This window comes from Lolium rigidum, chromosome 5 (assembly GCF_022539505.1).
Source record: "Lolium rigidum isolate FL_2022 chromosome 5, APGP_CSIRO_Lrig_0.1, whole genome shotgun sequence".
Taxonomy (NCBI): Eukaryota; Viridiplantae; Streptophyta; class Magnoliopsida; order Poales; family Poaceae; genus Lolium; species Lolium rigidum.
In genome coordinates this window covers 131,907,633-131,979,368 of record NC_061512.1, presented here as the reverse complement: position 1 = coordinate 131,979,368, position 71,736 = coordinate 131,907,633, and the positions used below count along the sequence as shown (strand labels likewise).

The window sequence follows — 71,736 nt, the reverse complement described above, 5'->3', positions numbered from 1 at the left end:
TTGTAACTCAAGCTCCTCATGTGATATTGGTTCATCTGGGGGTCTTCAAACATTTCCGAAGTTGTGACACATGGAATACATTATGAACTTGAGCTAACCTTCCCGGTAGATCCAACTCAAAGGCTAAACCTCGATTCTGACTTAGTATCTTGAATGGTCCTATGTATCTAGGGCTCAACTTTCCTTTTACTCCGAATCTCTGAAGTCCTTTCATCGGGCTTACCTTAAGATAAACCATGTCTCCAACTTGTGGCTCCCATGTCCTTCTCTTCCGATCGGCATAACTCTTCCGCCGACTTTGGGCTATCTTGAGCCTGTCTCTGATGATGTCAATGATTTGTTGTTTTTCCTTGACATAATCAGGGTTGAACTCTTTGCTTGCTCCGGCTTCATACCAACATATGGGTGATCTACACTTCCTTCCATAGAGAGCTTCAAATGGTGCCATCTTGATGTCTGCTTTGATAACTATTGTTGTATGAAAACTCTGCTAAAGGTAGATGCTCCTCCCATGATCCTCCGAAGTCTAGGGCACAAGCCCTAAGCATATCTTCTAAGATCTGATTGGTTCTCTCAGTTTGTCCACCTGTTTGTGGATGATACGCGGTACTATAATCCAACTTGGATCCTAAAGCTTCGTGAAGCTGCTTCCAGAATGCTGATGTGAACACGGATCCTCGATCCGATACGATTTTCTTTGGCACTCCATGCTTACTCACGATCTCCTTGATGTAAAGATCAATGAGTTTCTCTCCTTTGTCCTGTTGATTTACTGCTAATAAGTGTGCACTTTTCGTCAACCGGTCCACGATTACCCATATCATGTCCTTCTTTTTATTAGTCATGGGTAGTCCGGTGATGAAATCCATCCCTATTTCCTCCCATTTCCACTCGGAATAGGTAGAGGTTGTAACTTCCCTGCCGGACTCGATGTTCAGCCTTCACTCGCCGCGGGTATGGCATTCTGCCACATATTGTGCTATCTCCCGCTTCATGTTATTCCACCAGAATAATTCCTTTAGATCCATGTACATCTTTGTACTTCCCGGATGTATTGAATATGGTGTTTGATGAGCTTCCCGGAGTATTACTTCTTTGATTTCAGCAATATCCGGAACGCAAATCCTCTTCTGGAACCACAAAGATCCAGATTCTCCACGGTGAAATTCTGATGGTCTTCCCTCATCTATTCTCCTCATCTCTTCTACAATGAATGGATCGTCTAGCTGACCCATCATTATCTCATTCTTCAAGTTAACATTCAACTCATCGGCTACTTGCAACGCCGATAATCCTTCATGGGCTTCCTTCTCCCAAAGTTGTATTTGGGCTTGGCTTATTTCCTTCCTCAATTCCGGTGATATTTCTTGTTCCACTCCTCCGGTACTCTTTCTACTCAGGGCATCTGCTACTACATTAGCCTTCCCTGGTGTGTAATTGATTGTCAGATCATAATCCTTGATCAATTCTAGCCATCTTTTCTCGCCTCATGTTGAGTTCCTTCGAGTGAAGAAATATTTGAGGCTTTTGTGGTCCAGTATAGAGCTCACACTTTGCTCCATAGAGAAAATGTCTCCATGTTTTAAGTGCAAATACGACCGCTGCTAACTCCAAGTCATGTGTTGGATAGTTTACTTCATGAGGTCTTAGTTGTCTCGATCCATAAGATATCACTTTCCGATCTTGCATGAGTACGCAACCCAATCCATGTTTGGATGCGTCACAGTACACGGTGTAGTCCTTGCCGACTTCAGGAACTGCTAACACCGGTGCCGTGGTGAGTTTCTCCTTCAGAGTTTGAAAACTCTTCTCACACTCCTCTGTCCACACGAATGGTGTGTTCTTCCTTAACAGCTTCGTCATTGGTCCTGCTATCTTGGAGAATCCTTCAATGAATCTCCGATAATATCCTCGCCATTCCTAGGAATCCTCGGATTTCCTTGACGAGTCTTGGGTGCTTCCCATTCTAAAACTGCTTGCTACCTTGCTCGGGTTGACAACGATTCCCTCTTTGCTAATGACATGACCAAGAAATTCCACTTGATCTAGCCAAAATTCACATTTGCTGAGTTTGGCATAGAGTTGATGTTCCCTTAGTGTTTGCAACACTAACCTCAAATGTTCGGCATGTTCTGCCTTGTTCTTGGAATATATCAAGATATCATCGATGAATACGATGACAAACTTGTCTAGATATGGCATGAAGATCTTATTCATGAGATTCATGAATATTGCTTGGGGCATTGGTTAATCCAAAAGGTACTACAAGGTATTCATGATGTCCATACCTTGAGACAAAGGCGGTTTTCGGAACGTCCTCCTTCTTGATCTTTATCCGGTGATAACCCGATCTAAGATCAATTTTGGAAAAGACTCCCGCTCCTCTAACTCTGATCAAATAGATCTTGTATTCTTGGAAGTGGATACTTGTTCTTGATTGTGACGTTGTTCAGATTTCTATAGTCTCCGCACATCCTTCTTCCTCCATCTCTTTTATCCACGAAGATCACAGGTGATCCCCATGGTGAAACACTCTCTTGAATGAATCCCTTTTGTTCCAAATCATCCAATTGCTCTTTAAGCTCTTTCAATTCCTTAGGCCCCATCTTATATGGTGCTTTAGCAATCGGAGCTGTTCCTGGAATTAGGTCGATAGTGAATTCTATCTCCCTATCCGGTGGCATACCGGGTAATTCCGCAGGAAACACATCCTGGAATTCATTTACTACGGGTATGTCTTCTAATTTCACCTCCTTCATGCTATTCAGTACGTAGCTCCACTTCAATCTGTGTATGTTTGTCGCCTTGGTAGATCATTCTACTTCCATCGGGACTTTTCAAAGACACCGTCTTGTGTACACGATCGATCAATGCTCCATTAGCTTCTAACCGAGTTCATACCAAGAATGACATCAATGTCCTTCATCGGTAAAATGAACGAGTCCGCGTCAAACGCGCACTTATTGATCATAATGACTTGTTTTTGTTTGGCATGGGTTACTAATATCGTTCCCCCTGCGAAAGTATGGTTATGGGTGTATCTAACTTAGTGCAACTAATCCCATGTTTGGTGATGAATTGTTGAGAAATGAATGATGTAGTTGCACCGAGTATCAAAAAGTACTTTGCCGGGATGAGTGAGTATCCGGAGCGTACCTATCACCGCCTGGTCGGAGTTGACCACCTCCTCCAGACCGGTACGAGTTCAGCTTGCCGAAGGGCTTCTTATTCTTCCAGCTCCCTCCGGTGTTTCCTCGACTTCCTCCTCCTCCAGATTGACCTCCTCCCGTGTTTCTTTTGGGGCAGTCCTTCAGCATGTGCCCCTCCTGGCGACAACCAAAGCATATTATCTTTGGCTTCTTACAATCTTTCGAGGTATGACCTCGGAATCCACAAATGCGACAGACAATCTGATTTGCAGTCTGAAACGCTTGGTTCCTCCTACTACCGTAGTAGTTACTGTTGTTGTTGTTGTTGTTGTTGTTGTTGTTGTATCTTGGCTTGAAACTCAAGCTGGTATTGGGCTTGTTGCTAACAAACCTTTTAGGCTCAAACTTGGCCTTCTTCCTCTTCTCTTCTTGCAGTTGTTTGAAATCATCTTCAAGAGTGATGGCTGCATCCACCGGCTCTTGGAATTCCGTTGCTCTCATCATCCGTAATTGTACCTTGAACTGGGGACTTAACCCCCTCAGAAATCTTTTCTTCTTCTTGTCCTCGGTATTAACTTCCTCAACCGCATACCTGGACAGCTTGGAAAACTCCCTGACATAGGTCAGGATTGCCTTGTCCTTCTGCTCGAGACTCTCGAACTCCCGACGCTTTAGTTCCACGATACTTTCGGGAACATTGGATTCCCCGAACTTCCTTGCGAACTCCTCCCGGGTAAATACCTTTCCTGCCGGATACACGGCTACAATGTTGTCCCACCATGATGCGGCGGGTCCACACAACGGATGGGTAGCATATCTAACCTTCTCTTGGTCATTACATCCAACGGTGTTGAGCTTGCGCTCGGTATCCATCAGCCAATCTTCCGCGTCCATAGGCTCGGCGCGTATGCGAAAGATATCGGCTTGGTGTTCGGAAGTCCGCTAACGAGACTCCCCGGTTCTCGGGTCTCTCCACCCTATTCCTGCGCATCGGGTCCCGAAGGAATTTGTTCTGCAGCTCCAATGTTACACGCTGCCTCTCTTCCGCCAGTTGCATGTACTGGATAAAGTTTTGCTGCGTCATGGGTGGTGGTGGTGGAAACTGATCTCTGGCTGCACCCTCAGCCTCTTCCTTTTCCTTTGCTTCGCGCTCCATGCGCTGCGCTTCAGTCTCGTTTCCTAACGTTCCCGACATATCCCCCTAGTTCTGCAACACAAGATGATACTCATAATTACTCCATGCGCAAGTTTTCTGAGCTCAACATTGTGCACAGAACTAGTCACGCAATGGAAATCAAGAAGCAAATCCAAATCATACAAAACATATACCATATATTTACATACATAAGTGGTCTTATTACATAACTCAAGTCGATGTGAGTATGCAAACTCACTTATTAAAGTATATGTACAAATTTATACAAATGTTACAAACTATAATACACGTGGTACTTGTGTATTATAGCCACGCCTCCCTTGGTGGTCTTCTAATCAGTCTTCACTCCCGGTACATTCCGAGGCTTCCATCCGGTCGAACGTGTCGTCCTCCCGATAGACCCCGGAACATAAGGTCTCCCCGTTGGCTTGTAATCCGAGTCGGATGATGATCCTAAGGAGAAATCGGTGTTCATGAACCGATCGTTGAGTGCATCATAATCCACCCATCGGGTGTACTCTCCTGTAGCCCCACCATAAGGGTTACCAAAACCCATACCCGACTCAACCTGTGTCGGATATCCTCCATCCACTCCTTCATTACTAGGATAGCTCTGGTTTTGGGTTGTTGCGTCATCATTCATCTCTCCATCATAGTACGCAGTAGTACTATGGGTTCCAGTATCACTACCCCAACGCCAACCCCTAGAATTCTCGATCGGAGTCTCGGAACGCTGGTTGTTTCCGGATTCCGCTCCGCCTTCGTATCCCCCATAGGAACTATTCAGGTAGTTCCCAGGTGTAACAGGTGTAGGTTCACGTGCAAGTGGATCAAAACTGATGTAGTCACCAGCTGAGTAAACTGGTGTGTGCACTACATTCTCCATAGGTTCTTTCCCCCTACTCTCCTCCTTGGGTTCAGTGAACTCCTCAAGCATCGTATCAATAGCTCCTATCAGATGATTATTCAACTGAAAGAGTAATGATATGAAGTTACGGCTGTTATCCATATATTTGGCTGCTTCAGCGGGTTTACTTTTGGCATATTTGAAATGGTTCAGCATGGGATCATTATCTTCCTCCGTATGAGGAATGTGGGTGAATTCGGAACCCATAAGTGCTTTCGTCTTATGCTCCCGAATGTCCGTTATGGCTCTCATAACAGCTATATGGTAGGCTGTGTTGGTTGTCCTCGCTTCTCCAGCGGGCATGACTACGCTCATTCCCAAAGATTCGGGAAGTCGCAATCCTACTCTGCACTTGGCCAACACCGGACCATCATAAAACATGTACTTCTTTACTGGAATCTGGGGATCACACCCAAATTCCAATAGCATGGCTCGTAAGATATCAGCAAGTCCTCCCCGGTACTCGTTCAATGTGGAATCCATAACTTTCACGTTTCTTCCCGGTCGTGCACTTGCCATGTTGGTCTGTAGAAATAGAAAGATTATAAGATTAGTAATAATGCATCATAATAGAGATAATAAAGAATTATCGCACTAAAAGATATGATTGTTGTATTCTCAATTGAATATACACCATATTTTTAGAGAATTCTTTACTAATCCTATTTGACTCCTAACGTTTTAGTCCCATTTACTAGGTTCCAACCTAAGGTCAAAGCTTTTGCTCGATACCAACCGTGGTGACCCCGCATACCACCGCATGTTGTAGTATGCCGGTCGTTGATATAACATTCGCGAAGTACCATTCCGCAAATATTACATCCCTCGGAGTAGTACAACGGAACATAGCAGGGTCCATAACTCATTCACATATTATTACAATCATCATACACAAGTCGTCTCGGAGCTCCTCTTGGGTCCTAAGAGGATAACTCCCGGGTTCGAGGCGAACCCAACTTAACTTACAATACCATTGTCTCATTAAACTAAACATTTATTTAATCGAGCAGCTACATGGTAAGAGTTTGTGCTGCTCGGCTACTACTACTCCTCAGATATCTCTAGGCTTGTTCTCCTCCGGAAGCCTCCCCGGATCCGTAGACGATGATGTAGTCTACGCCTTCAACACCTCCTGAGAGGTCCGGTTCTTCATAGCCGATGATCTCGGCTCCTTCATTGTTGTCGCAGTCCTCCTCCAGACGATTCAGACAATCTAAGCATGGGGTTTAAGAGTGGTATGAGTACGAGCGTACTCAACAAGTTCATTATAGATAAGAGGTGTTTAATGCACTAGATACGATATTAGACCAGAAAGTCTAATACCAATGCAAGTTTTGATAAACATTTCTTCAAGAGATTGCTTTTATTTCAAAGAGCTATGTCCGTCAGCCTTCACCGGTTTACTAGAACTTCATGGAGCTCCTTTCCGGCCGCGTTCGCAGTTCCTCAATCCCGGAACAGGGAGTGACAGTCACGATTCTTTACACTCTGCAGAGGTGTGTTGCTTTACCCATAAGAGATCTTAACCTTGGTGCCAACCGGGCAGCTTTCCCGTCCACACTTCCTTCGGTGTGAGGCCCGGTATAAGGTCTAGCCAATCATGTTCCTCCGCTACCTCGAACACCCACCCTTTGTTGCATACCCCGACCCCGGGTCCTCGTCGGTCCCATTATTCCCGTAATTTCGGGGTGGACCCCGACCACGACAACAGTTTGGGACTCGTTAACCAAACTCCTTCGCCGGTAGCTGCAACCCATCATAGACCACATTACCGTGGGGAATTAGAAGGGGATCCCCACCCTCAAGTTGTTCCGCAAGCAAGTAACCGCTACGGTAAGCAACAGCTATACCGTGGGGAATTAGAAGGGGTTCCCCACCCTCAAGTTACTCCGCAAGACACAACCGCTACGGTAAGCGCATCCGTTGATGAACGAGAGGTGGAAACACTTTTGACTACTCCGTCCCACTCCGGATCTTATGGTTAACACGGTATTACGGCACAAGAATCACCGGCGACATTTGTTGTTTAATCCTAGATGGATAATAACCCTTGCAATGGAACCTCCACCATATCAACACAATCCATGGTTCCATTGCCCACCACATAGTCATATTCATAGTTATGAAAGTAGTGGTTTTGGTTTTTATGCAATAGTGATAACCATAGTACTTTGCAAGTAATTTGATAAAGATACTCAAATGACATGAGCAAGTGATGAACTTGCCCGAACACCGCAAAGTTCTGCAGCTTGGAAGGTATGGACTGACCCTTGTCCTCTTGTTCTGAAAAATAGCATCATTGTCCGATAAGGGCAATGGTTAAAGAAGCAATAATGCATGATTCCAGTTTTAGGGTTTGTTTCCCCCCTTCCGATGTCGTTGTTATTTTATGAGAGGTTAATACTAAGAATGATTTGGGAATCCTTGATTTAGAGTAAAATACAACCTTGAAATGTTGTCAAGGTGTTTTGAAGTCCAAAGTCATTAATAGACTTATTTTTGTTATTGAAAAAATATATAGGTGATTTAAATGATTATTTAAATCCTCAAATTAAGACCCATTCTTAATTGTCTTCAAAAATTCTCTTTGATATTTTATTTAGGTAGAGAATTTTATGCTGATACATTTTCATATTTTTATTTATTTTTTTGGAGTTATAATTAATTTCTATGAAATTTCCAAGTTTCTGGTTTATTTGGTATTTGTGAAATACCAAATTTGCCCCTGGGCCCACCTGTCAGGGTGGCCCAGCGGGTTGGGCTAAACCGACTCGGGTCCAACCGACCCGAGCGGTCGCTCACTCGCCTTCCCCTCGTGCCACTCGACCTAACCCTAATCCTCTCCCGTCGCTCTGGCGACCCGCGTCGCCGTCGTCGTCGCCGATCAATCCGGCCATCCCCGGCCGGCTCCGGCGGCGTGGTTGGTCGCAAAATGACCGCCGCTTGACGGCGCACCAGATCCTCCGCGTCGATCCGGCTCGCGTCGCCCACACCGCTCGCCTCCAACATATCCGCACGCATGGCGCACGGATTTGAGTTGCTCCATCGCACGCCGGGATTCCGCACGCGATGGCGCTACCGTGGGCACACCGTGGTGGTGCTCGGAGCGTTCGTGCCCCGCGACGCCCGGCCTGGCCGCGGCCTGGCGCTGCCTTGGTCGGCCGTGCCGTTGTGCCGCCATGGGCACGCGGTGGTGCTTTTGCTCCAGGTGCGTTCGCCTCTCTCTCTCTCTCTGTCTTACTCATCTTCTTCGCCTTGCTCAGCTGCTGGCTTGCATCTCCATGTTGAGATGCTTGCCGTGACTGTGCGCTCGCTCGCCGTGCTTGCCTCGCTCCTCGCTGTGCTATGTTGCCGCGCCTCGCGTGTGCTACCGCCGAGTTGCCTATGCTCGATGTGCTTACCGTCTGCCGCCATGGTTTGCTAGCCGCCGCCGCTCTTCTTACTTTGCTCTATGCACTACCGTTATATGCCATACTCCTACCGTGGCCTTCCCTGTGATTGCTCATGAGCATCCAGATGATGCTCATGGCCTACCGGCTTGCTCCTATGATAACTCTTGCCACTAGGGTATCCCGTGTGTGCATAATCTTGTAAATTTACAAGAGCCGTATTTCCGTGTGCTCTTCGAGTGTGCTATACTTACATGACTAGGCTCAATTGAGCATTGTTACCGACTTGGCGGCTCCATCCCTTGATGGAGTGCTTCCGGATACAATTAAAATGCTCTATTCATTTATCCGTGATGCAATTGTTCAATTATCCGGTTAGCTTAACTGTCCGGGCCTTGTGATGATACTATGCTTGGCCGTGGTGACCTGTAGCAAGAGCAAGTGATGCTTTGATGGTTAATTGATCATTGTTTGCTTGTGAGCAAGTGTGTGTTTCTCTTCGTGATTCATCGGTGCTCACCAGCTGTCGTTTGTGCTTCATTCGAGGCTTAGCCTCGGTGTGTACTATTGCCGGCTTAAGCATTCTGTTGTTGCTTGCAGTGATCCAATGATTCACCGCAAAGCTCGGTGTTTTGATTTATTTGCTTAGTTCACTTATCCGTATTTGCTCGAATCTTATCGAAGTGGATAAGTGATGTGAACTGCTCTGCAGCTTGTGATCATCCTATTAAATGTGATAGAGCTAGATGGATGCCCACAGTGGTTGGGAACCCTAGCCCCTATTTGAACCCACCTCGGGTGATGATAATCGTGCATGGCTTATTAATTTGGGCTGGTTCAGAGTGGTTGAGGTGACCTTGACAGCAATTCATTGCTCGTTTAGGTAGCTCCCACCTTTGTTGGCTTGCTATGGCTTAGTGAATACATCACCGGGTAATTCTTTGTTGGATTTCCAAGTGATCTTTGATGTTGACAAACAAGAATAGACACATATTGTCTATCTATCCGATGGTGTGCTAGGTTGTAGGTGCTAGGTGGCTTTGGTTGAATAGATAGGATCACTTCCTTGCTGGATTGCCTTGGTTATGCCACCGTTTTGGTATAGCCGTTGTTCCCTTGGTGATTTCCTATTGGCTTCACCCATTTTTGCTTGCACCAACCGACTTGGTAGCCGGATGATGATACAATCTGGGTATTCTACCCTTCCGTGTTCCCGTGATGCATTGTATGCTTATTTATGAGCAAAACTTGGTTTTGCTCAGTGTTGATCCGTTTATACCTCACTCCAGCCTCCTAGAAAATGGTGTGTTGGTGTAGAGGTTTTGCTTCGTGCCGCTTTCTTGGCTTGCCCCGCTCCTCCTTGTGGCTTGTGCTTGATCTACTTCATGGTTTACTTCTCAACAGAAACAGCTTCTTTGCTTGAGCCGTTCCCGGATGAAATTCTCGCTATGTGTTCTTCCCGTTCTAAGTGTTCTTGTTTGCCAATGACTTACCAAGATGCCCGCCGATGAATGAGCTAGGGTTTGGCTCAAAAAGGTTATATATGATGCCCTCTTGCCCTCTCCGGTCGACAGCTTGGCCTCGGTCACTTTGGTGACTCTCCCCGACCGTGTGTGCTCGTTGAGCATGCACACCGCCCGGTGAGCAAGGTGGTCGTGTGTGTGTGCACCTGATGCTCGAACTTGGTTTGGAGATGATCAGCTCGGCAGAGCTGATCCATATCCACAATTTTCCATTTCTTTTTAACTCCGCCAAGTGGCTTTGCCACTTGGCTTAATTTCGTGTTATTTTTGCTTTGATTTGTGCAGGGATAATGTGATGATCAAGATGAAGATCAAGATCTTCTTGAGCAAGAATTACATGATGATCAACAATGTAGTTTAGGACATTTAATTGACTTGTAATTTTCCTTTTTCTTTTTTTTTTATTTCTTCAATTCTTGAGATGTGTTGTAAATTCATATATTTATTCTGAATATTGTAATGACATTGTATCATGTGTGTGATTATCAATAAAGCTCAAAGTTTTCTCTAATGAGCTTTACTTTAATATAATTGTTCATCTTATTTATTATTGATCATTTACTTAATGAATTTCCTCAATTGAATTATTTAAGTAATTATTTAATGTTTGAATTTGAAATTCAAATTCAACCTTGTTTTGAATTCAATCATGTCATAACATTTAGAATTCAATCATGTGAACTCTCCCTCTCTTCTCGAAAACCCTAAACTAGTGAAGTGAGAAGCAAGTTTGTCGCACTCTCGAAACCCTAACCCCGTAAGGTGTCGAGAGAGAAACTTGTCCCCCTTCGATGCAGTTTTTGTTTAAAAGCGCGAAATTTCCCCAGAATTTACTATGCAATGCACATCCCTTTCTAAAATCTACCCCTTGATCGTCTCTAAACCTGGGACATTACACCTGGATCGATCAAACCAGGGCAAGACCGCAAGACAGGGAGGCAGTGGATTGGGGCAGCCGGCAGGTCGTGCAGGGTGGTCTTGTACGAACGCGCCATCGTTCCCACCGTCCTACACACTGGCGCGGCTGGTCATGGTCTTTGACGTTGGAGGCGAGTAGCAGGTCGGCCACCGGCGTCGAGGTCGTCGTGGTCCGAGCCATACGGAGAACGCGTGGCCGGGACACGAGCCGCATCTCGCAGCGGCCAGCGTCGAGGTCCCCGCACGGCCAGGAAGCGAGCAGCGGCCGGCGCCCAGGTCGTCGCGCAGCCGGGACGCGAGCTGCATCTCGCAGCCGCTAGCACCGAGGGCGTCGCGCGGCCAGGACGCGAACAGCTACCGGCTCCGAGGTCATCGCACGGCTGGGACGCTAGCAGCCGACGATCCCGAGGTCGTCGCGCGGCTTGGACGGGAGCTGGATCACGCAGTCGCCGGCGTCGAGTTCTTCGAGATCCAGGCCATCTGGAGAACCGGTGCTGCTCGTTCAGCCCTCCCCACAGGCCACAGCAGCACCAACGCCATGGCCGCCGCCCCTACCTCAGGAGCGCCGGATCCATCGCCTCTTCCGCCGCTCTGGTTCGAGTTGGTGGGGAATTTTTCCTGTACGGGTGGGGATGGAGACTTGTTTGGACGAGAGGAGAGTGGTGTCTAGGTCGGCATGTGCTTGTGGTCCTCGCTGAAAAGTCTTTACACCGCGTGATATTGATCCGACGGACGCAACGAGGAGGCACTGTGTAAGACAAAAACGAGCCCAGGCAACAATTAGATTTTGGGTGCAACAAATCACAATCCGTCACTTACTCAGATAACTAGATTAGGCGATTACTGTTTACTTAGCTGCCTCGTATTTCCTGCTCTCCTGCACGAGTCCATATCCTCCACGCAACGGACGACCGACTACGACAAGGAGACAGCAATCATCGCTCCATAACTACAAGACGAGATTCCTTTCTGTAATCGAGCCAGAACAGTCACTGAATCACACTCGCGGCTTCCGACGACAGCCCTTTTCTCGATTTCGGAAGGTGAATTTTCTGATTCCCCTTACATCTTTCTTGTGAGGATTCTGGTTCCCCTTACTACTTTCCCAATCTTGGTGAAATTCCGCTTGCTGCAGGCGACTTGGATTTATCCCCCCTCCAATCTTTCGATTCGTTTGTTGCTGTACTGCTACTTTCCGTGGCCTGCCTCCTCGTCCCGTCGCTTTTGTTCGGTCGATTTGTTCGATCGCTTTACCCATCGAGCGATTTCTTGGTCGATCTGTCGCCCTCTGCTTTTGCGATTTCTGAGTTTGGGATCTTTTTTAGAGACCTATTGTTTGCCCCTTACTTTCCTGGTGTTTCCTTCGATCAAAATCTGTTGTTTGGATTGCTCTGCAGTATGGTTGATTCGATTCCATGGCAGGTCAACAAGGGGAACCGTCCAACGATGGGTTTGGGATTGGGAGCGCCCATCTTCCTTCTCACCATCCTCTTGCTAGCCGCTGGCTTGGGAGCTGTGCCGCAACCGCAACACAAGAGAATTATCCGAGATTATGGTACTGTGTCTCTCTGAACGGTCTTTCTTTACTTCTAAATCATCTTCTGGTTAATTGATCTAAATATCGAAATCAATTATGCAAATTGCAGAACGAATTCAAGTTTTTCTGCAAGTTCTTTTGATGCAAAACATTGCTCCATGTGCAGTAGTTAAATCCTTAAGTTTATATGTATGAGCACCTGATGAGAGTATGCTATACAATTTAACTTGAGAATGGAATTGAAATCGAAGTTTAGGTGTCATGTTCCTCATCTTTGCGTGCTAGTTACTTGAGCATGACAGGCTTGTCGTATTGCCCATCTGTGGGGGCCAAACCGCTTAGATTGTGCCGTATTTTTGCTTTATGAATCATGCATTACCATGAGTCCATACCTTCTAAGATTCTGGACACAGTAAACTAAGAATAGCCAACTTCACTGTTAACATCATTCACTTCTGCCGTGTGTTCTATTCTGTTTTATATGTTTTATACAATATTAGTTCATGTCCATAATTTATGGCATAGGCGGAATATACAGGAAAAGCAATAGAACCATCATATTCTACATAACGTTGCCATTGCAACATTTTAACCTTAGGAAAATGCTCCTCTTGCAATATCTTTGGTGAAAATATTGATGAGAATATTTGATTGATTTTTCTCAGGTTCTATTGATCTTGAAATGATTGAGGTTCCAGATATTCTCCCAATCGACAAGGAGCAAATTATGTCTAGCAAAATTCCTGTCCCTGCTACTAGGGGCCACCCAGTATGCTCAACTTGTGAGAGCATCTTAAATAAAGCTGTAACTTATCTAAGTGAGAAACAAACACAAGATGATATCATGGAGATCCTTCACGGTGCTTGTGCTCAGACATTCTCCTTAGAACAGAAGGTAAGCACTTCTATCATGCCTTACCACAAGGTTACAAGCCATGCTGAAAGGTGGTCCAAACGGCTAGAGTATATGTGACCTTTTGTTTCCATGATCTTTGTGTCTCTGCAGTGTGTTGAGATGGTGGACTCCTACACAAATCTTCTCTTTGCCAAGGTCAGCGAGATCAAGCCAGATGACTTCTGCAAACAGCATGGCCTCTGCAAGGATGTAACTTTTCTTTCTGTCGAGAAAAGCGAAAGCACTTGCACATTGTGCCACCATCTCATCGATGAAGTTCTCTCCAAAATGAAAGATCCTGATGCACAGGTAGTTAATTTGCTTCATTGACAAAGTCACTGGCCTGAGCTAACCCTTTCTGTCTTCCTTCTGATGTATGCAGTTTGAGATAATTCAACTTCTAATCAAGGAGTGTGACAAGGTTCAAGGCCATGTCCAGCAGGTAAGCTATTTGTCACTTATTGTCTAGCTGTCACGTATACTCTACGAGTCTTACATGTTTCGTACACTATCATGCAATTTGTGGGCCTTATGTCCTCTCAGTAATAAACCACTAGAAAGTTTTAAGTGATCCTTATCGTTCGATGCTTTATACTATAGGAGACGTTGCCCTTGATAAAATGTAAGGTTGTAAGCAAGACTGACATGTTTTGCTATTATCTGTTTGTAGTGCAAGAGAATGGTTCTGGAATATACCCCCCTCATCCTGGTCAACGGCGAGAAATTCCTTGAGAAGAACGATGTATGCACGCTTATGCAAGCCTGCGACGCCAGCAAAAAGACGATGGTCGGATCGTTCTTGGATGGGGGCTTGCGGAGCGATGTCTGAAGTCAGAGACACACGTGTAGCCGTGTGTAGGCATGGTGAAAACAGGGCGATCAAGTGATTGTTGTACATATGTGGGACGAATGTTGGCTGTCTTCTTTATGTCATTGTACCAAGAGATAATGCAACACTCTGTCACGTTACCGTGCATATGCATTCGTGCGACAATATGTAAAAAACCAACAGATTTCATACCTTCTGCTGAGTGAATTTTAATTTACATACGGAGCTGGGGATGCAGTCAGATATATTTATCTTTGCAAACTTCACTGAATCATTTTCATTGGAATCTTTGGCGACAAGATGGTCGTAGCTTTTAGGATTACCAGGTTGCGCTGGCGCCGTCGTGTATGGATGGATGTTGGCAATGTGGATGGTGTGGTGGCGGCGTCGATGAGCTGCTGCGCGCCTGCACTCTTGTTTCTTGATGATGCTCCTCGTGGAGGCAAATACTACCTCAATTCCTCAATCGACCCCTCGAACATGAGCATACCAAACGCCAGCAGATAGTATAGTAAACTATAACCAATCTAACCCCGAATACGCCAGCGCAGATCCGCAATCCTCCCTTCAAACAGAGGTATATCAACTGCAGGCAAACACTACGAAAGTACAAAACCCGGAATAAAAGAACAGAAAAAAGAGGGAAATACTGGAGACCTCGGCCGAAGAACGGACACATCGGAGTAGATAAAGGAGTGTGGGATTCAACATTATAAATGTAAAGCGCAAAAACATGATTATAATTGTACTGAAGCCCAAAGACATGATTAATTCTAGCACTCACAAAGTAAAATGTGAGTCGTGGTACATGTTCAGCTTTGGTTCAAAATAGGACTTGCATAAATATCTTCACTACTCTGGTTTTGCTCCAGATCAGTGAACTGGAACTTTATTTCTTCAGTCGGTTTTCTTTATTTAGTCATTTTTTCTCTGCAGTTGCACTTTTTAATCTAAAATAATCATACATTTTTAATGTACAACTATTTCTTGTTGTTCTACATGTAATTTTAAAGTGCTCTCTTGCATTTAAATATACACTACTAAAATTTTGTTTTTGTAATGTGCAACTCGTGAACTAAAATTTGCAAAATATTTCTGTCATACTACTAAATATGTTTTGATAATTCATATTGGTTTTTTTTTATTTTCCACAAAAAGTAAAAGACGCAACGTATGTTTTTTTATTGTGCAACCAATTTACTTAAATAGGCAAAATATATTTATATACTACTAATAAATTATTGTGGATTTTACGGTTGCACATTAAAAAATTACCTAAACATTTTCAAAATGTGCATGTCTTTTTGTGATGTAAAAGTGATTTTTATGATAATGAACATGTGCTCATTATTTACTTGCATTTCATTTTCCCATCCTATTTTGGTCGACCAAAACTGTATGTTTTTATATGTTAATATTTTCTTTTGTTACTGAAATTATTATTATCCATTTCTTCTCTCTAGTGCGTCAAGAACTTCGCGTCAACTGGTTTATCAAAAAAAAATCCAGTCGACTTGTGAGGAGAGAAGTCTTGCTTTTTTTGCAAACTCTAAAATGATGAGGAGCAAGTGTTATTCATATATATACATTATGCATACATGTCTCCAAGATGATGAACCTGCTTCCATTTTCATAATGCCTTTGTTTCTTGAACGTCCACCTAAAGACACCTCGTTTGGTGCCCCAAGATCGGACCATAAAGTAGAGCAATGCCGCACGCATGATCTTTGTGCTAATCACTTGTATAGTTTGGTATAATAATCACTGAGCTACACAGGTCTAGTACTAGACCTATAAATCGAGATGATCCACGGGCTACTCATGTCATCATACAGAGGCAGTTAGCCAGTGTTGCTCCACCAATCTTGCTCCCTGTGGTCGATCGATACTTGCCAGGAGGGCGATCGATGGCGTCGTGGAAGCGCGCGCTGGTCGTGATGGTGGTGGCCGCGATGGTGATGGCAGCGCGGTCATCGGAGGCGGCGAGGATCACTAGCGACGGGGCCGACGCCGACGAGCTCCGGTTCCCGGGGTTCCCTGGCGTCAGGCAGCGCAACCCCGGCGGCTTCCCAGGAATGCCCGGAGGCGGAGGCGGAGCAGGAGCAGGAGCCGGAGGCAGGCCGACGTCGCCCCCGGCGCCTCGCTTCAAGCCTTTCTCGCCACCGCCATTGCAGTCATCGCCCGCTACGCCGCCGCCGTGCAGCAGCGGCGGGGCGACTACGCAGCCACCGCTGCCCGGGTTCCCTGGCCTGCAGCAGCCAGGCAACGGCGGCGTGTCGTCGTCGCCGTCGGACTGCGTGACGCCGCTGGCCGGGCTGATGACGTGCGCGTCGTTCCTGACTGGGAGCGAGCCGGACACGCCGACGCCGCAGAGCGAGTGCTGCAACGGGCTGGGCATGTTCCTCAACAGCACGGCGGCGGTGGACGACCGGTCGCTGCGGTGCCTGTGCCCGGTCATCCTCGGCGACGTCAACCGCATGCTCCCCAAGCCCATCGACCCCGTCCGCATGATGTACCTCCCCATCTCCTGCGGCGTCGTCCTCCCGCCTCAAGTCCTCTTCATCTGCTTCAGTACGTGACACCCATTGCTCTCTTCTACATGCACACATATCCATGATCCATGCAACTTGTCCATGACACACGATTTCATTCAACTTTTCATTTTATCTGAATTTGACTTTGATTTGATTTTCACATTGATTTTGTAGCTGGGCAGCCAACTCCGCCAGTGGTCTCGCGTATCCCTGACTCCTGGATGACACCATCTTCAACAGGCAATTAAAATTTTCTTTTCTCAACATTTCATTTTGTTTGATTTTGTTACACCCCCCGGCCTAAATTAGCCATTATACTGTCTGTGTCTAGTACATGTGCACTCCTAAGCTGAGTCAATTAATTTGGGTCGGAGTGAGTAGCCGAATTATAACCTGCACATTAGTTGTGATTAAGCTTGCTCTCTGATGTTTTCTTCTTGTGTTTCATGCAGCATCGACACCTTGATTGATGCCAACCGGATCGGAGATTCAGATATAGTTAACTATATCGAGTAAATTTATGCCTATTGGCAGATGATGCGCTGAGGTCATGAATTCAGATGCAGCTACGAAAAAATATAGGCTGTATCTGTGCTTCATAAACTAGTAACCAACTTACCCATACAGCTGACCTAGATTGGTCAGTGCATCACGCGCGATGTAAGAGATGTTCTTTTTCATTGAGAACTATATATTTATAAGAGAGCAGATTGTATTCAAGTCTTCCTAATCGTTCAAGCACAAGGGTGTGATCAAGCTGACTAGAGAGAGAAAACCAAATGGTACACAAAACAGGTTAACTGCAGCACAGGAAGTAATCGGCATAACTTAATAGTAAACTTTCATGCGAACACAGAAGAAACTGAACTGTACTGTGATTCTAACACGAGAAAATTTACGGCATCAACCAATATGAGTATACACATCACATTTGGCAACGATATGATATATACCCGGACGTCGTGTAATAACTTAAACATGTTGCTAACAATAGCTAAATACGAACTGATATTCCCATATCAGAAATGTTATAACGATAGGTATATGACAGGTTTATTAATACATAGATCGTCAAGCCCCTTATATGATCTCTGACAAAAAAGAAGTGGTAACCTGCAATCAAGTTCATCATGCATAGTACCTACTATCTCTTCACGCCTCTTTATTTCCTTATTCTAACAACCAACAAAGACGCACATAGGCTTTATTCTGATGATAGCTTGGGTCAAACCTCTTCGCTACAGCATCTAGTACCAATCCAGTCCAGCCTTACCTCGTCCCCTGTTCAGCTGCACAATAAAGAGAACATCAGAGGAAGGCTACTGGTTGATAATGGACAATCAAGAACACTTCACCTATCGTGATGTTTTTCCTTTTCCTTCTCATGCCTTGTAGAGAGCACGAACATGGTCCTGTATTGACTTCCTCTCCGAAACTGATACTCCCTCGAAAGCATGCTCTGGCAGGGTCTCAAAAGCCTCTTTATTTGGATCACTCTTTGCTAGGTCATAGGTAGCAGCACGGATAGCTTTCTTACTGGGTCCACAAGGTCTTATGGAGGTTAGCTTGTTATAAGCTGTGTTAAGCTGAAACAAATGAATAGTAATAGTAGTAAAGCTTGACCAAGGTTTAAATGTACTGTACCTATACAAAAACATGACTTCGTGATTTCTAGCTACCATATATATATGATTAGATTTAGTGAGCTTACATCCATATTCTCGAACCAGAACATGTAACAAATTGCAACCGCAGGTGCTCTTCCAAGTCCAGCAGTGCAATGGATATAAACTCGGCCTTTGCCTTGTGATATAGCCCATTCTAATGCTGAAACTGCTTTGGGCAATTGTTTCCTCAATGAATCTGGATCGAAGTCTACTGCCTGCAAGCAAGGAATTGTAATAATCATCTGTTTTCCTCTGCAAAAACATCCTTAGCTCGCAGTTTGCTTATAGTTTGCAGCTAGGTTTCTTCAAGATTACTTGTTGTCGACCTTTTCTATTTTTGGTTGACTTCAGAGATTGCACAATACAATTCAGACTCTACATACTACAGATCATTCTTGCTAAATGTTTAGCTTAATTAATCTGGTGTCATAATAAAAAGAAAATATGGATGTGCTATGATTAATCTTTAATTTGATCATTTTAATCGAACCATGAAGTTCCTTGTGAAAGCCAACAATGGACTGACAACAGTTAAAACACAATTTCACTCTTTTATCATCAATTTACTCCTCGCCACAGATTTACTACATGGATCAGAGAATGAGTCTACGGAAATGCCAAATATTAGGACGTAAAAACTGAAATGTGAATAGAATGAAGAGCGACAGTATTTTTTTAAGTTGGAAATTCAGAAGAAGGCAAAACACATGACACTTAGTCAGTGGGTAAGTAAGAAACTCACCGGTCTTCTCATATGCTGAATGCCAAGTTCTTTGCACCTAGTGACAACAGCTTGGAAATCAATTCCCCAATAGTCGATGTCCTTGTCCTGCTGTAGACAAAGAATGTAGGCTACGTTTTCCTCATCTTTTAAGTGATCAATATCTTCGGGCTTCTGAGGTTGCGAGCCAACAATCAAGCTATCGCTTATGACAGCATAATTCATACCTAAGGTGTTTAATAATTAACTCATCAATGTAAAAGAGTGATAGTTCTCTTTGGCTCCAAATAATCATTACACTTTGTCCAGCATTTTTTGAAATGATAATAAGATAAGCGAAAGCAACCAAATAGGCTCAGCAGAATGACGGGCCAATATCTACTTGTAAATAAAGTTGTCCCCTGTAGACTTTTCTACTTGACATATATTTGAGTTATTCTGAATTAGCGCATGAGGTTACAACACACATCCAAACAGAATATCACATTTTTCCTAACATGACCACAATGCCACTGTTTTTTTATTAGATCAAACAGATCCTAAATCCATATCTGAAAATGGAACATAAAAGAGAGCATGTCATAAATCCAAAGTTGAGAATGGAAGATAAAAGATTGCCTTGCCAAATATGTATACTTAAAGCCACAAAAGTAGAAAGGTCATGCTATTCTTAGGGCACCAGATATAAACCATATAAACAGAAAAATGCTAATGAAGGAAAAAAAAATGCTAATTACAAAGCCTTCAAGATGGTAATTTTTCATCCTGTCTTCCTTATCTGTTCTCTTGCCATGAATGGACCAATTGAGATAACTAATACACTCAAATCAGTAAACGAAGAAATCAATGGAAACCCAGTTATTGTCACCACTCACCACCCAACCCAGAAAACGACATGCCTAGGTCCTGTCTCCTTGCTATGTCTTGCATGACATTTATGTAAATGATTAGTCAATGATATGCTCAAAAGGGAAGTTTCTGTTACCCAACATAAACCTGTAATCACTGAAACGTACCGAGAATGCTCAAATTCATTTTTTTAAGACTTCCATGGCATGATGATGATGATGATTTAATACTAAGCCATCATTTCACCAAGAAATGATAAGGCGCATCCCAACAAATATTTTTAACCATATGCTGATCTACAGAACCAGAAAGAGCATTGATCCAGCAACTACTAATAAAGTTATAACTTGTGGGTCATAAAGCCTACCAAATGGGCTGGATCCAAATTTCCATTCTAACATCAGCTCACACAAATGTAAAAACAAAAATTCATTGGCCAAGAGAGTTAGATTATATACCAAAACTTAACATAACCAAGAACAGGTTTGGTTCATTTCATCTAGGAGGGTCCAACAAACACTGACAACGCAAACCAACCATACACAAATTGCTACACTCCAAAATACATTGGGCCACAAATGCTCCAATTAGTGCTCGAGATTCCTATGAGCAACACATTTCAACATTTTCTCACAGATGGGAGTCCTACAAACACGCACATTTCTCTAAATGTAGGTTTACTATAACCACCAATTCATTGGGCAAGAGGACAAAGATTTTGTACCATTATTTAACATAACCAAGAACAGGTTAGCTTCATTTAATCTAGGAGGGTCCAACAAACACTGACGAAGCAAACCAACCATGCACAAATTTCTAGTACACCCCAAAATACATTGGCCCACCAATGCTCCAATTAGTGCTCGAGAGTTCTATAAGCAACACATTTGAACATTTTCTCACAGATGGGAGTCCTACAAATACGCACATTTCTCTAACTGAACTTGTTTCCGTAAATCAAATAAACACGCACAATTCAATAGTTTCATATGGCCAACCAATTATATCAATCAAAATAATCATATGGCCGGCAAATGTTCGTACCAAGGTCGTGGTGGTACTCGTATGGGTTCCGCATCATACGCTTCATGGCGGTGTTGTAGTCCTCCATCCTCCCGCTCCCCCCGGTTCCAGCCGCGGCCGCGGAGGAGCGGCACAGGAGAGGCAACACGCTGTTCCGGCGAACCCCGCCGCGTCCGGGAGCGCACCCGACGGCAGCCATTGCCGGCCTCGCCCTGGTCCGGACGCCGGCGCGGCTGGCCGGGAGGCGCTGAGAGGCCGGGAGGCAGGAGGCGTTGGCCGTGGCCGCCATGGTCGCGCGATCTAGAGAGAGGCGCGGGGCGCGGTGGACGTTGGACGGTGGGCGGTGAGCGGTGGTCGGGAGTTTGCCGCGGCTATTGGAGTGGATCCCCCTTCCTGTCTGGTTGCGGATTTTAGAAGTACGACCGCCACCTTTATCTTTGATCCAACGCTTGTGATTTAATCAATACACATACTACTTTTGAATTTTTCTTCTAGTTTGAAAACATTTCTAGTGAACATTGGAGCCTGCTGTAAAATAAGCTGGTAGCACATTAATAGACTAGGTGATGCAAAAGACTAACTTTTAGACCACATTGACCTAAAAATGCTTCTCCAACATATAATGGTGATGTACATATTTTGGGGAGGTGATGCAAATAGATGATGTATCCCAAAATAGGACACCGCGTGCAGCCCTAACCGTCACGTTGAAGCCTTTTGCGTATCTTCTTCCCGCAGCTGCGCTCCTGCTGATTCGCGTCCTTCTTGTTGTCCGCCCACCTCAAAACAGTCGGATCCTCCGCCACCGAGGCCCACCCCTCCGTTTCCCCGCTAAATCGCTCCTCTCCGCGGAGGTCAACGTCGACGGCGTGCATGGTGGATTGCTACGTTTGTGTCGCCCGAAGCTCGCCGCATGAGTGTACGACTTCGGAGCGTGGATGTTCAGCCACCCAGGGGCAAAGATGAATTTCCCGAATTGGAGAGCCTCAAGGAGGCCAAGTTCCTCTCGCCGCCGGTGGGGTTGGTCACCATCGAGCAGGAGAAGGAGACTCGTCGCGTGTTCATGCATATTAGGTCGCAAGAGACCGATGAGGCGGCAACGGAGAAGCTTCGCCGTGAACAACTGAAGCTCGTGTAGTTCGAGCTATCGTACTTTGCGGTGAGAGAAACCGCGAAGGAAGAAGAATGTTGGGGATGCAGCGTTGGAAGCTGGGCCCTCCGCCATTTTCATCTCGGGCTCCTCCTCTGAGTTGGACTCGAATTTCCGGAACAACCTCAGCGACTCCGACGGCGACTGGAATGATCGCTAGATAGTGTCAGATCTATGTTTAGTTCTACGTATCTTAGTCTAGAAGTTTAGGGCAAGTGTTGAAGTATTTGTCGATGATTAGGGTTAAAGTGTGTGTCGAAATTTAGATGTTTATGTACCGTTGAAGTCAAATTTACATGTATCGAACCTATCTAATGAATTAGAAGCATTAAAATTAAGTTACAAGTGTTTGCATTTAAGTTTGAATTGTTCAATTCGAAGATTGAACTGTCAAAGAAGAAGTATTTGGTGCACGGTGTGCCCCATTTTGCATCGCCAAGTGTGGCACATGTGCCCTATTTTGCATCATCTGAAAAAACAACAATTGATTTGGTGATGTAAAAAAATCTTATGTGGTAATGTATAACTTTTACATCACCTAGTTTAGGTGCCCTATTATATATCATCTGCTAGATATGCTCTAAGTTTCAGTTTCCCACCCCACCAAGATGCATTACACAGTCTAAGTACATGGGAATCAAGTGGTTGGTTTCATGGCCGAAAGAATATTAACTAAACTACTCCCGCTGTTCCATGACAGATGTCTAGATAGTAGATACAACCAAATTTGGACAAAATGAAGACATGTTTCATGCTACAGAGAGAGTTTTTTCTACAAAAAAACAACAAGGGTTGTGTCTCTCCTTATGACCTTTTGTAAACTTGATAAACAATTGAAGTCGATCGAGAGTTCTCCTCACGTTAAGAATGCAGGAATTTCTCTTATGGGTGCTTTGACACATAGTTTATAGCAGAAAATGCATATAATCGCATGCCCTTAGAAATCCTTACGGCAATCCCATGTTAATGTTGAGCAACAGTCATTCAAAAACTGATCCCTCATATGCAATATAGCACTAGCCCGCAATTAAGACCAGAGAATATAAGAACAACGCAAAAATAACCAAAGAAAGGGAAGAAACGTTGGGGAAAATAAAAAATAATAACAATGTAGGTAAAAACAATACTGAAGGTAAAGTTTGGTCCAGCAATCCATGGTTCACCGGACAGATTGGAACTGACTATGATCCACAGTGATACAGCCATCATCTATACGTTTCTCTTGGGCATCCACCCTTGACATCATTTTTTAAAATTTCTTTTAGTTACTAACTTGTTTGCATTGCGTATTTGCATCCGCATGAATTGGATGTACTACAATTTCCAAACAAGATGTTGCGTTATATCATGTGATGCTTACGAACGAGTGCCCATGCTTTTGGAACACCTGAGCCGAGGCTTCCTTGTCTTGGAAAAAAATTAAGACATTGTGTAGGGTGATGTAATTTCAGACGTCTTTTATTTTTTGGAAAACTTAAAAGGCGAACCACGACGCGGGGGGGGGGAGGGATTTCGCAAAAAAAGATAGAAATTTTAAAAAACAAAATCCTTCGAGATACCCATGTGTTATGTCATCTAGTTTTAGAACATGAATTCGACTTTTTTGCAAAATTGTGTCATCTTTCCGTAAAATAATTTTTTTGGTTGCATACGACAAAAAAGTATCTAACGGCCATAGGCCGTTTAGCGATTTTTAGATTCCTCAAAATTAAAAATAAAACAAGAGTTTTTTAACTTTTAGACTTCGATGAAAATTTTAAAAAAAAACATCAGCGCACCTCGAAATTCAAAATGGCAGGCCACCACCTACCCTCTTATCCACCTCTTCTCCTCCTTATCCTCCACTCCATCAATCTCCTTCTTCTCCTCTACTCCATCATCTCCTCCTCCTACTCCTCATTTCTTTCCTCCAACATCTCTCCATCCTCTTCTCACCCTCCTCTCCGGTGAGTTAGTGACTCTCCTCCATCTCCCTCTTCTTCGACCTCCTCCTCCTCCTCCTCCTCCTCCTCCTCCTCCTTCTTCTCTCCGGCCTCCTCTCCTCCTCCTCCTTCCGACCTCCTCTCCTCATCCTCCTCCCCGGCCTCCTCACCTCCACCTCCTCTCCGGCCTCTTCTCATGCTCCTCTGGGCACCGAAGTGTTAGTAGTGGTGCACCATGTGGTGCGTCACTGGTATATGGATTACCAAAGTGCACCACTGGTACCTAAAATAGGTGCCCCACTGGTAAGCTTTTTCCTACCGTTGGTGTAGTTGTCAGAATCATGATTTTACTATGTGATTCTACAACTTTACGATCCAAATTCAGTGATTCAACGATTCTGCTAAGTAGAATCTTAGATTTTACGATTCTAAAAGTTAAGATCCTACGGTTTGCGATCCTGCCATAGAGGTTTCGATCTGATTTAAAATCACGATTCTGACAACATTGGTTAGTGATGCTGAAAGCCTGAAAGGTGGAGGGTGACACGGATGAAGAAGAAATGGTTTGTGGAAGAGGTGCTGTTGGCATTAACTCCATTTGTGCTTCTTATCCAGTAACTCTCCACGTTGGAGGATTACATGCGTTGAATACTAGGCCATTTGTTAATTTGCATGATTGCCAATACCAGGGAAACACGAGCTTATATTAACAAAAGTCAAAACATGGCTTGCAAATGGTTCACTACTTACTAGTCAGTGGCCACACCACACTCCATGCTTACCTAACTTGTGCATGCATGCCATGGATTACCACTAGATGGTGTCCTTCGATACCTTGAACTGGTACTCTGGTAGACATGTTGGCATGTTGCTAATGTATAGCCAACATGATAATGACGTTAGAGGAGAGGAAGCTTTATCCTAAAGTGTAGCCGCCGGCCTTGCGTGCATGCACGCACGCGTGCATCTGGTCTGTGGAAAATATTGGCATTCCTCGTGCTTGGAGAATGTGGGGACAAAAATCTGTACCAATTATTTCTCAATTTGTTTGCTTTTGAAGTGTATCAATTTGGTTGATGGAATTGGAAATCGAGCAAGCTTACATCTTCCTGGAACAAGCTAGCATCAACCTTCTAACAGAGGCATCCGAGTCGAATAGTTTCGTTTGCTTGTGTTTAGCATGCTTGTTTTGTTTGAGACATGATGAGCCTTTGAAAGCTCTTTTTTATGGGAAATTATAGTTTCGATTTTTCAGTGGACGACAAATTCCATCTTCAAAACAAGTTAAAATAATTGTCACCTAACAATTTTTGATGGTTCAAAACCGACTTCTCTGGAAAATGTCCGCACAATATTGGCGTCATTTTTCATTATCTCCGGTAAGCCGATTTTCCAAGGGGCTGAATGTTACCCATGTAGAGGTCATTGGAGCAATGGTTCCCACTCAATTTTTCGAATTTCAGTTATGTGTTCATACTTGGAGAAAAATGTTTCACTTTTTTCAATATAAACTAGGATTGCCCCTCTCAACTGGATTCTCTGATATTTCTGCTTAATTCTGCCTTGACTTGTACTCTCTCCATCCTAAAATATAAGGCACGATTTTTTCGGACGGTCTTTGATGCACAACGCCACTAATTAATATATACTAAAACACAATGATTGAAAATGTATAAACGGTATCATTGCATTCATCTTGCGATTATTTTTTATTATATGTAAATTTTCAAGCATATTATAATTATAAATCATAGTCAAAGTTATAGGTCGTTGACCAGCGAAATTTAAGTACATCTTATATTTTAAGACGGATATAGTATATGTAATTACTAGCGACACTGTAAATTTGCTCACATATTTTTCTGCCACTACGAAAGGGAATCATTTTAACGGTATCATTGCCTCCATAATAAACAAAATAAAGTCAATCCCTGTAAAACCCACAGACTGTTTCTTCATTGACAACGTTTCGATCGGTTTCAGAAATAATTCATACAAATCATTGTCATCGGCTGTTCAGATGGGGACAGTTCAATGTATGTGCAATTCGTACTGGAGGCAAACCAGCAACGAGACGGTCAGCTGTGCCTGCTCGTTCAAAATGGCACGCACGATCCCATTTTCTCAAGCTGTCAAAAACGCAAACGTGTGCGTGTGTTCGAATCCATGTCGCTCTGTGTACCTCGTCAAAACGAGTAGTTCCGACCGGGTCACCGTCGCCGTCGTCAGCGGTTACGAGCGGCTGACACGCGGGCCCCAGGGTTAGCCGGCCGCGGCCCACCCCAGCTGTTGCGGCCCTGGCGCCCACGCCATAAAACCAGGGCGGCTCCCCCGTCTTCTTCCTCCCATCTCACAATTCCTACCCTCCTCCTCCTCCAGCTGCATCCTGCTCGAATTCCATTCCATTCTCACGCGGAGCAGATTGCTTCCGAGCTCCTTCTGAGGTCTTCCTCTCCTCTGGAATCTCTCTTGTTCAATTGATTCGGCCGTTCGGAAGCTACCGGAGAAGAAGCAAAATGTGTCCGCTCAGGGTGATACTCATCTTCCTCTCCGCCACCGTCGCCGGGTTCTTCCTCCTCCGGGGCCTCAACGCCGAGCCCGACTTCTTCCAAGACGCCGATGAGGGCTCGGAATCTCCCAGGGCCGCCGTTCCCCTCCATTCCAAGGTACCCAACCTACCTACCTGCCATCTTGACTATTCTTAGCTTATTGCGTACCTGTCACTTTTCTTGCCTAATCATCATTCTAGATGATTTCTAGTCCATGTTCTCGCAACCAAACTTACCTACGAATTACCGACAAGAAGGTTGGAATCTTGCTAAAAGCTCATGGATAGAATAACAGTTAATTAATTAGCTAATGTGTGATGATGTACAATTCATATGGCTAGCTGTTAAGGCTCATTGGGTTCAGGAAAGAGCCCACCAAAACCAAATCATCGTCAGCTCAGCTGTCAAAACTGAATAAAAAATGAATTCATCTCTACCCTAAGAGGCGAACGAAGACTGAATGAGTATTTGCATCTGAATGCAGGTTGGTTCGGCTGTGAAAGCCGGCTTCTGGACGACCGTGGACATGGCGAGCGGGCGGTACCTCTGGCGGACACTCGTCGCGCCCGCGAAATCTGAGTCCGACCAGGCTCGGTGACGACAAAACTTCCTGTTATGTGTTTGACATTTGAGTCGGGGAACTCAACTGGAATGATGTATGATACGGCGGCGATTGTAAATACGATATGTTCAACTAAATGTGCAGATTCTCATGCTTGAGCCTTGTGTTGGTCTATCATGGCTATTCCGTTTGAGCCTTGCGTTTCTCAATATCGAGGGCAATGCTGGAAGTATGGTTCTTTGACTAAGTTTTGCTTCTTTGTTTGGTTTCGAGTGTTCCAAGCATAAGACAAATGCCAGAAATTGGGATTTTTTTTTTAGTTTTCACCGGGGGCGAGCGCAAAGTCTCACCGCCTGAATGGCTTTGTATTCATTTCATCCAAGGATCAGGTGAATTCCCCGAAGAGTTTTTACAGCAGAGGATTACATGCAGAGGCAGGGAGACAAAACCCTACGCGAAAGAGGGGCGTGTGCTCCGGGGGAAGAAGGCGTCACGCCGCAGCATGCCAGCGCCTGGGGAGGAAAAAATGAAGCCACATATCGACGTCAGCTCGCTTCGCCATGGGGAGACGACTGCGCCAGAGAACATCGTCGTCACGGCAGCGTTTCCGGACAAGCTCAATGGAGGGAGCGAGCCCGTTGAAGACGACATCGTTACGGTGCTTCCAGAGGTGCCACAGGCAGAGGAGGCGAAGAGTGGAGGCCGAGCCAGGAGGAGTGGACGGAGGGAGGCTGCAAGCCGCAGCGGACTTGATCTGGCGATGCTCCTCCGGCTGCGATCCGATAGAGCTCCAGAACTGACGAGCGAAGCGGCAACCGAACATTATATGGCTCCCCGTCTCCAGCGTCGCCGCGCAGATGGGGCAGCCGCTCTCACCGGTGGTGATAATTTGTTTGCGAAGGAGGTTGCTGCGGCTCTGGATACGGTCCTTGATGGCGAGCCACCCGAAAAACTTGACCTTTGACGGGGCGTAGTTGTTCCAGACGAACGCGTTGTAATATCCCAGGTATTGGGGTTACAAATATAGAGGAAACAGATGTATGCATTGCATTCATGCATAGAAAATCTGGGGAATTTTCGCGCTTTAAAGTAAAACAGTCACAAGAATCGAAGTTTCACTTGACCTTGGTGGAATTGAAGTAGCTCATCAAGTCAAGCGCTATAAATCTCAATGTGACTTTGCCAAAACTTTGTTTTGGGAAAGATGATTTGATCTAAGGGGTTAGATCAAATGGAATTAAAACCAACACAAGAACATATTAATCCAGGATCAACTACTTGGTCTTATTAAAGATCATAATATAGTATTCCTTGCCATAACATATGAACATCAAGTAACAATAAAATGGAGAAAACATTCTTGACTTATCTCTTCCATGTATTTAACAAATAAATATTCTTACCATGAACCTCATGGTATTTTTTTTTGAACTAAACTCTTGAACTTAACACCAACAAAAGCTTATCATTAAACCCTAGAGATGGGAGAGGTATATAACCATCAAAGAGATAAGAAGCAAAGTCTAAATTATTAAGACTTAGAAGTTAAGCAACTACCTTGAGGCACAATTGAATTCACTTTAAAATTAAATACCAAATATAGCAAAACACAAGGACCTAAGTGCATAAAAGCCACACATTCTTATTGCAATCATAACTTATTAAATATGTGCAATATCACAAAACTAAATTCGTTTACATTACGAATTATAGTTCAAACTATTTGAATAAAATAAAATATGAGTACTTTGAAACTCATATGATCATGCCTTGGTGAAATCAACAATCACCATTCAAAATTGGGGTATAATCCTTGTCTTTGACATTTTATTCCCAATTACAATATAAATACAATCACATATGATATAATGAATCACCCACAAGCATAAAATCATTCCCAAGATATTTAGTAACAAAAGCCACTTGGCTAGCCAAAAACAAATCACATGAGAGGATAATCATCATGCCACATTGGATGAAAATATCTACATAACTTGAATCCCAAGTTATGCCACCTCATGATTAAAGGATTGCTATGGATGAGAGCATGACAACCAAGCACCTTACTCATCAAATGAAAACAAGAGTCATCCACCTATGTGTCATGATATTAGAGCATGCCCAAGCCTATAAAAGGAACCCTCTACCTCATTCATCTCATCATCTTGCACCATGATGCAAGAAGACCAACACATTGAGCCACTCCATAAAATAGTTAGGATCAAGATGAAGCAGCTAGGAGGTGGAGGCATGCCACAAGATGCGGGTTTATCAGAATTCCTGAAGAACAAGCTACAGAAGATAGCAAGGTAGAAATTCTAAGGAAGACCACATATATAGATAATCACATCATCATTCGTAGAGTAGAACCTTAGATTATAATCCAAGTCCTTGTGGAGTGAGAGGGATAATTGGTAAAACCATATCTAAATATTTCTAGTAATAACTTAGGAAGCCAAACCTTGATCATTATAAATTGTGTAGTGATCATAAACCCTAAGAACTTGAAGTAGAAGATATAAGCTCATAAGTAAAGCTTAGAGTTAAAGCCTATAATATATATGGTGAGAAACCATTCATCATTATCACCAAAGTTAACTATAAAAAGAATTATAGCTACTTTAGTTACTTTAACAATAGATTAAGAATATAAAAGAAATCTATTGGTATAAGATAAAAACCAATTCTCAAGTCCTTAGTAACTAAAGGAGAACCTCAACTATTAAGCAAGTAACCACCTTATCATGGATAGGGGAAGACTAAACCCTAGTTGGTGCATCACTTGGATGATCATCACCATAAACCTAGTTCACATTTGAGTTCCAAACCACATGCCATTAGGTGAATATAATTAGGACCCTAGAATTGCTCATTAGCTAAGTTCTATGCTTTACTAATTAAACCTAATAAACATCTAGTGCTTATACTCACAATTAAAACCCATGTGTGGTGAATAACCACTCATATCAATCACTGATCTATATAATTAAGACCCAATCTTGAGGAGAGTAATACCTACTCTAGATAATTCAAAGTGTTAATAGACCAGAACACAAATGCTAATGAATATGGGTGATCATCAAACCTACAAAACCTTAATAAAATGTTGCTCACATGAAACTAACAGGCAAGTGATTAATTTCTCAAATAGGAACTAAGACATAATAACAACTTCAGAAATACCTTGAGAAGAAGGTATCAACTCTTATATTTCTAAATTAAATAGGAATTCAAAACAAAAAGGAAATTGAAGTGAAAATAACAACTCATGTCTATTTGCTATTTTGAATAAGTTCATAAATATGCAAATAATCAAATATAAAATGTGAATTCAAATTGAATAGTGAAACAATAGTCAGTATACTAAATCTTGAATGGATTAGCATAATTACAAATATCTGCAAATAGAATGGTATTCAAATATGAGTTAAAATAGAAAATATACAAAAAGGAGAAATAAAAACAGAGAAAAAAATGGGAGAAAGCCTCACCTGGACCTCCTCTGTCCGCAGAAGCCCACCAGCAGCCCAACAAGCACTGGCCCAGCACAGCCCAGCTCAGCCCAAGATACCCCTTCGTCGAATTAAAACAGAGAGAGGGTCGTCCTCATCTCTTCGTCGCGCATGGTGGACAGCACGACGCCGTGGCGGGCTTCTCTTCTCGCTGGCGATCTCTGCTTCATCGACGACGTGACGAGGCTCGTTTGGGAGCCTATAAAAACCCCAGCATGAACCCTCGACTCGGTTTCCTTCCTCCTCCGCGCGATTTCACCCTAGGCCGAAACCCTACCCGACCAGACTCCGGCTATCACCGTCGATTGGGGAAGCCCCAGGCCCCGCCGTGACCACCACTGTGATCGCCGTCCTCGACATGGTCAATTTGCAAAAGGAATCAAGCCATGGCGATCTGTAGCATCTCCGTCGAGCTCGTTCCCTCCGACAGCCGGAGATGACGATTCCGGCGAACCCGACCGCCATGGACCTCGCCGTCACGCCCTACGTCCTCCTGGTGAGCTCCTCAACCTCTCGGTGTGCTCGCTTCGCTCGATTAGGCGCCGTAGCTCCACCGCGACGGCTAACCCGTGAGCTCGCCGCTCGATCCCGTCGCCGGCCAAGCTCCGGCGACCATCCGGTGGCGGCGCGACCATCACTAGCATCCCCTCGCCGTCCTCGTTCCAACGCAACCACGCACCACCTCGCGGGACACCGGTAGCTCCGGCGACCGTCGGCAACCGGCCGTCGGCCAGCCCTTTCCCCGCCACCTCGACGCCACGGTGGCACCCGACGTGGAACTAGCCCCACCCGCCGGTGACTGCGTGGGTAAACTAGCCGAGTAGATTTAGTTTTTTCTCATTTTAATTTAAATCCAACAATTACCGCAACTTCATTTAATTATAGAAAATTCATAAAAACTCAGAAAAATAAATATAAGATATCAAAATCCTTATAAAGATAAACCCTATCCAATAAAAATATAAAATGAAATTTTTATTTCTAATAAAAATTTAATTATTTAAAACTTGTTATTTAAGCCTTTAATTTTAATTCTAAAATCAATTAAAATTCAATAATTAGGAAAAGGGTATAAAACAAATAAAAACCAAGTAAAGTAAATAAAGAAAACATTAAAACTAATTTTTCTTTATTTGTTAATTTGTTAAATCCTTATTAGAAGGATTTAAATCCCGATTACCTTAATTTATTAATTCATTAAAAATAATAAAATATCAAATCTCATATTATTTTTATTTCAAACTCATTAATAACTTCAACTTGATAATGAAGTTATTAATCCTAGAATTATAGGGTAATTAGGAAACCCTAGTCCCATTTGAAACATAGTGATAACCTCATAATTTCATGTGGAACCCTAAAACACCAATTCAATTAGAAACACTAGCTCTATTAATCCATATGAACCTTAAGTTGTCCTAAACCTAAACCCTAGGGTATACCTTGTGATTATCCTACTTTATTTTGATCCATAAAACTATAATCAGCACTTAAACACTTACCATGTCAACAGAAAATATAGAAGCCCTATTATCCATAAATTCAATATTCCATGTATGCACACCTAACTTACCCAGATGATCAAATAGGATCAACCTTAGCCTTATTACCCGTAATCTTATCCTTACTCATCCTCGATTTAACATCACACCCTTGTGATGAACCTTAGTAGCAACCATACCAATTATTTACCATTACATACCATACTCCACTAAACTCCACTAGTGTGAGACACTTAGGAACCATCCCATTTAAGAACCAACCATTCTTTAATTAGTGGATCCAATAGCAAAACCTAGTCAACCTCAACTCTAATTGAGATACTTCTTATCACTTAAGAAGTATGTTCTTCAAAAGTTATTCTTTTGAAGTTAATAAGGAAGCATCACCAACCCTCGCTTATAAGAACCTATAAACCCTAGCTAGCAATCGCCGATCGGATAAATCAACTTTGATAGCAACCATGTATAAATATTTGCTTAGGATGTTTATGCTTAACTCAACCTTACAAGCCCTAGGTATTGATGAATCCAATCTTGATTGGATCCATCTAATACTTACTCTAGAAACTAGATGAAACCATAGTCAACCATATAACCCCACCAACTTAAGTATCATACTTGTTCTTTATTAAAGAATATGTTCTTCAAAAGTTATTCTTTTAAAGTATATGATAATTAACCACTAACCATGCCATATAGTACTAAAACCAACCACTATTCATTACATGTTAGTATTATACCAAATGTTATAGTTGTGTGCTTGTAATATTATTGTTATTCTATATTGCAAAGACCTGTTCATGATACCATGTAACCACACCCGAATAAGAACCTTGTATGAGAATCATTCTAAAAGTGCAACACACCCTAAACCAATCATTACAACTCACCGATCCTAAATCATCGAGGTTAGATCACGCGTAGAACGATTGCATCTCATTCTTATGCATTATTGCATCCTTGCCAATCTTTTAAACATCGTCCTTACCGGACGATGATGCTATTTCAGAACTTGGAGTTATTGCGTAACGAAGACCTTGTCCGCATAATCTTGCAGTCAAGAAAGGCAAGTTCATCGCTTGCTCATGTCATTTGAGTATTTTTACCAAATTACTTGCAAAGTACTATGGTTATCACGATTGCATAAAAACCAAAACCACTACTTTCATAACTATGAATATGACTATGTGGTGGGCAATGGAACCATGGATTGTGTTGATATGGTGGAGGTTCCATTGCAAGGGTTATATATCCATCTAGGATTAAACAACAAATGTCGCCAGTGATTCTTGTGCCGTAATACCCGTGTTAACCATAAGATCCGGAGTGGGACGGAGTAGTCAAAAGTGTTTCCACCTCTCGTTCATCAACGGATGCGCTTACCGTAGCGGTTGTGTCTTGCGGAGCAACTTGAGGGTGGGGAGCCCCTTCTAATTCCCCACGGTATAGCTGTTGCTTACCGTAGCGGTTGCCGCTTGCGGAACAACTTGAGGGTGGGGATCCCCTTCTAATTCCCCACGGTAATGTGGTCTATGATGGGTTGCAGCTACCGGCGAAGGAGTTTGGTTAACGAGTCCCAAACCGTTGTCGTGGTCGGGGTCCACCCTGAAATTACGGGAATAATGGGACCGACGAGGACCCAGGGTCGGGGTATGCAACAAAGGGTGGGTGTTCGAGGTAGCGGAGGAACATGATTGGCTAGACCTTATACCGGGCCTCACACCATAGGAAGTGTGGACGGGTCATTCCCGGTTGGCACCAAGGTTAAGATCTCTTATGGGTAAAGCAACACACCTCTGCAGAGTGTAAAGAACCGTGACCTGTCACTCCCTGTTCCGGGATATGGAACTGCGAACGCGGCCGGAAAGGAGCTCCATGAAGTTCTAGTAAACCGGTGAAGGCTGACGGACATAGCTCTTCTAAATAAAAACCACCTTTTGAAGAAATGGTTATAAAAACCTGCATTGGTATTAGACTTTTTGGTCTAATGCTGTAGCTAGTGCATCAAACACCTCTTTCCTATAATGAACTTGTTGAGTACGCTCGTACTCATCCCACTCTTAAATCCCCTGCTTAGATATGGAGGCATCGAAGGAGGATCTACCGTGCAACTCGAAGGCCGAGGAGTCAACAACTACTTCAAGAGACAGGAACCTGACAAAAGAGACAATCACCACATCCAAGAAGGAGAAAACCTAGTTTAGCCATAGAAGGGAACTAGCTTCCTAAACCTAGCTCCTACTTAGCTAGAATCTATTCTTAGCCCTATAGCTAGTTAAATACTCTACAAATAGAGTCCGTGTTAAGACTAGACTACGAGTCGTTCTTCTGGAGTTATCTGAAGTTTTACCTCAATGTAAAGTAGGAGGTCGTGATGATCTTATGTAACAGTAGTCCGTGTGTAATTCTATAGACATGCCTTGGACCCGCATATGTTTCTGTTGTACCACTCGAGCGATATAATACTAGTGGAACGGTGTTTCATTGGTGTTATATCGGACTTGCATACTACACCATGCGAGTGGTATGCCGGGTCACCACAGCTTGGTATCAGAGCAAATGCTTTGACCCTAGGATTAAAACCCTTTAAAGGAGACCTATAGGATTGGTAGTGTCTATAGGAAGTTGTCTTAGCCAAACCAAATAATCTTATGACTTGAGATGGATATTCACTTGAGAATAATCCTGACACACTTGAGTCAATATTTCCTACCTATATTTCCTGAGTAATGTTAGCTAGCTAATCTCAAATTATGTAGGATACTCTTAAGACCCTAAAATAATTATGAGTGGATCACAGTTGGTATACAATACATGGTAGTCCAAAGAGAGGATACAACCATAAGGAAGCTATCCTATTGGAAGATGTGTACCAACATATGTTATGATTAAGTAAGAATTATCCAGACTGGTAATAGGAATTATATCAATTGATGAAGATAATTAAGATATCCTAATAGAAGATGTAGACCAAGATAAGTAATGAGTAAGTAAAATTTTCTAGACATGTGAAACAACTGATAGTAAGTAAAAAAAAAAAAAAAACAAGTAATTTGAGGTAGTATAGACCATGATGAGTCAATCATGGAAGGTAAGTAAGAGAGATAGGAAAATAATATGTCTAGTTATATGGTAGAGTTGTTAATCATATATGATTCACCTGAGAATCATTATGTGATGGAATAGAACGTCATAAACATTTTGAAGGAGAACAATAAGAAGCCAGACAATAGTGCAAGAACTGTGTTCCAAAAATATGGGAAGTGTGCCAAGCACATCATGACCATAGTCTTATGAAAGAAACACTTGGAAGTATAGGAGCTATAACCTAATAGATAGGTATTCAGAGTAGACAGGGTAGAACTAATTATATCTTAGGAAGTAGTCCTCAATAGCACGAATATATGGTATACTATTTGTCAGTACTTCCAAAGAAAATTAGGTTAACCACAAACTATCCTAGGCCACTTTGTTTCAAGTTTATCTCGTTGCAATTGTGCAATTAAGATAAATGTTGATACAAATAATAGAAATCCACCTATTTGTGCTAAGTATCACGATATAAACCTATATTATGTGGTGTTCTATACTACACATCAGAGCCTGATGTTTAGAGATGTCTTACTCAACAATCATATTCAGGCTTATGATGGTGTGTACTATAAACACAAAGCTGAATCTTCTTGGATTTTATTGGATTTTAATTGTTTGACTAGATCCATGCATGAAGTTTGACTTTGATATGCAAATGCATGTTGCAATATCAAGTTCTTACTTGATGCTATAGATCTAGAGGGTAATGGAAAACGTGTGAGGAAGTAACGATTTCGAAGATTATGAAGACAAGAAGAAGGTTCATCGGATAAAGGAAACAAAGTTGTGGGAAGCAACCACAATACTCTGAAGGAAGTACCAACCTAAACTCATGCTTACCTCAACAGAGGAGTACTTTTGTACGATAGAAGCATGAAGGTGAGAAATATAATGACTATGGTGAAGCTGAAGCAGATCCATAGTCAACATAGAAGAGGGAATGCATGGGAAATCACTTAGGATACTATATTCATAGTGTCAGCCTAGTGGTTTTCTTGCAAAATAAACCCCGAATGAAGGAAGATGATATCCGAAACCATAGCAGATATAAGAAGACCATAGTTGATATCGAAGACCACAATTGGTATAATATCAATACTGCGAGATAAAGTAGAAGATGTCTCGTCCAGTTGATCGGAACCTATAATAGAATCCATTTTTAGATATCAAATAGCCACAGTTGGTATAATAACCACAGACTGGTATCGGTTGGTATTACAAATAGTCCACGATTTAATTAGTTGTAACAAAAGTTTGTGGACAAATAAAAACCTTGTCAATCAAATAGCTAGATTTATAAACATTTAGTCAAAGGATTCACATTGGATGTCCACAATTGAGTGGATACACCACAAAGATTCTTCGCAAAACCTTAGAGAAATATAAATCATAAACAAGACCTATACCAATATTTCGATCATAAGTCCAATAGTTGGAAGAAAAGGAGTTGAAGACCATAAGAAAACTCTAAGGGGTAGAGTAAAGATTGAGTTGGATATACAATAACTCAATACTTTAAGCTAGATAGAAACGAAGGTCCGAACTGAGAGGAAGTTCGATCTTATTTTCATAAGATTGTTGAACATTACTTTCGAAGGATGTCGGACCGAAGCCGAGGTTCATACCTCGAGGAAGTAAGATGTGGACTATAACTTGAGAAAGTGAGTAATATTTACTCAGAAGTACGAAAGCTCAAGTAAAATAAGGATAATGAAGTTGGATGAAGGAAATACCATAGACTAAATACAGATCAAAAATGCCAAAGACCGAAGAAGATTGAACATACCAATATCCAAGACTAATAAAATGATTCCTTTCATGGAACCTAAATAACCAAAAATAGTTATAGATATCAACTATAAACCATGATTGGATGGACTCAATGAGTGTAATCCATTATTAGAAAAATAAACCATCATGACCAATTCTATAGTTAGTACCTTACTTAGTACCATTATTGCAGTTTTGGTACTAAGGGAAAACAAAGACCTATTTTATCAAATAGGAGAATGTTATCCAATTAGTGTTCAGTTAAGACTAGCAGCACCAGAAGAAGTCTCAATCATTGAATCTTCAATGAGAAAGGAAACAAGCTTATAGAGTTGAAAGAAATCAAATAATTAAAGTTAGAAGCCATGGCTCAGAGATAGGTATCGGAGAACTGGAGTGAGAATAAATGTTCAGAGACAAACCCTAAGGGATTCCAGGAAGAATCTGGACAAGGGATATATTCAATTATATCCAATGAGATCACCATGGAGTTCGAGAAAAGTCGTAGTCCGCACAAGTCAGATCCACACTTCGGAAACGTGAGAGAGTTCAAACTTCGAGGACGAAGTTTAGTTTAAGGGGTAGAGACTGTAATATCCCAGGTATTGGGGTTACAAATATAGAGGAAACAGATGTATGCATTGCATTCATGCATAGAAAATCTGGGAATTTTCGCGCTTTAAAGTAAAACAGTCACGATGAATCGAAGTTTCACTTGACCTTGGTGGAATTGAAGTAGCTCATCAAGTCAAGCGCTATAAATCTCAATGTGACTTTGCCAAAACTTTGTTTTGGGAAAAGATGATTTGATCTAAGGGGTTAGATCAAATGGAATTAAAACCAACACAAGAACATATTAATCCAGGATCAACTACTTGGTCTTATTAAAGATCATAATATAGTATTCCTTGCCATAACATATGAACATCAAGTAACAATAAAATGGAGAAAACATTCTTGACTTATCTCTTCCATGTATTTAACAAATAAATATTCTTACCATGAACCTCATGGTATTTTTTTTGAACTAAACTCTTGAACTTAACACCAACAAAAGCTTATCATTAAACCCTAGAGATGGGAGAGGTATATAACCATCAAAGAGATAAGAAGCAAAGTCTAAATTATTAAGACTTAGAAGTTAAGCAACTACCTTGAGGCACAATTGAATTCACTTTAAAATTAAATACCAAATATAGCAAAACACAAGGACCTAAGTGCATAAAAGCCACACATTCTTATTGCAATCATAACTTATTAAATATGTGCAATATCACAAAACTAAATTCGTTTACATTACGAATTATAGTTCAAACTATTTGAATAAAATAAAATATGAGTACTTTGAAACTCATATGATCATGCCTTGGTGAAATCAACAATCACCATTCAAAATTGGGGTATAATCCTTGTCTTTGACATTTTATTCCCAATTACAATATAAATACAATCACATATGATATAATGAATCACCCACAAGCATAAAATCATTCCCAAGATATTTAGTAACAAAAGCCACTTGGCTAGCCAAAAACAAATCACATGAGAGGATAATCATCATGCCACATTGGATGAAAATATCTACATAACTTGAATCCCAAGTTATGCCACCTCATGATTAAAGGATTGCTATGGATGAGAGCATGACAACCAAGCACCTTACTCATCAAATGAAAACAAGAGTCATCCACCTATGTGTCATGATATTAGAGCATGCCCAAGCCTATAAAAGGAACCCTCTACCTCATTCATCTCATCATCTTGCACCATGATGCAAGAAGACCAACACATTGAGCCACTCCATAAAATAGTTAGGATCAAGATGAAGCAGCTAGGAGGTGGAGGCATGCCACAAGATGCAGGTTTATCAGAATTCCTGAAGAACAAGCTACAGAAGATAGCAAGGTAGAAATTCTAAGGAAGACCACATATATAGATAATCACATCATCATTCGTAGAGTAGAACCTTAGATTATAATCCAAGTCCTTGTGGAGTGAGAGGGATAATTGGTAAAACCATATCTAAATATTTCTAGTAATAACTTAGGAAGCCAAACCTTGATCATTATAAATTGTGTAGTGATCATAAACCCTAAGAACTTGAAGTAGAAGATATAAGCTCATAAGTAAAGCTTAGAGTTAAAGCCTATAATATATATGGTGAGAAACCATTCATCATTATCACCAAAGTTAACTATAAAAAGAATTATAGCTACTTTAGTTACTTTAACAATAGATTAAGAATATAAAAGAAATCTATTGGTATAAGATAAAAACCAATTCTCAAGTCCTTAGTAACTAAAGGAGAACCTCAACTATTAAGCAAGTAACCACCTTATCATGGATAGGGGAAGACTAAACCCTAGTTGGTGCATCACTTGGATGATCATCACCATAAACCTAGTTCACATTTGAGTTCCAAACCACATGCCATTAGGTGAATATAATTAGGACCCTAGAATTGCTCATTAGCTAAGTTCTATGCTTTACTAATTAAACCTAATAAACATCTAGTGCTTATACTCACAATTAAAACCCATGTGTGGTGAATAACCACTCATATCAATCACTGATCTATATAATTAAGACCCAATCTTGAGGAGAGTAATACCTACTCTAGATAATTCAAAGTGTTAATAGACCAGAACACAAATGCTAATGAATATGGGTGATCATCAAACCTACAAAACCTTAATAAAATGTTGCTCACATGAAACTAACAGGCAAGTGATTAATTTCTCAAATAGGAACTAAGACATAATAACAACTTCAGAAATACCTTGAGAAGAAGGTATCAACTCTTATATTTCTAAATTAAATAGGAATTCAAAACAAAAAGGAAATTGAAGTGAAAATAACAACTCATGTCTATTTGCTATTTTGAATAAGTTCATAAATATGCAAATAATCAAATATAAAATGTGAATTCAAATTGAATAGTGAAACAATAGTCGAGTATACTAAATCTTGAATGGATTAGCATAATTACAAATATCTGCAAATAGAATGGTATTCAAATATGAGTTAAAATAGAAAATATACAAAAGGAGAAATAAAAACAGAGAAAAAAATGGGAGAAAGCCTCACCTGGACCTCCTCTGTCCGCAGAAGCCCACCAGCAGCCCAACAAGCACTGGCCCAGCACAGCCCAGCTCAGCCCAAGATACCCCTTCGTCGAATTAAAACAGAGAGAGGGTCGTCCTCATCTCTTCGTCGCGCATGGTGGACAGCACGACGCCGTGGCGGGCTTCTCTTCTCGCCGGCGATCTCTCGCTTCATCGACGACGTGACGAGGCTCGTTTGGGAGCCTATAAAAACCCCGAGCATGAACCCTCGACTCGGTTTCCTTCCTCCTCCGCGCGATTTCACCCTAGGCCGAAACCCTACCCGACCGGACTCCGGCTATCACCGTCGATTGGGGAAGCCCCGAGCCCCGCCGTGACCACCACCGTGATCGCCGTCCTCGACATGGTCAATTTGCAAAAGGAATCAAGCCATGGCGATCTGTAGCATCTCCGTCGAGCTCGTTCCCTCCGACGGCCGGAGATGACGATTCCGGCGAACCCGACCGCCATGGACCTCGCCGTCACGCCCTACGTCCTCCTGGTGAGCTCCTCAACCTCCTGGTGTGCTCGCTTCGCTCGATTAGGCGCCGTAGCTCCACCGCGACGGCTAACCCGTGAGCTCTGCCGCTCGATCCCGTCGCCGGCCAAGCTCCGGCGACCATCTGGTGGCGGCGCGACCATCACTAGCATCCCCTCGCTGTCCTCGTTCCAACGCAACCACGCACCACCTCGCGGGACACCGGTAGCTCCGGCGACCGGTCGGCAAGCGGCCGTCGGCCAGCCCTTTCCCTGCCACCTCGACGCCACGGTGGCACCCGACGTGGAACTAGCCCCACCGGTCGGTGACTGCGTGGGTAAACTAGCTGAGTAGATTTAGTTTTTTCTCATTTTAATTTAAATCCAACAATTACTGCAACTTCATTTAATTATAGAAAATTCATAAAAACTCAGAAAAATAAATATAAGATATCAAAATCCTTATAAAGATAAACCCTATCCAATAAAAATATAAAATGAAATTTTTATTTCTAATAAAAATTTAATTATTTAAAACTTGTTATTTAAGCCTTTAATTTTAATTCTAAAATCAATTAAAATTCAATAATTAGGAAAAGGGTATAAAACAAATAAAAACCAGTAAAGTAAATAAAGAAAACATTAAAACTAATTTTTCTTTATTTGTTAATTTGTTAAATCCTTATTAGAAGGATTTAAATCCTGATTACCTTAATTTATTAATTCATTAAAAATAATAAAATATCAAATCTCATATTATTTTTATTTCAAACTCATTAATAACTTCAACTTGATAATGAAGTTATTAATCCTAGAATTATAGGGTAATTAGGAAACCCTAGTCCCATTTGAAACATAGTGATAACCTCATAATTTCATGTGGAACCCTAAAACACCAATTCAATTAGAAACACTAGCTCTATTAATCCATATGAACCTTAAGTTGTCCTAAACCTAAACCCTAGGGTATACCTTGTGATTATCCTACTTTATTTTGATCCATAAAACTATAATCAGCACTTAAACACTTACCATGTCAACGGAAAATATAGAAGCCCTATTATCCATAAATTCAATATTCCATGTATGCACACCTAACTTACCCGAGATGATCAAATAGGATCAACCTTAGCCTTATTACCCAGAATCTTATCCTTACTCATCCTGATTTAACATCACACCCTTGTGATGAACCTTAGTAGCAACCATACCAATTATTTACCATTACATACCATACTCCACTAAACTCCACTAGTGTGAGACACTTAGGAACCATCCCATTTAAGAACCAACCATTCTTTAATTAGTGGATCCAATAGCAAAACCTAGTCAACCTCAACTCTAATTGAGATACTTCTTATCACTTAAGAAGTATGTTCTTCAAAAGTTATTCTTTTGAAGTTAATAAGGAAGCATCACCAACCCTGCTTATAAGAACCTATAAACCCTAGCTAGCAATCGCCAGTCAGATAAATCAACTTTGATAGCAACCATGTATAAATATTTGCTTAGGATGTTTATGCTTAACTCAACCTTACAAGCCCTAGGTATTGATGAATCCAATCTTGATTGGATCCATCTAATACTTACTCTAGAAACTAGATGAAACCATAGTCAACCATATAACCCCACCAACTTAAGTATCATACTTGTTCTTTATTAAAGAATATGTTCTTCAAAAGTTATTCTTTTAAAGTATATGATAATTAACCACTAACCATGCCATATAGTACTAAAACCAACCACTATTCATTACATGTTAGTATTATACCAAATGTTATAGTTGTGTGCTTGTAATATTATTGTTATTCTATATTGCCAGCACCTGTTCATGATACCATGTAACCACACCTGAATAAGAACCTTGTATGAGAATCATTCTAAAAGTGCAACACACCCTAAACCAATCATTACAACTCACTGATCCTAAATCATCGAGGTTAGATCACGCGTAGAACGATTGCATCTCATTCTTATGCATTATTGCATCCTTGCCAATCTTTTAAACATCGTCCTTACCGGACGATGATGCTATTTCAGAACTTGGAGTTATTGCGTAACGAAGACCTTGTCTGCATAATCTTGCAGTCAAGAAAGGCAAGTTCATCGCTTGCTCATGTCATTTGAGTATTTTTACCAAATTACTTGCAAAGTACTATGGTTATCACGATTGCATAAAAACCAAAACCACTACTTTCATAACTATGAATATGACTATGTGGTGGGCAATGGAACCATGGATTGTGTTGATATGGTGGAGGTTCCATTGCAAGGGTATATATCCATCTAGGATTAAACAACAAATGTCGCCAGTGATTCTTGTGCCGTAATACCCGTGTTAACCATAAGATCCGGAGTGGGACGGAGTAGTCAAAAGTGTTTCCACCTCTCGTTCATCAACGGATGCGCTTACCGTAGACGGTTGTGTCTTGCGGAGCAACTTGAGGGTGGGGAGCCCCTTCTAATTCCCCACGGTATAGCTGTTGCTTACCGTAGCGGTTGCTGCTTGCGGAACAACTTGAGGGTGGGGATCCCCTTCTAATTCCCCACGGTAATGTGGTCTATGATGGGTTGCAGCTACCGGCGAAGGAGTTTGGTTAACGAGTCCCAAACTGTTGTCGTGGTCGGGGTCCACCCTGAAATTACGGGAATAATGGGACCGACGAGGACCCAGGGTCGGGGTATGCAACAAAGGGTGGGTGTTCGAGGTAGCGGAGGAACATGATTGGCTAGACCTTATACCGGGCCTCACACCATAGGAAGTGTGGACGGGTCATTCCCGGTTGGCACCAAGGTTAAGATCTCTTATGGGTAAAGCAACACACCTCTGCGAGTGTAAAGAACCGTGACCTGTCACTCCTGTTCCGGGATATGGAGCTGCGAACGCGGCCGGAAAGGAGCTCCATGAAGTTCTAGTAAACCGGTGAAGGCTGACGGACATAGCTCTTCTAAATAAAAACCACCTTTTGAAGAAATGGTTATAAAAACCTGCATTGGTATTAGACTTTTTGGTCTAATGCTGTAGCTAGTGCATCAAACACCTCTTTCCTATAATGAACTTGTTGAGTACGCTCGTACTCATCCCACTCTTAAATCCCCTGCTTAGATATGGAGGCATCGAAGGAGGATCTACCGTGCAACTCGAAGGCCGAGGAGTCAACAACTACTTCAAGAGACGAGAACCCGACAAAAGAGACAATCACCACATCCAAGAAGGAGAAAACCTAGTTTAGCCATAGAAGGGAACTAGCTTCCTAAACCTAGCTCCTACTTAGCTAGAATCTATTCTTAGCCCTATAGCTAGTTAAATACTCTACAAATAGAGTCCGTGTTAAGACTAGACTACGAGTCGTTCTTCTGGAGTTATCTGAAGTTTTACCTCAATGTAAAGTAGGAGGCTGTGATGATCTTATGTAACAGAGTCTGTGTGTAATTCTATAGACATGCCTTGGACCCGCATATGTTTCTGTTGTACCACTCTGAGCGATATAATACTAGTGGAACGGTGTTTCATTGGTGTTATATCAGACTTGCATACTACACCATGCAGTGGTATGCCGGGTCACCACACGCGTGCTGCTCGTCAAGAACCCCACCATAGGAACACAACTTGTAGAGGGCGGAGGTGCTCAGCTTCCCGCCCGCTATGATGGGGATTTCCAGTTATTTCCTGAAGTAAATTTTAGCTCCTTTTTCCGCCCTGGGAGAAAGTTGCTGGTTTGCTCTTGAATTGTCTAGGGAGATGTTATTTCCAGTGCTGAGAATTGAGAGCATAACTTCCTGTAAAATGCTGTTATATGGCTTCAGTAGCAAAATATCAAGCATCGTCCCCACAATTTGTGAGGCAGAGCTGCGATTAGTTTCTGAACTAATTTGATCATATCAACATTTGAAGCACCAAAACTTTGATTTTAACTCTTGAAAAGTTGCATTCCTTGTTAATTATCATTGTGAAAAATGCGCTCTTGTATAGAAAATGAGTTCTTGGATATATTGGATCTATCCTCGGTGACAGGGACAATGTAGCTTATATGCAAGTGGTCTCAAAATTATTTTCTAGGTTGGACTTAATCAACACGTGAAGTACCTTCCACCCTTCTTCATATGTTCTCTAAGTTACCAGTTTCTGAGCTTTATTGGTCAATTTACTTGCAAAGAAATTGCAAGCTGCATGTTTTGCGTTTCATTGCATATCTAATACTCCACTACTCATTTTTTAAGTGTTTATTGCTTGAAGGAAGTCAGCTTAGTGAGATAGACTGGTCAACGAAAAGATGCATAACACCCAGTGTTTGTTTGACCATTCCTTCTAAAATGCTCATATAAAAAAAATTAGACAAAATATCGAGGTACAAACTACCAATAAAAATATCGAAGTTGCATAAATATAAATAAATATTATAGCAGATTTTAAATATAATATGTTGAATTAAATGTGCAAATTGTCATGTTTGAGCCTTGTGTTGTATATCATGACTATTTTGTTTGAGCCTTGTGTTTCTGAATTTTGACTATTGAGGGAACTGCTAGAGCTATGGATCTTTGACTAAGTTTGCTTCTTTGTTTGGTTTCGACTGTTCAAAGCATATTACAAACGCCAGAAATGGGGATTCAGTTATTTCCTGAAGTAAATTTTAGCTCTTTTTCTTCACTGGGAGAAAGTTCCTGGTTTGCTCTTGAATTGTATGGGGAGATGTTATTTTCAGTGCTGAAACTTCAGAGCATAACTTCCTGTAAACTGATGTCCTATGGCTTCAGTAGCAAAATATGAAGCATCCCCACATTTTGTGAGGCGGAGCTGTGATTAGTTTGTAAACTAATTTGATTATATCAATATCTAAAATTTGCTTTTAACTCTTGGAAAGTAGTATTCCTTGCTAATTATCATCGTGAAAAAGGAGCTCTTGGATAGAAAAACAAGGGATATATTGGATCTATCCTCGGTTGATAGGGACGATATTGCTTACTTGCAAGTGGCGTTCAAAATATTTTCTAGATTGGACTTAATCAACACGTGAAGTGAGTTCCACCCTTCTTCGTATGTTCTTTGATTTATCATTTTTCTTAGCTTTCTGAGTCAATTCAAAGAGGTTGCAACTTGCATGTTATGCGCTTCATTGCATATCGACTGCTCCAGTACTCATTTTCTAAGTGTACACTGCCTGATGGAAGTCAGCTTGCTGAGATAGTCTGGTCATCGAAAAGATGCATACAACAGCATTGCACCTAGTGTTAGATTGACTATTTCTTCTAAAATGTTTGTGTAAAAAAAACTAGATGAATATTGAGGTTCCAACTACCAATAGGAATATAGAAGAATACTATTTGGGAGGAAAACATGTCATGCTTTTTTACAATGTGCTCATCTGCAAGTTACATAAAGAGAAGAGAAAACATGTCTAGGTTCTTGAAGAAATAAGATATCACACTGGGTTTCAATTTATCATCACCTGCACATTTTTTGCATACCAAATTCAATATCTAATACTGTCGTACTATAATGATGCACCAAAAGAAGCCATCAGTAGTTCAGAACATGGAACACGTATTTCATTGTCTGAGTAATACATCAAATAAATAACTTTCAGAATGGCATCCATGGCCTCAATTTCTCAACAGGTATTACTCATCCAATACGGGCAAAAGAACAATTTATTTGCTACAAAGAACAGACTCATGTAACGTAGAAACATAAATTCCTCGAAATGAAAATGTACAAATTGGAACTGCACATAAATAATAAGTGATACACCCGAAGCTACGCTTGATGTACCTGCTGATCACCATCTCCATGCCAGGCCCAGACTATTTCCTTCAGTGCTGGCCGGATGCCCTCATCCAATAGCTTCTGATACTCCAGTGAATCACCGCTTGTTTGTTTCATCTTAATGACATGGTAGGAAGGGGTGATCTCAAAGATCTCTGAGTCAAACTGAAGAACGCCATTCCTTCCTTCCTTCCTCCCTTGCATCTTGACAACACCATTATCCTTCTTCCTCACCCTGAGATTCAGCGCCTTTGCGACATCTTCTAGCTTTGAGACAATGGCTGAGGCAGGCTTTTCTGAAGTGAACCTTGCTTCCTTTCTGTTCTCCTTTTCAACGAATAGGCCAGAAAGATCAAACCCTGTGGACAAAGAGATGATTTCAAAGGCATTTAAATTTGTCACCACCAGCTGCTTCGGGTCTTCCTGATTGTTCTTTTTGCGCCGCACACCAAGTGCTGGAGCAGCATTTGTGGTGATGTTCTCACTTGGCTCCTTCACTCTAAGGGTATCCCCAGGACCTTTCCGGAACCAGGTGGACTCTTTTATCTTCTGAATCGATATCCTCTTGCTTGGATCAGGGTCCATGATCTTGTACAGCAGCTTCTGAAGTTTTTGCGAAACCCAGCCAGGGCACCTGAATTCGCCTTTCTCAATCTTGCGGTACATCTCCATCAAGTTCAGACCTTGGAAAGGGAGGTAACCAGCGACGAGAACAAACAGAATAACACCACAAGACCAGATATCTGATTTTGCACCATCATAGCCGCCCTTGCATATCACTTCTGGAGCTACATATGCAGGCGATCCACACGCAGTGTGGAGCAAGCCGTCTTGCCTCTTGGACTCCGAAAGTGCGCTCAGTCCAAAATCTGAAACCTTCAGGTTCTCATTCTCATCCAGCAGCAGGTTCTCAGGCTTCAAGTCCCGGTGATACACGCCTCGGCTGTGGCAGTAATCCACTGCACTGATGAGCTGCTGGAAGTACTTATGTGCAGCACCTTCTGTGAGCTTGCCACCCTTAGCGACCTTTTCAAAGAGCTCACCGCCTTTCATGTACTCCATGACGAAGTAGATCTTGCTTCGTGTTGCCATGACCTCATGGAGCTGAACAATGCTCTTATGCTCCACCAACCGCATGGTTGTGATCTCACGCCTGACCTGCTCTGAGAGCCCTACCTTTAGCACCTTCTCCTTGTCCATCATCTTTATGGCGACACCTTGGTTCGACTGAAGGTTCTTGGCGTAGTGCACCTTGCCAAATGCTCCTTTCCCTAACAGTCTCCCCAATTCATACCTCCCCATCACAATCTTCCCGCTGCTCTCCATGTTTTCAACAGTATAAATCACAGCCTATACTGTTCTTCTTGTGGCTACCCGTCAGATGTATTGCAGCACTTCAGCCAGCCTCCCCGAAGTCATGATCCAGTACTCTGTTGGATTCGTCATAGCGGAGTCTAAATGGTGTGGAGTTGATGCAGGTGATGTGGTTGCTCACATCAAGGGTTGACAAAGTGGGCCCTCGCAGAGGGGTGATCTTTTTGGTCTCGCAAGAGAAATTTCCTCTATGCAAGCACATCTTTCAGCATTCCCACTTCGATTTCTTGTTTTGGATGAGTTATCTGAAAAGAAAAAGAAACCTTCAGATTCCGCAATCGGAGATTCAGTAATACATAATACTACAAAGTAGCGGTACTTGCAAAATTGTTGAAGAGAACTACAGAAACATGTCGATTCTATAGCTATATATGGCATATAGATGAATGATGAACAATCGAAATTCCACAAGTGCTCTTCTAAATAAAGATTGTGAGCAAAATACAGATGAACAAAACATAGATGCATCAAAACAAAATTGAAACGACAATAATAATAAGCCATAAAGGAAGAAGATATAGATCGATGGTAACAAAACTGAATCAAGGTATCTTTTTCTGGTGAGCAAAAATAATAATTAAAACTAGGCTTTGAATCGAGAGCTCAAAGAGTATTTTTTAAGGAACTACTTCATCAGCCTTGAGCTGTTACCACACCATTGCTGGATCAGCAAGACTCCCAGAATCGTGTTTACCGCCAACAAACTACTCCAGAAAGAAACTAACAATTCGGCAGTAACCAACAATTCGGCAGGAGAGAGATTCGGATCTCCAGAAAGAAACTAGAGGAGCCCTCGCAAAAAGATAAGAGGGGCAGAGAAAGCTGCGCCACCTTTCTGCATCTAACGATTCCACATCTAGCAGGATTCCCTGAACAAGTTTTGGCGAATTTCCAAATCCAACAGGACGGAAGAATGCACCATATGATTGAGATGAGGGGAGGGAGGCCTAAACGATCCAGAATTTCGCGGTTCCCCTTCTCCAATCAATCTGCCCAAACCAGAAAACCAGATTTTTCTTCTTTTTTTCTCAAAAAGATCCATCGACAGCACAATATACCGTCCCTCCATGGACGGGCCAATGACGCAACGCAATGCAGGTAGTACTTATCGGGGAATAAAACAGGGCCGACGGAGAAGCGAGCCGCCATACCTGCGGCGGCGGCGGGCGGCGCAACGATGAAGACGGAAGCGGAGAGACTTGCTCCGGCGTGAAACTTTTGGAGCTCCGGTGTTGTTGCGAGTCTGCAGTGTGGAGAGCGGGGGACGAGTTGAAGGAAAGATCGGAGGAGGCCGCGCCGTCTTTATACCAGAGCAGAGCGGCGGAGACGATAGAGAGATGAGAAGAACAGCTCGACACCGACGACGCGGTATGACGGAAATACCCCTCCCCTCTGGCTGCGTGCGTTTCCAGGGCACCGCATCGCACAGAGGCGTAGGGCATATTCCGATCTCTCTCGCCGGTTGTTGGCAGGCAGGCAAACTTGTAATCCACGGCTGTCAATGCCAAAACACACGTAAACAGAAAGGAAACGTGTATGTGCTGTTAATTTTTTCTTCTGTAATTGCAATAATTACAGACATGTGGGGTCCTACCACTTCGCGACCGTGCCTCCTCATGATTCCAGATCTGATGCCGTCACATTTGGTCGAGTGACAGCGTGCCTAGTAAGTAAACCAGCTACTGTAGGACGATATGCATGTGGTCTGTGTGATATTTTACTGAAATTATCAGTGTAGATAGAGGCTGTGCTCGCCTTATCTTATCCTACGCACTGCTGAGTCAGTCAAGGGCAGCCTGTTCCATGGACCAGGGATGATGCTTCTTTACATGTGGATGGAGATTAAATACCAGCCGTATAGTCCCATCCTGAAAACAACGGATGCACCAGCCCATAGCATAGCTCCAATTCTGCCTACCCACCGTCTCCTAAAATGGTTATGCATAGCTATCGCTCAGGTGCACGTGGACACGGGAGGAGCTTAGAGCATCTCTCAGATGCTCATAAATACGATGAACTGAAAAGTTCAGTTCACCGAATGTTTACGGGCCGAAAAATCCTTGTCATAGATTAGAATCTGTAAAAGAGGAACTAAAAAAATGGAATTTGAAATGTCGCGGGTAAATTAGGCGATGATCATGTATATAGATGAATTTGATGCTCGGATTGAGCATCAAAACTTACATAATTTGAGAAATTAAACCTAAATTACTTATACACCAGCGAGCGCTACTTAGTTCAAGAAAAATGCGGCCTAAAATAGTGGCCTATGCGCGCGGCGGTGCCGGTGGAGGCGGAGCGTCTCGGCGGCAGACGACGCCGACGCTGTCGTGGAGGAGCTTCACTCTTCGTCGGCATCAAGCTCGACTATTTTGAGCTTGATGCGGCGGACGCGCTCCTCCCGGCGGAAGCGAGCGCGGGCCTCCGCCTCGCTGATGGACTTAGTCTGCGCGAGCACGACCTCCTCCTCGTCGCTGCCGTGGACGTAGTCGCCCGCCGAGATGGTGGACGATTGCGCGGGGACGAGGTCGTCGTCGTTGTCGCTGTCCACGATGGGGAGCCGCGGTGCGCGGCTTGAGCCGCCGGATGAGGACCCCTCGCCGGCGTTGGCGTACCTGGCCAGCTTTCCTGGGGGGCGTGAGCCCCCGGTTCGTCCACCGGCGGGCGCTGCGCTTGCGCGAGCCCTCCAACCTGTTCCATTTCCGCCGTTCCGCGTCGTTGCAGAACACGGGGGGATGCGGCGTGATGAGGGACAGAAGAGAAAATAAAATAAAATAGAACCGACTATAATTTAGTACTAGCTTCTACACACTTCTATTATATTCTAGGTAGTTTGGTCCTATAGTCATATGTGTTGTAGTGGTTTCGAGAGTGTTCTAGCTATGAGTTGTAACTAGGTTGTGTGTGTTTCTTTTCCTAGCTTATGTAGTGTTCTCTAGAACACTCTAGTTGTGAGTAGAGCTAAGTAGTGAAGGCTCATGCAGCCTATAAATAGAGGTCCAACCTCTACCTATGAAATCGGACTATGTACCCACTACCTATCAATAAAAAGAACTTTGTGTTCTTGTTTTAGATCTTGGATTAGATGTTTGTGTTGAGAGTTAACCCCGCCCCTAGAGCGATATCTAGGTTACGCCCCTAGAGCGATATCTAGCGCAGCACGTTGAAGCGGTTTCTTCAACATTTGTGTTGGCCACACTGTAGCAACACGGTGGAGCTGTTCCTCGACAACCTTGTGCTGCTTCACGGCGGCGAGTCCCCACCACCCAATCCGGCGCCGCGGCCTGCTGAGCCGCCACGAGAGGCTATCGCGCCGACGAGGAGGGTGGATCGGTGGCTGGGGGCTGCTTGATTGCTCGCCGGAAAACGGGGTAGGCGGCGGCGGTGGGAGTGTAAGCGGTGGAGGGGAGTAGGGTTTGGAAACCGAACTCCCCTCCGCAGCCCCTTTTAATACGGGTCGACCGCTCGATTTCTCGGGGGCCCGAACTCGTTATACGGGCTAGGCCGCGAGTTCGGGCTCCGTTCTGGCCCATTTTTGGCCCGAACCCGTATAACCTTCGGAGTTTTCCAGTTTCCGCCCAGTTTACGGGCTCTGCTAGAGATGTTCTTACGCCACCTAATGTTCGTATGAGCAGAGAGTTTGTTAGAGCGGAAAGTGAGATTGAAAAATCATATTTATAAGTTCCAAAAATTGAAGACAAATCAGCACATAGACAATCACTACAGGACCGACGGCCAAAACCAGTGCCGATGGTGTTTTATCGGGGCAGTCGGCACAGATCTCGAACAAGGCAGACCGTAAAGAAGGCCGTCGGCACAAAAAATGCCGTTGGTATAGGGGTCTCCGCCGTGACGGTGAGGCGACGCTGTGATTTTCTCCCCTCTAGACCTAGCCGTCGGCACAAGCCCTGCCTTTTTTCCTCCACGCACCCCTGGATCGCCTTTTTAAGTTTTAAATGACTGGCAAAAAATAATAAAAAAATTCAAAATATGAAATCTTTGAGATTCATGTAACATACCTACTATTAGGGGAAATTGTCAAATTAGAATTTTGACTTTTTTTCCACAAAAAAGGTTATTTCTCAGTAAAATAGCATTATCTTTTGCATACAACGTCAGCAAAAAAATATAACCTATCAAAATGATCGTCTCAAAAAGTTACATCCAAAAAAATATAACCTATCATATTTATAAGTTCCAAAAAAGTTGAAGACAAATCTGAACATAGACAATCACTACAGGACCGACACCCAAAACCAGTGTCGACGGTTATTTATCGGGGCAGTCGGCACAAGTCTCGAACAGGGGATACCGCGAAGAAGGCCGTCGGTGAAAGGATCGTATGCCGCACCTAGAGGGGGGGGGTGAATAGGTGCTAACCAATTTTTAGTTCTTTTTCAATTTAGGCTTGACACGAAAGGTAAATTCTCTAGATATGCAACTATGTGAATTTACCTATATGACAAGGATATCAACTAAGCAAGGTATAGCTACGCAATAGGAGATAGAGTGGGATAGAGGTAACCGAGAGTGTAGCACGCGATGACACGGAGATGGTTCCCGTAGTTCCCTTCCTTTGCAAGAAGGTACGTCTACGTTTGGAGGAGTGTGGTTGCTACGCAAGCCAAACCAACAGCCACGAAGGCTTCACTCGGATCTCCCGTGAGCAACGCCACAAAGGCCTAGCCCACTTCCACTAAGGGATTTCCTCGAGGCGGAAACCGGGCCTTTACAAAGTTCTTGGGGCACACATCCACAACCAAATTGGAGGCTCCCAAATCTGTAACAATACAACAATCAACAACAATACATCAACAACAAATCAACTAGGGAACCAAATAGGAACACTAGCATGAGATCCCTCAAACAAGAGAGGGGGAAATGAAGAACGCTTCGGTGAGGATGTAGATCGGTGTCTTCTCCTTCGAATCCCCAAAGATCAAGAGCTTTGGTTGGGGGAGGAAGGAGATCTTGCAAATCTTGACTTTCTTGAGGTGGCTCTAATGGAGGTGGCTTGGCAGATTTCTTGTGTAATGATTGAGCAAGCAACCAAGGTAGAAGAAGGGGGTATTTATACCCCTCCCAAAATTGAGCCGTTGTTGCTTCCGGGGCCGGATAATCCGGTGTAAGTAGGGCCGGATAATCCGCCCCCGGATAATCCGGCCTTCGGGGCAAAACCGTGACATTATCCGGCCAAAAGTCCGGCCCCATGCCGAGAAGCTTTTCTTCCAGTCCTTAGCCAAAATCGAGGGGGCCGGATATTTCCAAATATCCGGCCCGGATAATCCGGCCCCGGTACAATACCGGGACATTATCCGGCCAAATGTCCGCCCCCTACTGAGCTGCTTTTCCTCGAAGACTTAGCCAAAATCAGGGGGCCGGATATTTCAAGAATATCCGGCCCGGATTATCCGGCCTGGCCAAACTTTTCCGGTTATCTTTTGACAGACCGACCAAATCCAACACACGCAACTATGAAACTATGTAATCCCTGTACCACTTAATCAAACATTAGTGTATCACATATATTGACATCAAACACACAAAACAAAATGCAAGAGATGTTCTTTCAATCTCCCCTTTTTGGTGTTTGATGACAATATACGGATTTGCCAAGGAATCACAAATAGAGACAAGCATGATGGCAAGACATAGAGGCACTCCCCCTACATGTGTGCATATAAGTAATTTGCATTTGAATACAAATACACAACACATAGGAGTATGGTGCCTCAACATAAGAGATATCCAACATGAGCTCTAACAAAAGACATTGACACATATGAAGTTGAGATAGGAAGCAAGAAATCATACCCATGTGTAGATATATAATGCGGAGATATAGCATCACACACAATGTAATATCCTTGATCTCAACAAATAGAAATCCGAAAACCATAACAATGTCTCACACCACATAGCACATAGTTTTGAACGGCACACAAACAAACCAAATAGTTCAACTAAAAGGGGAACACAAGCAACATAAGAATGATAAACGCATATGCTTGTGCCCAAACCATGCAAATCCCGGAGAATCCTAATAGAACACTTCTCCCCCTTTGGCATCGAGACGCCAAAAAGGGGACAAGCGCGATGCTACACGTCCCATGAGAATCACTCGGAGGCATCATCATCATCGGACTCGTATGGCACTTCCTCTTCTTCTTCTTCCTCATCGTTGTCGTGCATCCGGAGAGCGGCGAGAGGTGTTGGACCTTTGAAGGCAATCATCAATATCACTCCATGGAACTCGTGGCCGAGTGCCAACCACTCGTATCCCCGATGAGCCGGAGGCCGAGGCGGGGGTCCTTGTTCACCACTAAGCTTGTGAAGAATAACCGCCCGAGTATGCTTAATCTCAAGCACGCTCTCGGCTAGCAAAGCATAGTTCTCCTTGTGGATCTCAACATTCATGCAAAGGACATAGCGCTGGAACCAACTAAGCCGGGTCACTTGCTTCCTTATAGCCGGGACATCTTGATGACGAGCAGGAGCAAAGCCACTAGAACGAGCAAGCACCCATGAAGGAGTCGTGAGCAGTGAACAGCTGAAGAGACCGGCTTAACCTTGTAGGCCTTCTTGACATGGTGCTTCACCAACGGGTACCCACTCAAATCTTCACCAACCACAGACCACGGAGTTGTTGATGAGAAGCCGGATGTAGGGAGCATAGGGTATGGAGGTCCGGGAGACCATGGCATCATGGATCTCATGGAAGATAAAATCCATGATATCAAGAGTGAAGTTCCTATCCTCATTTCCATCACGAGCACACTTATAGCCGTGGTGCATAAGGTTCACAAGGACTCCTCGGATAGCATCATTGTTACCACCACTTGGGCAAATGGTAGACCGAAAGAACCGAAGCAGCTGATTGTAAATGGTAAGCAGCCTCCTTAGTATAACCAATTTTCCCTGCTGAGGTATAGAGCTGTGCAAGAGCATTCTTATCTATCGGTTGTGGTCCATGAAGACGACGACCCCCCTCAATAGGAACTCCAAGAAAACCAGCGAACTGGCGAAGAGTGGCACTGCAGTGAGAGGAGCCAGTCATCCATTCCATAGTGTGTTCCTCATCTTTCTTGATCGCCAAAGTGGCAAAGAATTGCTTCACCAAATCTGGGCTATAGTCACATTGAATCTTCATGATATCATGCAGACCCAACCTTCCAGCTACCCGGATGGCATCTTCAAAGTGATCGTTTTCAGCCGAATATCCACATCAATAGCTTGCATGGGTCTCAGCTTCGTCATGGGCTCATATATGTCCTTGTAGATGAATTCCCGCTCAATGCACCGAATTTCCTGCCCTCAATCTCTTCATCCCTTGGGACATCTTCATACCAGTTGTTCATGCGAAGGGCGGAATAGGAGACTGGGTCCATGGTCTTGTAGTTCTCCCTCGCTTCCTTGTTCTTCCGCCTTGAGGAGACGGACTTGCGAGGTGCATTGGTTGCAAACTCGTCACTTGATCGATCATGCCTCGAGCGTCTCCGACCACCCCGAGAAGCACCACCTGTGAGAAGCAAAGACGGGTAGCAAAGGAAAGGTAATGCTCATAAGTCATGTAAGATACAAGAATACACTCGAGAAGCATGCAAATAAGTCGGTACAAATCTAGACATGACAGATTGAAGCAACCGCAGCGGCGATGAAGCTCCAGGCCGGATAATCCGGGGTCCCCTAGGGGCGGATAATCCGGCCTGGCCGGATAATCCGGCCGGCTCGGGGGGCGGATAATCCGGCCCTTCGAGATGTGCAGATTTCCAATCATAAACCATGTCTAAGACTAGATCGGCCTCATAGCATGCAAGAGGAGTACACTACACACGATTTGGAACAACTAGACACCAATTCCACCAAGAAAATAGCACATATAAAACACAACATCTAGGGATAGAGATTGTGAATCATACCCACATCCATTGTGGAAACCGCTTGGAGGAGAAGGTAGCTAGGGAGGAGATCCACCCGATCCACCCAAGAACTCCGAGAGGGGGCGGACGGAGTGGCTCCGGCGAGGAGGAGGAGCTCCGGCGGCTTGAGGAGGAAGAAGGGGGCGCGTGGGGAACCGATTGGTGTGCCAACCGTTCACCCCGCGGCCTCCCTTAGTCTTCCCGCAGAACGCCCAGTGCCGGATAATCCGGCCCAAAGTGGGGCGGATAATCCGGCCCGGCCGGATATTCCGGAGTGCTCGGGGGCGGATTATCCGGTGTTCGAAGATTCCAGAATCCGTAAATCCAGCCTATCTTTAGTTGGATATTTGCGAAACCATATGTGATGTAATGAACTATCACGTCACATATGAGATGCATATTTACCAATAAGATGGGACAACCTAGATCATCCGACCGAGAAACCTCAAACTCCAAGTTTTTACCAAACATGACAAATGAGCAAGATGGAAGTGGCTTATTGGAGAGAATAGGCTTAGGTTTAGAGGGATCAAACTGTTAATGGTACATGATCACTCAAGTTTGCAAGATATGAGCAAATAAGGCCAAACTTGAGTGATTTCCCATAAGAACATGGAGTTGTCAAATAAGAGGCAATAAGATCCAAATAACTCCAACTCTTCACAAAGAAGAGTGTGGTGGCCTAGGCCACCATATATGAGTGTTGTGGCATGGCACCGCGAAGATATATCTTGGGTCCAAGCCACTACTCATCATTGAAGCTCACATATCAACATATGATATAAAGAGAATGATTTCTTAATGTTGGCATTATGGGGGAGGGATAGCTCAATAATTTAAACCGCACTTCCCCTATTTCCATGCCCACATCTAAACCAAATAAAGTTTTGAGACGAAAGTGTGTTTGCAAGATGGTCAAGCTATACTCCTTGAATCAATGATATTTAGCTCATTCCTCAAATAAGAGAACCTTGCTTCATCAAGAGGCTTCGTGAATATATCGGCAAGTTGATCTTTGGTAGGAACATAGATAAGCTCAATATCACCCCGGCAACATGATCCCTAATGAAATGATTCCGGATCTCAATATGCTTCGTTCTTGAATGTTGCACCGGATTATAGGCAATCTTGATGGCACTTTCATTGTCACATAATAGAGGCACTTTGTCACAAATGACACCGTATTCCTTTAAAGTTTGCCTCATCCATAACAATTGAGTGCATCCACTTGCGGCGGCAACATATTCGGCTTCGGCGGTAGAGAGAGATATACAATTTTGCTTCTTAGAAGACCAACACACCAAGGACCTACCAAGGAATTGGCAAGCCCCTGAAGTTGATTTCCTATCATCCTTATCACCCGCCCAATCCGCATCGGTATAACCATTGAGAATAAAACTTGAGCCTTTGGGGTACCAAATACCATATCTTGGGGTATCAACCAAATATCGAAAGATTCTTTTGAGAGCCATCATATGGCTCTCTTTAGGAGAAGCTTGATACCTTGCACACACACCAACACTCAACACTATGTCCTGGTCTAGATGCACAAAGGTAAAGCAAGGATCCAATCATGGAGCGATATACCTTTTGATCCACCTCTTTACCATTGGGATCTAGTGCAAGATGACATTTGGTAACCATAGGAGTGGCCACACCCTTCATCTCGGTCATCTTGAACCTCTTGAGCATGTCTTGGAGATATTTTGCTTGGTTGATGAAGGTTCCTTCCCTCAATTGCTTGATCTCAAAACCAAGGAAGAACTTCATCTCTCCCATCATAGACATCTCAAACCTATCGGTCATAAGCTTTGAGAATTCATCATTGAAAGCTTTGTTAGTAGATCCAAATATAATATCATCAACATATAATTGGCAAACGAAAAGCTCCCCATTGACCCTCTTAGTAAAAAGAGTGGGGTCGATTAACCCAACATCAAACCCACGGTCTACCAACAATTCTTTAAGGTGCTCGTACCAAGCTCTAGGAGCTTGTTTGAGACCATAAAGTGCTTTATCAAGCTTGTAGACATGGTTAGGAAAGTTGAGATCCTCGAACCCCGGGGTTGCTTAACATAAACCTCTTCATGCAAAGGACCATTAAGAAAAGCACTTTTCACATCCATTTGTTGTAATTTAAAGTTATGATGCGAGGCATAAGCAAGAAGGATACGGATGGACTCAAGGCGAGCCACGGAGCATAGGTTTCTCCAAAGTCAATACCCTCCACTTGAGAGAACCCTTGAGCCACCAATCTTGCCTTGTTCCTCACAACATTTCCAAACTCATCTTGCTTGTTCTTGAAAATCCATTTAGTGCCTATAACATTGCGGCACTCCTTAGGCTTCTTTACTAGAGTCCACACTTTGTTGCGCTTGAAGTTGTTGAGTTCTTCATGCATAGCTTCCAACCAATCCGAATCTTCAAGGGCTTCAAATACTTTCTTGGGTTCCACTAAGGAGATATAAGCATGATGATGGCTAAAGTTCGCCAATTGCCTTCTTGTGGAAACCTTTGCCCTAACATCACCAAGAACCTTGTCATGAGTGTGTCCACGTAGCTCGAGGTTCCTATCTCTTCTTGCTAGACGACGGGCCTCGATCTCCTCCTTGGTCTTTCTAGGCCTTGGAGGTGTCACTTGATCAACTTGATCATTTGGGTCCCCGTCTTGACCTTGAACTTGAGCTTCCTCAATTGCTTGGGGTTGCTCAATCTCATGTGCTTGATCTTGAACAATGTTCGGAGAAGGGCAAGAGTTGATTGGTTCCTCATTGGAGGCATTGTGAGTGATAGGTTGATCTTGACCTTGATCTTGTCCTTGATCTTGCACATAAGAGGGAGAGTCTTGTTCTTGTTCTTGGGTTGGTGCAACATTTGCTTCACTAGGTAAGGTTTGTTGATGTTGAGAAGATGAGGGCTCCACCGTGGTAGAGCATAGTTCTTCCCGAGACGCCACACCGTGTCCCTCAATGGGGCGGAAAAATCCCACACCCATTCTTACTATGGCATCTTGAGGTATTTCATCACCTGCACAAACATCAACTTGCCCCACTTGGGAGCCATCATTTTCTTCGAACTTCACACTACAAGATGCAATGATAATCCCGGAGGACACATCAAAGATTCTATAAGTGTGAGATTCGGCACCGTAACCAACAAATATACCCTCCAAAGCTTTAGGAGCGAATTTAGATAAACGAACTCCTTTGATTTTGTAGAAACACTTACACCCGAACACCTTGAAGTATGAGATATTAGGCTTGTTCCCAGTGAGTATTTCATATGGAGTCTTGTTCAAGCCCTTGCGGAGATAGAGCCGGTTGGAGGAGTGACAAGCGGTGGAGATGGCTTCGGCCCAAAAGTTATAGCGGGATTTATACTCCGCCATCATAGACCTTGCCATATCCATAAGAGTCCGGTTCTTCCTCTCCGCAACACCATTTTGTTGAGGGGTGTAAGCAGCGGAATATTGATGACGAATCCCCTCATCACTAAGAAAATCATTGAGTGTGTAGTTCTTGAACTCTGAGCCGTTGTCACTTCTTATTGCCATAATGAGGAGGTTGTGTTGGCGTTGCACCTCGGTAGCAAAGTCAATGAATATTTGTTGAGTCTCATCTTTCGTCTTGAGAAAGTAGACCCAAGTGTATCTTGAGTAGTCATCGACAATCACCAAGCAATGTTTCTTCGCACCAAGACTTGCATGAGAAACGGGACCAAAGAGATCCACATGAAGGAGCTCCAAGATCCTCTTAGAAGATATAATGGTCTTGCTTGGATGCGGAGAGTCATGCATTTTGCCTTCAACACAAGCCCTACAAACACGATCTTTGGCAAAAAGACACATTTTCCATTAGTCCCACAATATGGTTCCCCTTGTGAAGACTTTGCAAAGTTCTCATGTTGACATGGGCTAGGCGGCGATGCCACAACCAACCCACGTCCGCCTTTCCGAATAGGCACATCGCACTTGACGTGGTGGCCCCCGAAAAGTCCACCACATACAAGTTGTGTTCGCGATACCCAACGAATGCGACTTTTAGAGTCTTGCTCCACAAGAGGACCACAATATCATTATCAATAAAGACGGCGAAACCCATCTTGCCAAGGGCGGAAACGGAAAGCAAATTGTAACCAAGGGTTTTGACAAGCATGACATCCACAAGAGTAATGTTGTGTGCAACCACAACCTTGCCAAAACCCAATACCTCGGATGTAGAATTATCGCCAAAGGAGACGGTGATATCATTAATGTTAGGCCTCAACTCCTTGACGAGGTTCTTGCCGCCGGTCATATGACTTGTACATCCACTATCAAGTACCCATTTTGAACCTCCGACGGCATAGTCCTACATGAGATCAATTCTTGGATTTAGGTACCCATTTTGCAATGGGTCCTCTTTTGTTAGCAACAAGGGTCTTTGGGACCCAAATAGACCAAGCAACATAACCATCATATGGGCCAACATATTTAGCATAAACATCACCATAATAATCTTTAAATAAAACATAGTGAGGGTTAGCAATTCCCGCATCATCATCATTCATGGTTTTGCCCTTGGAGGCTTCACCATTAGTGACGACTTTCTTCTTTTCTTGTGCGGGCTTGGCCTTTTGCTTGTTTGCCTTCTTTGCCTTGGCATTAAAACCAAGGCCCTCCTTCCCATTGTTTGATCTTTGCTTACTCAAGAGATCATCCAAAGAAAGTTCACTTTGGGGAGAGGAGGCCTTAGCAAGTTCATCCTTCAACCTAGCATTTTCCTCAACAATGTTTGCATGATCACATAGAGGAGTGGAGGAACTAGGCACATCATATGAAGCAAGCCTAATTTGAAGTTGCTCAAACGACTTGGATAGGAGAGTGTATTCACTCTTCAAAGCTTTGTGAGCTTTGTCTAGTTCATCTAGATCCTTCACAAGTTTCTCATGATCAACCCCAAATTGGGCCTTTTCCTTTGTAAACACTTTATTCTTAGCCCTAGCAAGATCTCTAGCTTTAGTGAGCTTGTTAATTTTATCTTGAGGCTCTTCAATATTTTCTAACCTCTCTTCAAGAGAAGATATGGTTTCTTGACATTCCTCAAGAGCATTTTTAAGAGCATGGATTTCGAGAGAGTCTTCTCTCTCTATTTGACCCTTTTTCTCAAGCATTGCACTTTGTTGAGCTAAACGAATCATGAGGTTTGAAACATGCTTTTTGGTGTTACCTTGTAGGTTGAGAATGAAATCATCAAAATCTAGCATTTCTTGTTTCACTTTTAGACTAGCATCATCAACCCCTAGTTCACTAGATATGTTAGGCATAGAGGGGTTAGGAGATGATACCTCTGAGGATTTAGCCATGAGGCAACTTTCTTCCTCCACAAGGATGACCTCATTGGGGGATTCACTTGGTGATGAAGAGTTAATGGAGAGGGAGGCAAGAGCAACCAATCCATTGGAAGATGCATCTTCTTCATCATCAACATCATCATCTCCGGAGGTATACTCTTCTTGAGTTGATAGCACGATAGATGTGTCCAAGGAGGACCTTGCCATGAAGCAATGTGCATTCTTGATAGGAGGGTTCTCATTGGGAGATTCAAAGAGGGATGAAGAGGGTATGTTGGTGGTGACAATGGCGGCCAATTCCTTTGAGCTTTCTTCATCTTCATCACCATTAGAACTTTCAACTTCATCGGAAGAGTATTCTTCCCTTGTTACTAGCACAACTCTCGAGGGCCTCTTGCCCTTCTTGGTCTTGTTGTTGTAGAACTTCTTGTTGGGGGCTTTTGAATACTTGCCCTTGGTGTCCTTGCTCTTGTCCTTGGGAATGAGCCTTCCATTATGAAGCTCTCTATTTTCATAGGGGCATTCGGCAATGAAGTGGCGCTTGTCATCACAATTGTAGCAAGATCTTGTCTTTGGACCAAAGCTAGTGAAACCACTTTTGTTGTTCCTCTTGATGTTGTCTTCCTTGGCCTTGGAGGGATCAACCCAAAAGGATTTTGCATGGAAGGCCATGTGATCATGGTAGTGGCATTGCAAATCTTCCGGATAGGACATACTCCAAGATGCCCTATAAGATTCTTGAGGAATCACTTCTTCACCGGAGTTGACCACCAAGGCAAGATTGGAACCTTTTGCCATTCCAAGAGCACGGTTGCGAGAATCATGAGAGGTTTCTTCAAGCACCTTGAGAGCTTGCATCTCGTGCACGACTTGTTGAGAAGTAAGAGAGGAATAGCATTCCCTTCCCACAAGAGTCTTGACATCAATGGGAACAAACGACATCATGCATTCAATGTACTTCTCCTTGATCCAAGAGTCATTGATGTGGGTGGCACCAATAAGCCGGAAGGCATTGGCAACGGTGAGAAGTCTTCCATACATGAGTTCATGATCTTCATCCGGTAGCCTCAAGAATCCTTCGGATTTATTCTTAAGAGCATTATACTTGTTCCTCCTTGTGCTCTCACTTCCAATGCAACTAGCGGCCAAGCCGTCCCAAGCTTCCTTGGCGGTGGTGAAGTCCCGGACCCGATGCAATTCCGGAGTCCCCACACTAGTTTGAATCATGTGAAGGGCGGTGTTGTTGAGTTGACTATCAACGACTTCTCTTCTAGTCAACTTGTCGGGGTGGTATGGCTTGAAGCCCTCCATGATGATTCTCCATAGTTCATTTGAGGCACTACAAACATGAGAGCGGAACTCAAATTGCCAAGTATCGAAATTATCAACGGAAAACTTAGGTGGGTCACCCCTAATGTTCAAATGAGGCATGGGAACCGATATATCGAGTGATTGGAAAGGTGGAGGTACTCGATTGTAGCTCTCACTTTCACTAGTTCCCTTGGGAGATGCACTTGTAGCTTTGATAGTGTTTAAGTTGTCACCTTCCACGGGTTTGGTAGATGAGGGTAAGTCCGAAGCCTCTCCATCATCTAACGCACCCGTGTCTTTTACCTCTACACTAGGTGCCTTGGGTGGAGCCGGAGCCAATAGCTCGGCAATCATCTTTTTCATGCTTTCCATTTGGGCTTCCATGGAGGACTTCAAAGAATTGAAGTCTTCCACGGAAACCGTCTGGGCGGCCCCTACCGAGGGCACCTCGTCCGGCATACTCTTAGGCGGTTAAGCCCGAAATAAGAGCCGAGGCTCGATACCAATTGAAAGGATCGTATGCCGCACCTAGAGGGGGGTGAATAGGTGCTAACCAATTTTTAGTTCTTTTTCAATTTAGGCTTGACACGAAAGGTAAATTCTCTAGATATGCAACTATGTGAATTTACCTATATGACAAGGATATCAACTAAGCAAGGTATAGCTACGCAATAGGAGATAGAGTGGGATAGAGGTAACCGAGAGTGTAGCACGCGATGACACGGAGATGGTTCCCGTAGTTCCCTTCCTTTGCAAGAAGGTACGTCTACGTTTGGAGGAGTGTGGTTGCTACGCAAGCCAAACCAACAGCCACGAAGGCTTCACTCGGATCTCCCGTGAGCAACGCCACAAAGGCCTAGCCCACTTCCACTAAGGGATTTCCTCGAGGCGGAAACCGGGCCTTTACAAAGTTCTTGGGGCACACATCCACAACCAAATTGGAGGCTCCCAAATCTGTAACAATACAACAATCAACAACAATACATCAACAACAAATCAACTAGGGAACCAAATAGGAACACTAGCATGAGATCCCTCAAACAAGAGAGGGGGAAATGAAGAACGCTTCGGTGAGGATGTAGATCGGTGTCTTCTCCTTCGAATCCCCAAAGATCAAGAGCTTTGGTTGGGGGAGGAAGGAGATCTTGCAAATCTTGACTTTCTTGAGGTGGCTCTAATGGAGGTGGCTTGGCAGATTTCTTGTGTAATGATTGAGCAAGCAACCAAGGTAGAAGAAGGGGGGTATTTATACCCCCTCCCAAAATTGAGCCGTTGCTGCTTCCGGGGGGCCGGATAATCCGGTGTAAGTAGGGCCGGATAATCCGCCCCCCCCGGATAATCCGGCCTTCGGGGCAAAACCGTGACATTATCCGGCCAAAAGTCCGGCCCCATGCCGAGAAGCTTTTCTTCCAGTCCTTAGCCAAAATCGAGGGGGCCGGATATTTCCAAAATATCCGGCCCGGATAATCCGGCCCCGGTACAATACCGGGACATTATCCGGCCAAATGTCCGGCCCCCTACCGAGCCGCTTTTCCTCGAAGACTTAGCCAAAATCGGGGGCCGGATATTTCAAGAATATCCGGCCCGGATTATCCGGCCTCGGCCAAACTTTTCCCGTTATCTTTTGACGGACCGACCAAATCCAACACACGCAAATATGAAACTATGTAATCCCTGTACCACTTAATCAAACATTAGTGTATCACATATATTGACATCAAACACACAAAACAAAATGCAAGAGATGTTCTTTCAGTCGGCACAGAAAAGTTTGTGCCGACGGCCATCGTCCACGCAAAAAAAGGCCATCGGCATAGGGGTCTCTACTGTGACGGTGAGGTGACACCGTGATTTTTTCACCTCTAGAACTAGCCGTCGGCATAAGCCCTGCCTTTTTTCCTCCACACAACCCCTTGGGTCGGCCTTTTAAGTTTCAAATGACTAGCAGAAAATGATTAAAAAAATTAAAATATAAAATCTTTTGAGATTCATGTATGTTACACAATCTAGTATTAGGAGAAATTGATAAATTAGAATTTTGATTTTTTTGCAAAAAAGTTTATTTCTCGGTAAAATGACATTATCTTTTGCATACGACCGTATCAAAAAGTTACATCCGATTTCAACCGTCTCTGGCCGTTTGCAATTTTTAAGATTGTTAAAATTTAAAAGGGAAATATGAAAGCAGGCGGATTTTAGTTTTTGATAGAATTTTTATTTTTTTAATAAAATTAATAATTGAATTCTGAATAAATATTATTATTACTTAATCATTGATGTTTATTTGAATAATTGTTTAAAATTCAAAATAATAAAGAGTTGTGATATCACGGTCTAAGGGTTAATTAATAGGATTGATATGGTAGTATTATCAACAAAGTTTCGTTTTTTAATGGAAGCTCAACTAGAAAGAACAGAGAAGCTAAGTGTACAAGGGCTAGACTAGTGTGAGGATGGGTGATCAATTGGGAAGTTTGACTATAAGTGTAATTTGACCTAAGATTATGTGTAGTTAGAGTTAAAATGATCCATGTGAAAGACTGAAAAAAGTTCGAATTTTTTTTAAATTTTTTCTGTACCGAGGCTATTATGCCGACGGCGAGGTGCCGACGATGGTGTCGGCACAACCTATGCCGATGGCCAAATTGGCTTGTGCCGACTGATTCTGACTGTTTCTGTAGTGAATGTAGCCTATAAGCATGTAGAATTTCAATGCAAATTTTTTTTGTATTGTGGACTACGCAAAAATGTCAAAATCTCATAAATTTGTAAACTTGATAATACACATATTCAGGTCTACATATTTGAATTTTTGGTTCAGGATGTATTTGAATTGACATTTTGCACCCTTGAGGGATAAATCCTTGGCCACATCCAGATTTTTATTTATTTATTTTTGAATCTCATACATGCGTTTTTGACTTTTTAAAGAACAACGGGGTCATTGGTGGCCAAGAGGCAAAAATCTCCATCCTTGTTAGAGTACATACCTTTTTTAACTGGTTAGAAGAAAATACGAAACGAATTTGTACTTAAAGATGATTGATTATTCTGTTTGAAATTTTTTCTGAAAATATCCTGCTAAAAAATCCTACTGCCTTTCTCTTGAATTAGATGTCACAGATTTGTCGAGATCCGTATGTATCTATACACTAAAAAACGTCTAGATGCATGCGTATTTAAACTAATTTGAGACGAGTACTCAGGATTGAGGGAGTGGGAATTTTACAAAGAAGTAAGACTATGAAATTATGAAAAGCATTATATGAATTAAAGTGTGGATGGACTCTTATGAAAGTTCCTCAAGTTTCTGGCTAATATGTTGAACTAACACTAGTGGAAAACGGGCCTTTTGCACCGGTTGGTAAGGGCTATATGCACCGGATGCCCAACCGGTGCAAACAATCCGGTGCAAAAGCCCCCCCCTTTGCACCGGTTCAGTTACGAACCGGTGCTAAAGGGTGCACCACGTGGCGGCTCTCGGGCGTCCGAGCGGGAGGACCTTTAGCACCGGTTCGTAATACGAACCGGTGCTAAAGGGTCTGTCGCGGCAGAAAAACGTCCCAAAACGCTGCCGCGGCAGAAGAACACTTTTTTTCGAATTATTTTTTACTCCATTTTTTTGTTTCTTTTTTCGGAATTTCTAATATTTTAGTTATTTCACAAGTTTAGTCTCTAACTACCCTTATCTCTAGTCCAATTACTTACTCGTGCTCAAACTTCCCGCTCGGTCACCCATCCTCCCACTACTCTAGCACTAGCACACTTAACTTCCAAGTTCCTTTCCATCCCGCATCCAAGTGCTTCGCGCTCATGTATGTGATAGTAGTATCATATCAATCCTATTAACATGTCGATCGATGTCATATTTCTTTATTGTTCGAATTTCAAATAATTATTTTAATAAACCATAGTAATGTTGTAATAATAATCTTGAATAAATAAATAAACATTAACTTTATAATTTGTATTATTTTTAATTATTTTCAATTTTTTAATTTTTAATTTTTTTTACCAAACCTAAAACCTAAAAATTTGAAAATCTTATAATTTGCTAAAAGTAATAGCAATCTTTATGCAGGATGCAATTATTAATTTTAATTTTAAAAAATAAAAAAATATAAAATCCTAAATTTCTGGAAAAAAACTAAAATCTTCTCGCTTTCATATTTTCATTTGGAATTTTCGAAATCTAAAAATTAGCTAACCGGGTAAACCCAGGTGAATTCGGATGTAATTTTTTCCCACGATGATTTTGATATATTATACGTTTTTTTTCGACGTCGTATGCAAAAGTTAATGCGGTTTTACCATTTTTCAAACATTTTTTGCAATAAATGTGAAAATTCAAATTTGTTAATTTTCCCTAATAGTAGGTTGCATAACATACATGAATCTCAAAAGATTTTATTTTTTGAGTAATCTATCATTTTTCTTTTCTATTTTACAGTGTTAAAAAAGGCGATCCACTGGGTGGGGGTGGAGGTGCGTGGGGAGCAGAAAAACCTTTGCACCGGTTCGTGTTACGAACCGGTGCAAAGGTAGACCTTTTGCACCGGTTCGTAACACGAACTGGTGCAAAAGAGTTCGTGGCTGACGCCAACCCTTTTGCACCGATTCGTGTTACGAACCGGTGCAAAAGGTTCCGCACGAACCGGTGCTAATGCCCCCTGGACGTGCAGACCGTACGAACCGGTGCTAATGACCCCTTTAGCACCGGTTCGTGCGAAATCCGGTGCAAAAGCACTTTTGAGGACAGGATAAAAGCTCTTGTTTCTACTAGTGTAAGGAGATAATAAGGCCGTCTGAGCCTATCAACTCACGGATAATACATAGATGCACAATGCCATAATGAAGGAACTCCGTTATAAAAAAAAGGAAATAGTGAGTATTATGACTGAAATGAAACGAATGACGTTTTTGGAAAAAGAACAAAACATAACACTTAGTGATAGATGTATGACAACAGAGTGGTGACACCACACATGCAATCATCACCAACTATAATATTGTACTAGGAAATTTGCGGTGCGGCGACACGCCGCACCCGTGAGATGAATTGATGGTTTTAAAGGTCGATGGTTGTAACTTGTAAGGGAGCTACATCTGTAAGATGATAAAATTTTGAATAAGAAGTAAATAAAAAGGTGGATTTATGTCAGGCACAACAATCAATTGCAACATTTCCCCAAGTGAAGCAACAAGAGGGACCGTAGATCAACAATAAAGATACTACCTTTCGCTAGGAAATGAAGCACAAGTTACGGAGCACACATCAGTCATTGATATTACAAAAAAAAAAAACTATGGTACAACCGTAAAGAGTACATACCGCCTGAGCATTTCAAACCAAGTTTGTTCGAACCCACCGATAGTAAGAACAGCTACATGCCTACAGATCGGCCATGGGCACCACAAAGTAGTCAAGCACACGACCAGCAAGATAAGTTACACCCAAGCCTACAGATCAGCACTAAGAATCATAAAGAAAACTTCATTGTAAGGTACGCAACATCCATTCTGCCAGAAGCCCATGGCGAAAAGATAGCACTAACCACCTGATGTTGTTGCTGAGATGAATCTTGAAAACAAATAATTTGAATCTGTATAACTACACAGCATATGTACATGAAAAAACATAAGGACGCAAACGGACATACCTTTATGCGTAGGGCGTAGCAAGAATTTCTACAAATAGTCAACCACTTCTTGATATATAATGTTTCTTGTTCAGAGAATGGATCATGTACTACATCGACTATAGCAGAAATATGATCATAATTACGAAATTGCCTAGACTATATTTCCAATGTATACCATTATGAAATGTTCTCCTACATGGAGGGCACCTGGGGCGTCTCGTCCCGCTAATAATCTATCTCGTCCATCCCTTTTATCTTCTCAGTTTGTTGTGACTTACTCATAGTCAGTCTGAATCTCTTCAAAAAATCATTAATTGGACTGGAAGGATCAGAGGTAATGAAGAGGCGTGGATTGATAGAACAACAAATGGTTGTGGCACCAAGTATTAACTCTACTGAGCAAAGTGTTGCATAGATGATCCCTTGCGCTCTGAAAAGCTGAAGGTCAAGACCTGTCATCCAATTAGTAACTGTTCACTAAATAGAACACATTGCACAATTTGCGGAAATATTCTTTTCTCAGATCTTCTTCGAGCAGTAACATAACCGAAGAACATGAACTAAACCTCCTGCAATATATACATATTCGCATATTAGAACAGCAAAAACACCACTGATTTATCCTCCAAAACTGACCGATAATAATAGAACATGCCTTCATACAGCAAGTGTAGCAGTTCTAAAATTTGGAACATCATACAATAAGAATAAGAGAACACACAGTCCCGACAACAAAGGTAGTTTTTGCTCAAATGGCTAGACCGCTAGACCCTTGAAGCTACAGGTTTCATCTTGCTACTTTAGATAGTATAAGAATAACGCCAAACTTTGATGAAATTCAGTCCCCAAATACCAAATAGTTCAGGATTCCAATGCAAACAGAAGATAAGAAATTGGCCACCTTTGAAATTTCTTTGACCGAAAAGGAATATTTTATCACTTGCTGATTGGTGAACCTAGTGTCTATCTAGACTCTAGAGATCGACCGAGACAACTGAGATATATTGGCCTGTACCTACCAGCACTGAGTCGCTCTGTCCTGAAAAACTGGATGTGCCATGTTGCTGTTGAGCATGCAAGGGTAGAGTTTCCGTCCGCAACAGTACTAAGTTGTACATCTTGCAAATTTAGATAGCAAGAGTAACAACAGACTTGAAGGAAAACTCCGAGGCCGTACACTCCAGATGAACCTAGAAATTATAAATAAACTATGGTTAAGTCCTGTTTATGCATAATTCTCTAAGAATTATCTACAGAGTTAAAAAAATAGCAAGACATCATCCTCTTGAACTGAGATTCAGCAATAGCAGACCATTTACAGAGGTTGCAACTTGACAAAGACCAAAATTATTGAGCTTCAACAATAGAAGATCACCAACGGGCATTGCAACATTACAAAGATCAAAATTGTCATGCTTATATGTGTAACTATTAAGACTTGCTACGAATTCAGAAATTTGGGTGTAAAAAGGATATTGCATAGGGATTTTGGCGATCTAACCCCCTAACCAAAGAGACCTTCATAGGGATGATCAATGGCGCAATTGTTGCAGGGATATGTACTGCTCAGTGTTATAAATCAAAAGGGCCTCTATAGGGATGACTAATTCATTTTACTGCAAGAATCTATTCTGCTACGAATTTTACTAAACTCATATCTAAATCAAAAGAGCCTCTATAGGTATGATTAATTAATTTCATTGCAGAGGTTTGTACTGCAACTAAAATCCATCCTAATTAGAAATCTGAATAAGAACAGGTAGGTTCCGCAGGAACCAATACAGTTGCTCTACAGATTCTTCTTATGATTCCGACACACGGAAACCCCAAGGCCATTTGTTATGCAGACAAAAGAAAACGTTAAGGTATGCATCTGCTTACCATCAGACATCCACAATGCAGACACTGCTGCAGGCTGCAGCACCTACATACATTCGCTCCTTACTCGCACGTTTCCACACTGCGAAACTGGAATAAGAGACTGACAACAAACACACAAATCATGTAAAAGGTTTTGCATCACAGTCTATCATGAAATTAACAAAACGAATGCGATGTAGACCACCAGCCAGGCCCAACTCGCTGCCGCCTTAGTCATGGCCGCGTTGTACAAAAAGAGAGGGATCACCAGTAGATGCATCCGGGAGGGAGCACCGCCCGCGTCAGCCCCTCCCATAAGCATGCCGTCTCAAGATAGAGAGAGAGGAGGGCGCCCAGATCTTCCTCCATGTCGCCCGCCGCCTCAGGAGAAGAGGAGGGTGCCGATCTCCTCCACCGTGCTGCTAGCCTCGCCATGGCTGCATCGGGGGATAGCATAACAGACATGGGTAGCTCCTCCCATAATCGCCACTTCTGGGAAGAGGGGAGGGTGCGTAGATCCTCATCCGCACCCTCAGCCACTTCTGGAGGAGAGGAGGGCGCCAGGCTCCTCCATCAACTCCGCCAGGGGGCTGAAGAGCACGCGGGCAGGGAGTGCGAATAAGGGTGCCAGCCTGGGACGAAGGGCGGGTGCGGGAGCGGTGTTGAGCGCCCGCCGGTGCCAACGTCCGCGCATCCGAGAAAGGGGGATACTGGAACACCGCCCGAGCTCCTCCTCTTTAGTTGGTTGGAGATACTCCGTAAGCCCCGTCCTCTGAGACTGTTCAGCGGCACGACATCGCGCCGTTCCCCTCCGAAGACTCGCCACCGCCGCGACGCGGTTCCGCGGGCTCGGGCGCGCAGCCATGGGAAAATTGGGAAGGATGGGGCGAGGCCGGCAGCTCGGGGCAAGGGAGAGGCCGGCGGCCATGGGGAGGTCGCGCAGCGGAGAGCTCTGCTCGGTGCAGCGATTAGCATGGAGGAGGTGAGATGCGGGAGGAGGTCTGAGAAGATAACAGGAGTGGAGAGGTAGAGGATTGGAGAAGATTCGGGAGTGCCAAAGGAAACACTCAGGAAAACAGGGAACTGTAAAGATAAAAAAAAAATCGGAGCAAACGTGTCCATCGCTGATTGGATGGAAACCTACCATCAACAGTAACTAAGCTGAAATTTGAGCAAAAGGGGTCAGCTTTGATATATAGTAATATTGTATCCTTTTGAAAATGCAAGGGGAAACGCCAACCAACTTTGGTATCTCGTCTGACTCTACTGATTGTACAAACTAGCGACTCGTATTATATTCTTCATTATTGCAAAAACAAATCGCCGTGGCATTGTGTTGATAGGCTAGTTTCTCTACCAAGGAGGCAGGAGGGCCGCCCGGCCACTCATAGAGATAGGAGGATGAGTTTGCTGTGGCAAATCAAGAGTTGGACACGTATGTGTGTCACTTTTGCTATGGTGTCATTTTGATTCTATATCCACTGTCACGGAGGACTATATAAGTAAGCATCCGAAAAACTAAAAGAAGTTCGTGAAATTTCATCTTTGGAAACAATAATGCCTAATAATCTTTGTACACATCGTTTTAGATTGACGAGGATTTTGAACCGACACTTTGATCAACTTTTACGACAATATGTTGCTACAAATGAGGCTAAATATGCATCATAATGTACGTTCCAAGATTGATCTAGTAACATGTATATTGCGTTCTAGATGTTATTGTATTGGAGATCAAACAAAATTGTGTTTTGAGTATCAGAAATTCTAAATCTACACACTAACAATGGGGAA

General features: G+C 43.0%; 5 protein-coding genes and 1 long non-coding RNA gene across 6 annotated transcripts; 3 read left to right on the top strand and 3 right to left on the bottom strand.

Moving 5' to 3' along the window:
• Window positions 1-11,895: 11,895 nt before the first annotated feature.
• Window positions 11,896-14,524, top strand: LOC124653316 (prosaposin-like). The gene is made up of 6 exons (XM_047192385.1): window positions 11,896-12,085; window positions 12,465-12,597; window positions 13,245-13,474; window positions 13,586-13,783; window positions 13,857-13,916; window positions 14,145-14,524. Exons 2-6 carry the CDS (start codon window positions 12,489-12,491, stop codon window positions 14,301-14,303), a joined length of 756 nt encoding a protein of 251 aa, XP_047048341.1. The 5' UTR covers window positions 11,896-12,085; window positions 12,465-12,488; the 3' UTR covers window positions 14,304-14,524.
• Window positions 14,525-16,210: 1,686 nt separating this feature from the next.
• Window positions 16,211-17,303, top strand: LOC124656426 (non-specific lipid transfer protein GPI-anchored 23-like). Its single transcript, XM_047195174.1, has 3 exons — window positions 16,211-16,874; window positions 17,012-17,077; window positions 17,290-17,303. Exons 1-3 carry the CDS (start codon window positions 16,211-16,213, stop codon window positions 17,301-17,303), a joined length of 744 nt encoding a protein of 247 aa, XP_047051130.1.
• A 529-nt stretch (window positions 17,304-17,832) lies between these two features.
• On the bottom strand, window positions 17,833-21,386 carry LOC124654255 (phosphoglucan phosphatase LSF2, chloroplastic-like). Its single transcript, XM_047193273.1, has 5 exons — window positions 21,119-21,386; window positions 19,247-19,452; window positions 18,549-18,719; window positions 18,193-18,423; window positions 17,833-18,126 (listed from the first exon to the last, which is right to left on the bottom strand). Exons 1-4 carry the CDS (start codon window positions 21,384-21,386, stop codon window positions 18,220-18,222), a joined length of 849 nt encoding a protein of 282 aa, XP_047049229.1. The 3' UTR covers window positions 17,833-18,126; window positions 18,193-18,219.
• Window positions 21,387-26,535: 5,149 nt separating this feature from the next.
• Window positions 26,536-27,438, top strand: LOC124654651. The gene is made up of 2 exons (XM_047193643.1): window positions 26,536-26,835; window positions 27,203-27,438. Exons 1-2 carry the CDS (start codon window positions 26,686-26,688, stop codon window positions 27,314-27,316), a joined length of 264 nt encoding a protein of 87 aa, XP_047049599.1. The 5' UTR covers window positions 26,536-26,685; the 3' UTR covers window positions 27,317-27,438.
• An 18,825-nt stretch (window positions 27,439-46,263) lies between these two features.
• On the bottom strand, window positions 46,264-49,172 carry LOC124653671 (CBL-interacting protein kinase 15-like). Its single transcript, XM_047192739.1, has 2 exons — window positions 49,031-49,172; window positions 46,264-48,124 (listed from the first exon to the last, which is right to left on the bottom strand). The coding sequence occupies exon 2, from the start codon at window positions 47,829-47,831 to the stop codon at window positions 46,497-46,499; it is 1,335 nt and encodes a 444-aa protein (XP_047048695.1). The 5' UTR covers window positions 47,832-48,124; window positions 49,031-49,172; the 3' UTR covers window positions 46,264-46,496.
• Window positions 49,173-67,655: 18,483 nt separating this feature from the next.
• LOC124654333 lies at window positions 67,656-70,994 on the bottom strand. The gene is made up of 4 exons (XR_006988302.1): window positions 69,964-70,994; window positions 69,102-69,272; window positions 68,101-68,651; window positions 67,656-68,021 (listed from the first exon to the last, which is right to left on the bottom strand). It is a non-coding gene; the product is annotated as an uncharacterized LOC124654333 (long non-coding RNA).
• Between the last annotated feature and the right edge of the window lie 742 nt (window positions 70,995-71,736).

Bases quoted from the DNA above. Each gene is read 5' to 3' on its own strand.
- LOC124653316 (XM_047192385.1), top strand. From the start codon at position 12,489: ATGGGTTTGGGATTGGGAGCGCCCATCTTCCTTCTCACCATCCTCTTG. The intron at 13,784-13,856 runs GTAGTTAATTTG...TGATGTATGCAG, and splicing joins TGAAAGATCCTGATGCACAG to TTTGAGATAATTCAACTTCT. The intron at 13,917-14,144 runs GTAAGCTATTTG...ATCTGTTTGTAG, and splicing joins TTCAAGGCCATGTCCAGCAG to TGCAAGAGAATGGTTCTGGA.
- LOC124656426 (XM_047195174.1), top strand. From the start codon at position 16,211: ATGGCGTCGTGGAAGCGCGCGCTGGTCGTGATGGTGGTGGCCGCGATG. The intron at 16,875-17,011 runs GTACGTGACACC...TTGATTTTGTAG, and splicing joins AGTCCTCTTCATCTGCTTCA to CTGGGCAGCCAACTCCGCCA.
- LOC124654255 (XM_047193273.1), bottom strand. From the start codon at position 21,386: ATGGCGGCCACGGCCAACGCCTCCTGCCTCCCGGCCTCTCAGCGCCTC. The intron at 19,453-21,118 runs GTACGAACATTT...TAAACACCTTAG, and splicing joins CGAGTACCACCACGACCTTG to GTATGAATTATGCTGTCATA. The intron at 18,424-18,548 runs GTAAGCTCACTA...CATTTGTTTCAG, and splicing joins TCTGGTTCGAGAATATGGAT to CTTAACACAGCTTATAACAA.
- LOC124654651 (XM_047193643.1), top strand. From the start codon at position 26,686: ATGTGTCCGCTCAGGGTGATACTCATCTTCCTCTCCGCCACCGTCGCC. The intron at 26,836-27,202 runs GTACCCAACCTA...ATCTGAATGCAG, and splicing joins CCGTTCCCCTCCATTCCAAG to GTTGGTTCGGCTGTGAAAGC.
- LOC124653671 (XM_047192739.1), bottom strand. From the start codon at position 47,831: ATGGAGAGCAGCGGGAAGATTGTGATGGGGAGGTATGAATTGGGGAGA.